Genomic DNA, 72,089 nt, shown 5'->3' with positions numbered 1-72,089 from the left:
TGAGAATTAGTGGTGTAGAAACAGGTTTATGAAGCTTTTGTTTGTCTGGTCAGAAATAATACCTAGGTTGGTTTAGAGACAGGCTATGTGTTTCAAAGGTTTAGAGTTAGACATTTTGTAAATCATAGGGTAGCAAGGGAAGCTGCTTCTTTGTATATTTATGTGCTGACTCACTAAGAGTTAGCAACTATGGATCCAGTATGGTTTAGAGTGGACAGAGTACATTTAAGTGATGTTGGCCTTGACTTATTCAGTGTAGATGGAGTGGGTGATTGCATGCTACTCTGGTCAGCATGGCTGATACAGTGCATGGTTGTGGTAACACTACTGTTCTTTTAATATAGTAGTGAGATGTTCAATGCTGCCTTAATTGTAAAACTGGTCACACTGCTATTTGATAATGGTTATGCAGTTTTATGCTAAATTTAACTATTGTTTGTTTTGAGTGTTCAGTAAACTGATCACATTGGCTATTTGGTTTGTTTATTGTGTCAGGCTACAGGTATATGTACAAACCTAGTTTGCCAAGCAGATGTATTTGTCGATATACACCTGTCTGGTGTTGGTGGCAAGCGGAAATGTAAGATATAAAGGGCAGGGAAGAAAATAATAGGTAGAAAGGTGATTAATGGTCAGGAGAAAATTAGATAAGCATGGCTAAGGAAGTTATTAAATGAAGGGGAGAGGGGCTATATAAGGATGGCTTTGAGTGGTCTGTTCTCTTTGGTGTGGTTATTTGGAACACATACATCTCACCCTTCTTTTTTATTTATATAAAAACGTAAAGGAAAAAATGAAGTAGTGAAAATGTGCAAATAGGGATTGGTGGAATAAGTGCAGTATTAGGGGCAGTATTACAGGGGTCTGGTGTTGTAAAAACTTCTGTATTCTCCTTTTATTTTGTAGAGGTGGTTAGGTTACAAGTTGGAGTGGGTGATGGCGCACTGCACTGCTTGACATACTTAGTACTGCAGGTGGCTGTGTTAACACTGCAGTTCTTTTAATAAAGTGGTGAGAGATTCAATGCTGCTATAATGGCAAAATTGTTCATGCTCTTATTTGATGTTGATTGTGCAGCATTATGATATGTTTGACTGTTGTTTGTTTTGAGGGTTTAATAAATGGCTATTTGGTTTGTGTATTGTGTTGGGCAGGGGTATGTATACAACAATGTTATAGTATTTTTGCACCACACGCAAAGACTTCTCAGATCAAACAATCAAAACCTTATAGAAGTTTACAGACCCCTCCACCCCCCAGGACAATACCTCCTGTCACACTCTCTAGCACGCTTATGGAACTCCCTTCCCCCCTCCATTCGTACCATTTCTAGCCTCCCATCCTTTAAAAAATCACTCCACTCTCATCTAACTTCCACATGGGAATGCTCCCATCCCTCATAACCTACACTTTACTTCAACACTCTTTCCCTTCCTTCTCTCACATCCCAGGTAACAAATTCTTGCTTGCTTCTATTATACAACTCCTTACTAGTCTAGTAGTCTCTACTAGTATCTTGCAATTCCTTACCTACTGCATCTAACTACCTATCCTCAATCCTACTAGAGAAGAAAGAAAAAAAATTATACTTTTGACATTATTAACTTTGATTGAAATACTTTTGATCAGTCTGTTTTACCTCTGTAATCTTCATGCAATCTATGTGCGTATATTAATCTTAGTTTGTTTACCTCTGTAATCTTCATGCAATCTATGTGTGTATATTAACCTTTGTGTAATCTGTATGAGGAGCTTTTCTCCCCAGGACTCCATTGAAAACAGGTTCTTCATGCCCAATGGACTATCCAGGTTAAACAACTGCAAATAAAAATAAATAAATAAATACAAATTCTTTACAATTTGCAGATGTCAGCAGTTCACAGCAATTGCAGCCAGCAGACATCTATACTTTACAGAGTGTTAGATGGTTTATGTTTTTGTTAGTACTGTAGGTGGAAATTAAATATTATATTATTTTGGAAAGGACTTTTTAAATCACATTTTATTTGCTAAACATTATTTTTATAAAGTTTTTTTTACCACTAAACTTATAACTCCATTTGCTCTTCTTGCATTTTCATCTTTTGACAAGGTCAGGCAAGTTTTTTGTTTGTTTTAATATGACCACAAACTAATATATAGTTACTCATATAGCATTACTGGCATAACAGACAGCATATTCATTTCTGGTGCTAGAAGCCCAGAAGGCTGTAGGTTCTATTCCCAGTCCAGGTGATTTTATTGCTGACCATAGCACTCAACCTTCTATCTCCAAAATGAGGAACACTAACCCTTATAATATGGAAAAAATGGGAAAAATGTGGACCACATACTAATGGCTTACTAACGGCTTCAACTAGGAAGGTCACAGGATGGTTTAAATATGCTCCTTTTACTTATACTTATAATAGGTTCATAGGTAGGTACTAGGCTATCGGCCCAAGGGCCTATGCAAGCCTAGCCAACAAGGTTCCCTGGCATATGCCACCCAAGAAAGTTATTTTCCTGTGCCCCTGTCGAGCAGAGCCACAGAGGTGATCCCTGGGGTGTATTTCCTATTTCCCATCCACTCATCAAGATTTTTCTTGAAGAGTGCTAATGAAGAACTTTGCTTGACATAGATGGGTAGCCTGTTCCAGAGTATGGGAAGTCTCTGGGACAGGAATCTATCCCTCCAGCATGCCCTGTTTATTGTGGTGACAAGGTTTAGGTCCCTACAGCATGTAGCTTAGAGGGATTGGGATTTCTTTAGGTGTAGCATGTCCAACAGCTCTGGGTTTGACATAGCTTTATATGTTAGGCAGAGATCACCACGGAGTAGGCAATATGCTACGGAGTAAAGCTGCAGTTTTTTGAGATGGTCAGTGTAGGGCATTTGTTTGAAGCTAGTAATCCTCTTTGTGAGGTACTTCTGTGACCTTTCCAGCTGCTGCAGATGTCTTGTGAGGTACATTCCAAAAGGGGCATTGTACTCTATATAATGGGTCTAATGAGAGTCGAGTAGAGGGGAACAATGACCTCTTTTTTCCTGGATGAGAACCCTTTTTATGATGAGGTGTGCCACATAGAAGGACTTCCTGACTACGGTGGCGATGTGACTATCAAAGGAGAGACTACTGTCCACCTGGGTGCCAAGGTCTCTTATCATGCATTCAGTGTTAAGTAGATTGCTGCCTATGTGGTAGTTCATTGGTACAGAGTTTTTACCAAAGGGGATGAAACTGCACTTTTTGGCATTGAGCTTGAGGCCATTGCTCTGACACCAGGCATCTTTCTCAATGAGGCCCTTCTGTAGGATGTCCACATCATTTGAGGACTTGACTATGGCTCCTAGTTTGCAGTCATCTGCAAACTTTGTTAGCCAGAGGCCTTCTGTGTTAGCCTGTACTTCAGAGAAGTAGATACCAAACAGGAGAGGTCCCAGATCTTTTAATGAATTATGATTCATTTCTATTTACCATGAATATCAGTTAAAAATTTCCTAAAACTGAATGTGTGACAAACCCTTTCAATGTGGAACTTTAGGAACATGAACTTTTTAAGACCACAAATGAGATAGGTTCCTCATAATGAGGTATGCTTGAGAAGTATGTTGCTGACACTGCAGTGCAGCATTAGGGAAAAGTTGCACTCCTGAGTGTACCATGCTTTGAAAGAGACCTGAGTAATTTGCACTATCTCTGTATCTAGTGCTCTTTTACTGTACCTCACATTCTTGATTTTTTGGACTGACAGATACACACACACACACACACACACACACACACACACACACACACACACACACACACACACACACACACACACACACACACACACACAAACGCGCACACACACACACACACACACACACACATTACAGATTATTTACATATTTACATATTTACACTATTCTCAAATGTTTACGTCTCATTACATTTACTTTACATTTTTAAGTATTCCCTGCACTCTTTTTCCCACAACCAAAACCCTATTTTTGCTAATATCTTTGCCAAAGTCCATTTTCCATTATATTTAATTTCATTGAATCTCTCATTCCATATTGTCCATGCAACAAAAACAAATAAGTCTGTCCATCTTCTTTACTTCTTGTTTTCATGCTCCATAATGACCATATGCTATCACACCCATGTTTAATTGTTCATATTTTGGTTTCTTTCCAGCCATATCATGTTTACATATTCCTAACCATAAATTCTTAATTCTATCACATTTTAAAAATACACACTCTGTAGTTTCTAATTCCCACACTTATTGCAAATTCTATCTTGCTTTCTCTTATACTTCATATTAGCTTTTACAGGCAGTTTACTTATGGATAATCTCTACAAAACGTCTTTACATTCCTTTATTTTTTTGTAATTTTTAATCTCCTTAATGTAGCTTTTTTCTTATTCATTTCAAGATCTTTCCATGGATCAAAAACATTTTTTTCATTATCTTAACATACCTTTCCTTTCTGTTGTTTTTTGTTTCTTTCTTATATTCCATAATAGAATTTTATTCTGATATTCTTTTATTTCTTCACTGATAATACTTTTACTTCTCTTCTCTTACTACCATTCCTTCTCATACATATTTATCTTTATAATACATTATCAATTCTATCGGATCTTTATGTTCCTTCATAATACTTTCTAATACTTTGTATAAATCTAAAGATGCTACATGCACAATAGGATTAATTAAAACTAAACCTCCTTGGTCTTCTTTCATATACAATGTTCCACTTTTAACTGAGCTCTGTCTAGAACCCCAAATAAATGAAAATATTGACCGCATTAGTTATTCTTTATATTTTACAGGTATCATATTAATATTTGCTACATATGTTATTTTTTCCTAAATATCATTCTATTTACTAGATGTTTTTTTTCTGTATGAGAACCTATATATTTTCCAGAACATAAATATGTCCTTTATTTATTTTATCACTTTATCCCACTGTTCCTGTTTGTGTTCATTTTTCCCAAATGTTATTCCTAACACATCTATATACCTCTCATTAAATTCAATCCATCCTTTTTTACCTTTAAAACCAAATCATTTTCTTCTTCTTTTATTTACATTTAATCCAGTTCTTCCCAACATTACACTTGACTTTACATTTGTTCTTTCCATCCATACTGCATTCATTGCAATTATTATAATATCATTAGCATAAGTGTAGACTATTTGAATTTGTACCTCTTTTACCATTTTATACCCTCCATTTCTTGACATTTTGTTAATTTCAATAACTATTATGTTCATAACCAATGAAAAAATTATACTACTGGCTGGACACCCCTGTCTTATTCCACATTCTATTTTTTATTTCTTCCCCTCTCCATCTGTTTACATTTAAATTCACATATGTTTTCTCATACACTGATTTAATCACACTTAAAACTTTTCCACTTATATTGTATTTTTGCAAAATCCCCCATGATGATCCATGTTGTATGTTATCATATGCCTTACTTTTGTCCCCTATCATCATTTTTGTCTCTACTTTATTATTGATAATGTCATCAATTGTTTCTCTTACTAGCTATAATAATTCTAGACTTCTGTTTCCTTTTCTCCCAAATATATTTTGGTCATATACTTTCTCCATTTTATTTTGTAGTCTTTTTGCTATTATTCTCATAAATAATTTGTAATCTGTGTTATTTGATGTTGTTTGTTTGTGTCTTTCGGCTTTATCAGTCTCCAATTCTTTATCTCATCTCTGTTCCCTTTTTTAATATAAATTTTATTACTCCAGTACAGATTTCTTTTTATTGAATCCCTGTTTCTAGCAATTCATTCATCACCTCGATAAATGTTACTTTTTGTCAGTTCTCCCTTGCTTTGTAAATGTTATATTCAATCACATCTATTCCTGGTCAGAATTTGTGTTTATATCCTTCATAATTTCATTCAGTTCTTTTATGTTTATTCCTTTTCCTAGATCTTCAGTATCTTCTTTGTTTAATTTTCCCCATCATAATTGTTTTCCATATTCACCTCTTTTTAACAAATACATTTAATACATGTTGTTTAATTATTTCATATATTCTCTCATCAGCTCTCTTTATTGCTTTATTGATCTGTCAAAAGCCTTTGGCATGGTCAACCACCCCCTGCTCACAAATTCTCTTGAATCCCTATCTCTTGACACCAAGGCTGTTCTCTGGTTCAAGTCCTACCTTACCAATAGGCAACAAGCAGTCCTCTGGGAGAATAATTTATCTGCCCACCTGCCAGTTTCCCTTGGAGTCCCACAGGGCTCCATTCAAGGTCCACTTCTATTCTCTTTATTCATCAATGACCTTTACTTAGCAATCCCTCAAGCTACCTGCATACAATATGCAGATGATTCCACGCTCATATGTTCTGCCAACTCCACATCAAAACTACAATCTCTAACTCAGAGAGTATTTAATGCAGTTGTGACTTGGTTCTTGAAACATTGCCTCCTTTTGAACGCCAAAAAAAAAAAAACAAGCTCATACTCTTTGCACCTAACAGTAAGTCCCCCCTATAAATTTCTCTATCAAATCGAATAATGGCACCCTTTTAACTCCCAACTCTAACAACAAACTGTTAGGAATCATAATTGACAATAACCTTACCTTTGATAACCATATAAATAACATTATAAAAAATGTAAATAGAAAACTGGGCTCCCTATATATAAAAAAAACCTTCTTAACACTAACAGCCAGAACTACAATTTCCCACTCCCATTCTATCTCAACTCTTCTTTATGCTTCCCCCATATATACTAACTTAAAGAAAAATAATTTCACTAAACTAGGCAACTCCTATAACAATATTGCCAGATTTACCACTGGGAACCCATTTAGAACACACCATTTTCTAAACCTACAGCAGCTAGACTGGCTTGAACTAAAACACAGTTTGATACTTTCCCAACTTACCATTGTCCATAAGATATTCTACCAACCTAACAACAAACCCATACTTTCTAACCTTATTACCCCCTATACAAACCTCAATTCCTTATGCTCTTCCACTAAACTAGTGGCTACCATTAGCAAGTCTAATAACTTGGCAGGTGACTCCTTGTTTTTTAATACCACTGGAAAATATTGAAACCTGTTGCCATCAGATCTAACTTTACTTCCCTCCTTTCCAATCTTTAAATAAATGCTCAAGAAACATCTTACAACACACTGGTTATATCCTTGCTGTTTCCCTGACTAATCTTCTGCTTTCTCTATTGCCTTATCTCTATTCTGCCTCCCTTTACCAATCAATACTGCTTACTGCTTGGGAAGTAGTAACTGTCTTAAATTACTGTTACAACAAGGAGAGTAACTAAACTTTGAATGCATTGTAAACTACCTCACATATCTTATTGTAAGAGTGTCTTATCCTTTTGGGTATTGTGTTTAACAAATAGTATATTTTTTTAGCTAATGCTCTCTATTTAATTTTAATATACTTTCTTTTATATCTGTGCATGATTATCTTTTTATATGTAGTGTTTCACAAATAGTATATTTTTTTAGCTAATGCTCTGTGATTATTTTAACATAATCTCTTTTATATATTTGTGCATGATAATCTTTTGTATGTTACTGTTGGAGCTTTTCTCCCTGGGCCTCTGCTGAAAATGGAAATATATCCAGTTGGACTAGCCCGGTTAACAAATGTAAAATAAATAAATAAGTAAGTATTCCTTCTTTTTTAAATTAATTTAACTTCCTTATCTTTTAATTCTCAATTATTTTTCCTTCTTTCATTATCTTACACAAATAAGGTGCTACCTCTTCTTTTTTTCTTGTAATAAATATTTTTTTGTTTATATAACAAGTTAAGAACCTTGATCGTATTCATTTTATATATATTTATTTTTCCTTTTCATAAATTATTTCTCTTTCTCTAATACATATTTGAATATTTCTTGACTTATCCTTTTATATTTTTTTCCTTTACTTCCTTTCTTTTCTATACATTCTAAAAATACTTTATTATATTTTTCTTTAAAATGCATCCACCACACCACATAATTTTCATAGAAATCTTTCATACTTATATGATGTTTCCAGAGTGCAATAAGTTCCTTTCCTTCTACTAAATCCAAATCTTTTTCATTAATTCTTTTTATTCCTTTTCTTATCTTAATATGTTCTTCATTTTTTGTATTTTCATCCAAATCACTATGTGATCAGAACATCCATTATACTTAATTCCTTTTTGTTTTTTTTTTTTACTTTTAAACTTTCTGAAATAAAAAGATAATCTATTTCAGTTTTAATATAATTTCTCTTATACGTCCCGTGTTTATTTTCCCATAAGTTTAACTTACCACTGCTCATAATTTCAGTAACTATTTTAATATCAAAATTATTTTTTTTCCTCTTAGGTTACAATTACAACCCCCTGCTATTATAATATTCATATTTACACATACATAATGAACTATACTTTTGAACATTGTCTCTCTTTTTTTTTTGGTAACATATGCATATAAAGCTAAAACTCTATATACATATTTTTCCATATTTTGTCTAACAATGTTATTATACCTAGTTCTACTATTGCAACATCTAATATTTTAATGTCTTCTTGACATAATACACATATGCCCAAGGTTTACCTTCATAACAACACAGCCCAGTTCATTGACTCCTTAAACAGTGAGACAAAAACATAACTGCAGAAGCACAAAGTCCTGGAACATCATATTCCCTTGCTGGGAAAGTAACCACTTGGCCACTATAGTGAACTTTGCATTTTCTCTGCTGTAGTGCAATCTCAGTCTTGGTATATTTAAGTAGGGGGGGTGTGAGGGTGAAGTCCCCAACTTTGATGGTTGTAATTTCTTATGGTTGGATTTTTCATTGGTGGCCAAGTAGTTTCTACCCAATGTTTCTCCCCTTCACCAAAGAGGAGTTTTTTTTATTGATATGTACATTACATACTACTTACATCTTTGCATATTTGCATTATTTACATCTATTTACAAATCTCCATACATTATAAATATCAGTTTAAGCATTCCCCACTCTTTTATCCACAACCAAAACTTTATTTTTCTTTCCAAAATCTTTGTCAAAGTCCATTTTCCATTGTATTCAATTTCATTTAGTCTCTCATTCCATATAGTCCATGAAGCATAACATATTAGTCTGTCCATTTTCTTCACTTCTTCCTGTTTATGTTCAACATAATAACCAAATTCTATTATGTCCATATTTATTTGTTCAAATTTAAACACACTTTTCACCCTATTATATTTACATATTTCTTTCCACAAATTATTTATTTCACATTTCAAAATCACATGCTCAGTAGTCTCATACTCTCCACATTTATTACATATTCTAGCTTGCTCTTTTGTATGGCATATTTGCCTTAACAGGCAAGTCTCTAATAGACAATCACCTTAAAAAAAAATATTTATTTACTTATTTCCAGTTTGATTACTGGGGAATTCCACTAGGCCCAGAGAGTCTGTTTTCAGTGGAGCCCCAGGGAGAAAAGATCCATGAAACAGATTACAGTAAACATAGCAGTCCAAAAAATAGAAGTACAAATACATATCAAATAATACAAAGTGTGAATAATATTGCCCATAGTGGAAAAATATTGTGCAGATACAGTTTAACAAATTCACACAGTTAAAGTCAAAAATCAAACGCTATTTACAGTATTTGCAGAGTGTGAGAGATTGTATGGGAATTAGCTATAGAAGGTTATAGCCAGCTATAAGGTGCTTAGGAACTCAGGAGGATACCCTCCCAGGGGCTTTTGTTAAAAAGTTCTAGGTAGGGAGAATGAAGTTACATTTCCATTTGGAGGAGAAGTAGGTGTAAAGCTGAGTTTTGAAGTTGTTTGTGTTTGATATTGTTCTTCATGTGGAAGGGAGAGAGTTCCATTTCTTACCTAAGGAGAAGGAAACAGGAAGTTGTCAAGCATGATGTTTAGGTTTGTGGACAGTAATTAAGTTTTGGTGTTCAGATCTGAGAGTTCTATTTGTGGTGTATGGGGGAAAGATGTTAGTTAGAGTAGGGCATTTGGTTGGATTAAATATTAGTCTATGTGCTGAAGTGAGCTGGAGGAAGTCCAGTTAATTTGTGAATTCTATCTAGTTGAGGGATTGGACAGTAACACAGTGATGAGTGGAATGTTTGGCTTTGGTGGCAAATTTAGAAATTGCGTTATAACAACATTCAATTTTGGAAGTGATGGAAGGGGATGGGTTAGTTAGTAGTGGTGTGCCGTACAGAAGATAGGGAAGGAGGTAAGAGGAGGCCATAGTATGCCTGGTAGAAGTACAGAGGAAGTGGTTGTTCCTGTATAGCATACCTAGTCTTTGGTGGGTTTTCTTTATATTTTGCTGAATATGGATGTCAGACTTGAGGTGTTCATCTATAGTTACACCGAGTTGTTTGGCAAAGGGAACAACTTCGATCAGAGAGTTGAATTGGCTAAAGACTTGGAAGGAATTTTTATCAAAAGCAAAAGATTTTCAGGGTGTAAATAGCAGTATTTTAGATTTGTTATCATTGAGAGAAAGGCGAGTTTGCTACATCCAGATCTCAGTAGCTGAGAAAGCAGTCTGAGCTTTAGATAGGAGTTCAGGGAGGTTAGTGGCAGAGCAGACAAGTGTAGGGTCATTGGATGACTTTGGCATTAGGTATAGCAGAGTGAATGTTATTGATAAAGGTATTTAACAGTATTGGTCCAAGGCTGGAACCCTGTGGTACACTGGTAGGGGTGGGTAAGAAAGGTGAGGTGCCTTTTTTCCATTTCACAGCCTAAGATCTATCTGACAGATAGCTTGAGAACCAGGAAATAGTATTTTGGGAGAGATTTAGGTTTGTGATGTGACTTAGAAGGTGCTTATGGGAAACAGTATTGAATGCTTTAGAGAGATTTAGGAACATTGTGAATACTAAATTCCCAGAATTTTGGGCTTGATTGACAGTTTCTAAGAATGAGAGTAGAGCTGTTATGGTGCTATGTCCTGACTGGAAGCCATGTTGGGTAGGAGTAAGAAGTTGGTATTTAATCAGAAAAGGCATAAGTTGGAAGTGGATGCATTTTTCTAGGATTTTGGAGATTGGAGAGAGAAGAGCTATAGGGCAGCAGTTTGAAATATTAGTGATTTTGCCTCCCTTGTGGAGAGGAAGAATAAAGGCAGAATGCCAGAGTTTAGGGACATAGGATTCCTTTACAGATCTTTTAATTAGGATACTAATTGGGAAAGCTAAACCATTGCCAGCAGACTTGAGAATGGAAGAGGGGATGTTGTCAGGTGCATTGGAACAGGGTTTAAGTTTGGATATAAGTCTTTTTATGTAGTTAGTGGAGACAGGTTTAAGCTCAAACATAGGGGGAAATTATTTGGGGACTTAGATATGGTGGAATGTAGAAGAGATGGGTGGTTGTTGGGAGACATTTTTGTTAGGTCGGATATTGACTCTATAAAGAAAGAGTTGAATAGTGAGGCTAATTCGATCTCAGGTTTACTTGGATCAGGATAGGGGTTATTTCTGCAGCCTGGGTTGAGGAATGAGTTTATGGAGTTCGAAAACAGCCTAGGATTTTGGGGTGGTTGGACTGGAGCATAGTGTAGTAGGATTTTTTGTCTTTGAAGATTTTTTTTTCCAAAGTTACGGAGGTGTGTATATTGCAGAAGGGTTTTGGGAAGTTTATTCTTTTTGTAATGCTTCCAGGATTTGCCTCTTTGATGCATAATTTGCTTTGTTTCTTTGGTTAGTCAAAGGGCAGTTATAGTTTTTATTCTTTTTTTAGTTCACGGAGCTAGAGAGTTTAGAGCATCTAAGAAAGTAGAATTAAAGTGGTCTATGGCTTTATCAAGTGGAAGGGTTTTTAGAATGTTCCAATTCATTTGTTTGAGATAGTTAGAGAAGGTTTTGGGGACAAATTTGCTAAGGTCATTACATTCTTTAACCTTTTTATAGTTATTATATCTCATCATTTTGGCTTTTTTCTTACCTATTTCTAAATCTTTCCATGGATCAGTACAATACAATGCTTTCATAATACTTAAGTACCACTCTTTTCTATTTTTCTCACATATATTCTTTTTTATTTTCAATAACACAATTTTGTTTTGGTACTCTTTCATTTCTTCATTCACAATGCTTTTACTTCATTTTTTTAACTTCCATTCCTATAGTATTATTTCTATCATATTTTTATTTCCCTTCATAATACATTTTAATACCTTATATAAAATTAAAGATGCAGCATGTACTATTGGGCTTATTATACCCAAACTTCCTTGCTCTTCATTCATATACAGAATCCCTCTTTTGACTGGATTCAGTGTAGATCCCCATATAAAAGAGGATATAATCATGATTAATTCCTTTTCATACTTAATAGGAATCATATAGATGTTAGCAACATAAGCATGTTTTCCTATTACCATGGTATTTAACAAGTGTGCTTTTTGTAGGAAAATCTATATGATTTCCAAAAATTAGTCATATCCGTTACTTCTTTGAGTGCATTATCCCATTATTGTTATCTGTATTCATTCCTTAAAAATGTTATTCCTAATATAGCTATATATTTTCCATTGAACTCAGCACCTCCTATCATACCTTCAAAACTAAATCCTTTATTTTGCTCCTTATCTATACTTAAGTCAATTTATTTTCAACTCTATACTTAATTTTTCATTTACTTTTTCAATCCATAAACAATTAATACAGTATCATTTGCATAATTATACATTATTGGCAATTGTACTTCCTTCATCATTTTTTATCCACCACTACTTGACATTTTATTAATTTCCTTCAGTATTACATTCATAAGTAATGAGAAACTTATACTACTAGCTGGGCAGCCCTGCTTTAATCCACAATCTATTTTTATTTCTTCCCCAAAATCAACATTTTACTCTTAGTTTCACATAATTCCTTTCATAAACATATTTTATTATTTGTAATATGTTTTGCTTACATTATATGCCTGCTAAATTCCCCATATTGATTTCTATTGAATATTATCATACGCTTTACTTATATCCCCTATCATAACCCTCACTTCTACATTTTTATTTATGATATCACCAATTATTTATCTTATTATCCATAATAGCTCTTGACTTCCTTTTCCTTTTCTTCCAAATATATTTTGGTCATATATTCTATCCATTTTTCTGTAACCTTTTTGTTATTATTCTCATAAAAAAATATAATCTGTATTATTCAATGTTATAGGTCTTCAATTTTTATCTCCTCTTTATTTCCTTTTTTAAATATAAATTTTATAACTCCTGCACATATCTCTTTCTCTTTAATTCCAGTTTCTAACCCTTCATTCATAACTTCTATAAAAATATTTTTGCCACTCTTTCATTTCTTTATATATGCCATATTCAATTTGGTCCAATCCTGTTGCACAATTCATGTTAATATTTCTTAGAATTTCATTCAGTTCTTTCATGGTTATGTTTTGTTCTAAACAGTCAGTATCTTCCTTATTTAAATTTTCACCTTTATAAATGTGTTCTATGTTTTCTTCTCTCTTAACAAATAATTCCAATACATATTCTTTAATTATTTTGTATATTCCTTCTTGCTGTCTTATTCGCTTGCCTTCCTTATTTTAATTCTCTTATCATTTTCCTTATTTTATTAGTTTACTCAAATATGGTGCTACCTCTTTTTTATTTCCTTGTAAACAGTATTTTTGCTTATATAACAAGTTGTTAATTTTAATTTGATTCATTTTATGTATTTCTCTTTCTTTTTCATAAAAGGAAATTCTCCAATAAATCTCTAAATGTTTCTTGACTTAATATCTTAAATCTCTCTTATTCTTTTCTTCTTTTCTTCCTTATACATTCTAAAAATACTTTTTTATATTTTTCTTTAAAATTAAGCCACCAAACAGTCCGATTCTCATAAAATTCCCTCAAAGTCATATGATTTTTCCATACTTCCATAAGTTCTTTTTTCTCTTCTAAATTTAATTCATTTTCATTAATTCTCTTTATTCCTTTTCCTATTCTTATATATTCTTCATTTTGCGGTACTTTAACACATATTGTCACATTATCTGATAATCCAGCATACTTAATTCCTTTTTTTATAACTTTTAAACTATAAGATATTTAAAGATAATCAGTTTCTGTCTTAATTTCATTCCTTGTATAGGTCCAGTGGTTATTCTCCCATACACTTAACTTTCCACTTCTCATAATTCCGTTAGCCATTTTAACATCACAATTGCTCTTATTTTTCCTTAAATTAAAATTAAAATCACCCACAACTATAATGTCCATATTTACACAAACATATTCAAGAATATTTTTAAACATCATTTCTCTCTCTTTTTTGTTACATATGCATATAAAGCTATACCTCTATACACATATTTTTTCCATCTCATGTCTATCACCATAGTTCATCCTAGTTCCACTATGGTTACATCTAATATTTTAATGTTTTTGATATAATATACATATGCCCAAGCATGTTTCTTTCCACATGTTCCAAGCTACCACACCATTTCAAAGTTTTTTAGTTTGTGTTCTTTCTTCCTCTGTTAATAATCTGATAGCTTCTAAAATAATAATATGTGGATCTACTGCAGAACACCATTGCAATATACCTATTTTCCTTTTAAGATTTTCATAGAGTTCATGTATAAAGTTAATATTTTCAGCTCTTAATAAGGATTAGTATAATAAAATGTTTATAATAAAATGTTTATCCCTTTTCTTTCTTATTTTCTCTAAGCATTATGTTTTTGAATTTTCTTTTCCTTTCTTTAACTCTTTTCCTGTTCAAATTCTATTTATTTCTTACTGTGCACCACTCAGCGTCTTCCTCACTTGTCTTATTTTTTTCTTTTTCCTTGTTACTTTCTTTAACTTCATGTATAACCTCATTATCAGTTACATCTTTTTGTATAACACATTCTACTATCTCTTTATCCCGTATAACTTCATTTTCATTTTCTTGCACATTTGTTTCACATTCTAGCCATGAATGACCAGTATTCAAACATTTTTGCACATTTAATCACATATATTTGCATTATTTCCTATTTTACCACATAAATAGCATATGATTTATCACATTCATTGATTCAATGATCATTTTTCCACAAAAATAACTAGTTTTTGGTTGACCCCTGTATTTCACAAAACCCCTATTACTATGACCATCAACAATACTAGGTACGTATATAACATTATCATTTTCCATTCTCAGTATTACTCCACATTACCATCCCCCAGTCCATAGTCCTCTTTCGTCATATATTTTTGTAGTGTCCATTACTTCTTTACATAGAGTTAACAGATGTTCTTTCTGTTCTTTTGCTTCAACCCCTGTTGTAAATCAATAAATCAATGGATCATTATTCTTTTCTTTGTTTGCCTGTAAAAAGCTTGCACAGCATATTCTGACCATGGATAAATATATTTTTTTTGTTCATATGCACACAAAAAATTTTCCATGGCCTGCCAGGTCTCAGATATCAAGGCACAAAAAGTCTCTTTATTAATTAAAATAAATGCTCTTACCTATTTTGCTTTGAACCCCAGAGGTGCTATGACAGAGTAACAAACCTTATACTTGTCTAAACTTTCTTTTTTTACAGCTGATATGTACTGTACACTTCTTTTTTGTTTCTTTTATTTCTTCTTTCTTCTTTGCTCCTTCTCACACTGTTTGTGCATACGATTTTCTCTCTTGAACTTTTTCTGGCACAGTCTCTTCTTCTCCTTTTTCTTCTTCTATTTTCCCCATGATGTCACTACTTGAAATCGCTGCTCCACTTTCTGGTTCACTTTGGCTTATCATTTCTCCAAATAATCATCCCTCAACCCTCCTGACTGGAGGGTTGTAAGTATGCATTTTTCAGAGGTAACTTCCCCTCATTCAAATAATTTCCTCTGAATGTTTTCCTCTGAATCCATCTCTGTTACAGCTACAAACTCCTTTTCTTCCACTATCACTGTTGTTTCTACATCCACAGCATCAGAAAAAAAAAAAACTTCTAGTAGCGATTCTACCATTTCAACTACATTTTCAACAGCTTTCACTTCATTTTCATCCAAAGCTGAATCAGCCATATTTTCTTCCTGTTCCTCCTGGCTGCCTCCGTGCCTGGGCAGGAAAAATGAAGTCAGTATATGTAACACACAAATCTTTCCCCTGACAACGAAGAGTAGGGGAAGTTCCTTGATGCCCTGGCCAAATGCATCTCATTGGGCTGCTGTGTTAACCAGTGTAGACAAATTTCTATTGGCTCAGGCTGCATCAAATGACTTGATCAAATGGAAGGAGTCTGAGACTTAAATTTAAAAAAAAATACTGGATCTTGCAGAATTACCAGAGTAGGAATAAGATTCAGTTTGTCAAGCAGATGTATTTGTACATGCACACCTGGTTGGTATTGATGGGAAGGGGGAGGCGAGCTATATAAGGTTGGTTTTTAGTAAGGTCTGGTCTCTATGGCATGAGTGCTTGGGAACACATCATTTTCATTTGTCTATGCCCAAGCTACCAGAGCCTTTCTGGTGATATAGGTAGTAAATGTAGGGGTTTCTGGGTCATGGTCAGGTAAAGTACGATTTATTATAACAAGCTTTAGTTAAGTTAGTTAGGATTTGGCAAGTAGTATTACTGAAGATGGGTAGTTAGATGAGGATTGGTGCTCATGGTTTGCAGGTGAGAAGCATTTATCTTAATTTACTTAACGTGTTGTAAAATAAGTATTTTATATGTAAGTGTGCATGTGTGTCTGAATGTGTGCATGTGTGTGTGTGCATGTGTGTGTGTGTGTGTGTGTGTGTGTGTGTGTGTGTGTGTGTGTGTGTGTGTTTGTGTGGGTGTGTATGTGTGTAAGTTTGTGGTGCAAATATATATGTATATATGGATGGATGCATGTATGTGTCATTCATACATATTCTGAATTGCCCCTGCATTCACAGAATGCCTATGAGTTTACCTAATAAGTTTGGTCTGTTCCTTTGCAAAGTTTGTGCTTTTTCTAGGAGGTGTGTTAGGATTGTGATCACTAACTAATAACATTCATTGGAGATTCAGACTTAGTAGCTGTTATAAATAACACAATAATGCAAAGCCTGTTACTGAGGTAATGTAAGCATATAAAGTCAATATACATTCCTGATTTGTTTAGACAGCTTTATTAAATCATCCAACGAAAAAGAAAAACTCCGTACTGCTGAAATACAAAACAAATCCACTTAGGCAAACAGCAACCAGCAACTCGGCACTTTATTACTTAAAACGCTAAAATATTACACACGTTTTTCGTTTAAACCAATGTTTAAACTTCTTCAGAAATTGGCAAACACCGGCTTGCTTTAATACATTCACTTATATAGGAAACAGTTGGTCCGTGCCCGCCAAAATTCAAACCAATGCAAAAAATCTTTAAAGCCACAGTTATTATTTCCAAGTGTGACTTTTAAATTAAACATGAAAATGATTTAAATAAACTTCTTGTTATCTGTTTTGATTTGATTTAAAATGTATTTCCTGGGTTAAATAATAAATTTGTTTCGCTGTATACATTAGTAACATTAATTTTAAAATGAAAACAAGTTAGACATAAATAAAAATGAGTGTCATTCGTATTACGAACTGAATCTTACTAGCCGATATGACATCCTGACTATTCATTTTGGACTAATTCACTTAAAATAATTCATTTTAACAATAATAATATTATTATTTGTAAAAAATTAAATATGTGCAGCATATTAAGCAAAGCAATCGCTAATAAAAAACTATTGTAAATAATTCATATTAAATATTAAAAATAAGCGTTTCTTTTGCTTTTTTTATTTTTTATATATGTATATAAAGATTTATGCTTTATGCATAAATTCATCAACTAACTCATGCACTGATTAATAGGATTGAATATAACCTGGTATTCAATTAGCAATTGTGTCAATGTATTTATGACCAGAATTCAATCCTACTTACCACATAAATGTATATTAATATAATAAAATATCTTACATGTCAGTAACTATCTATGATTCATTGACATGATATGAAATAAAAATTATAAATTATATCAAAAAGTTGTTCATTTTATGCAACGCTTCAAATGTTAGTATTATGTATAATGTTATGAACAACTATAAATACATAAAAAATATATATATACATATATAAATAAATAAATAAATAAATAAATAAATAAATAAATATGGGGCATTATTATTACCTATTTTTGTTTTATAAAAGTTGTTATTATATATAATTAATTATCTTTCCAAGCTTCTTAATTTTAACAGACTACTTATTGAACATTTTTCATTCAGACCTGGGTAGGTGAATGCATTCAATTTGATTTGCCATAACAATTCACTTTTCTCTAAAAGTAAATTGAATGGACCACCTCTCATGTCTTGCTTGAGTTGAAAGATAACTTTAAAGCAAAATTTATGGTTGGGGTATTCCATGACGTGTCTTGACAGAGCATTGTCTTCTTTTTGTAAATTAATGCTTCTTATATGCTCATACACCCTATCTCTTAGCCTTCGCTCCGTCTTTCCAATGTAGAAACAGGGACAACATTGACAGGAGGCCAAATACACTATTCCTTTAGAGTTACAATTAAATTTCCCCTTTATATAAACTTTGTAGCCATTGATAACTGATGAAATACCTGAAGACATGTGAAAACAATAAGGGCAATTTCCACATTGTCCCATCCCTCTATTCATTATTACTGATCTATTATTCTGATATTTCTGCAAAATATTTTTCAGGTTAGGGCCTTTCCTACATATAATTTTGGGCATCGGGCCTAGCTTAACCATTAATACATGATCTTCTTTAAACATATTCCAATTTTTAAGTATTATCTCTTTAATACTGTTAAAATCCATAGAAAATCTTAGGATACATGCTGCGCTGTAATTTTCATTATTTAAACGTGCTCTTAGCATTGTTCGTGCTTCAAAGGTATTTTGACCTCCTGCATCTGAAGTGATAACATTTTTCCATTTTAATATAGGAATAAAGTAGCCCATTTGTCTTTTTATTTTAACTTCTTCTAATATGGGATCCAAGAAGCTAGAAGGATACTGTCTATTAGTGAACATCTGTTTTAACAACAAACATTCTTTGTCAAATTCTATATCCGTTGTAATCATGCATGCTGCCCTAACGAGTTGTCCTTTTACTACCGATTTTTTCTGGTGTATAGGATGCTGGCTAGAGAAATGTAGGAATTTATCGGAATAAGTTGATTTCCTAAAGATGTTCGCTTCATAACATTCATTTGATGTGTTCTTGCTTAACCTCACATCCAAATAAGCTATAGATTCTTCATTGACTGTATGAGTAAAGTGCAAAAAGTTGGTACTCCTATTGAAGAAATTTATCATATCTGTTGCCTGATTTTCATCTCCTTGGAATATTATTAAAATGTCATCTATGAATCTAGCATAGAATATTATTTTGTCCTTAAACGCCATATTGTTGAAGATGAAATTCTTCTCCCAAAAGGACATGACTAGATTCGCAAAACTTGATCCACATGGGGATCCCATCGCAGCTCCTTTTGTTTGCTTATAGAATTGCTTATCAAATAAGATGAACTTATATGACAGAATTATGTCCAGCAATTCTCCTACAAGAGCTATTTCATCTGATTGTGCATTATCACGTATATTTTCTAATACCCATTCAATGCCTTGTTGGTGAGGAATACTGGTATAAAGTTCCTTCACATCAATTGAGATGAAATTATTCTCTTGCTGATAAATTAGATTATTAATCTTCTCCAAAAAGTTCCATGAATCCTTAATAATCCATTCATCCTTAGTAACATATTTTTTAAGGATTAAATCCACATATTTGGCATAGGCATATGTAGAGGAATTTCTACCTTCCACTATTGGTCTAAATGGTGGATTCTGGATACTTTTGTGGATTTTTGGCACTCCAAATATAGTTGGTACTTTTGGCGCTTCTATCATTAAGTAGTTGAAAAGATGAATATCAATTCTCGCTTCTATAAACAATTCATTCAACAGACTTTTGATGAATTGGTTAGCTTTATTGTATTCATTGATTGATGATTTCAGAGTTAATGACATTCAGAAAAAAAACATGCTAATGCAAAACTTAATATGTTGGCAAACTTTTAAGTATGCACTGGCAATACCTGTCCCTGTTGTCCCCCCATGATTTTTAGCTTCCTGATTGTCTGCCTGGTGTTGAGCTAAGAGGTTGAGAGGTGAATAGGGGAGAACACAGTTACACACTGCATTTTGACAGCAGTGAGATGAGAAGATATGTTCCTGTATGGCAGTTATTTATATATCCATTCATTCAATTGATTTTAATAAAACTTCTGAGGTGTATAATCACAGTCCTTCAGACACCTGCAACTGATTAAGGGCTTTCCTCAGATTTATACTTGCTCTTGCTCGATTTACTGACTTCCTCTTAAAGTCAGACCTGGTTATGGGGACACACCTTATTAAATTAATAAACTAGGCCTATACAAATATTCTATATCATTTATTGTATGGGGTCTAGTACAGGAAGAATTACTACCGGGAAAAATACATAAGTGCTCCTCTTTCACACTCTCTGTTCTGATTTTAAGGGATAGTGCTATGATCTGTAATGCACTAAGATGGATCGGTATGATGGTCACGTGTGTGTGTGTGTGTGTGTGTCTGTGTGTGTGTGTGTGTGTGTGTGTGTGTGTGTGTGTGTGTGTGTGTGTGTGTGTGTGTGTGTGTGTGTGTGTGTGTGTGTGTGTGTGTGTGTGTGTGTGTGTGTGTGTGTGTGTGTGTGTGCACATGTGTGTAATATAGGTGTGGGTACATAGATACTCTGAACGGTCATTGGCTTTGCAGAATATCACTGATCTTGCATCACATTTTGATCTGTTCCTCAAAATATTTCTGTTCTTGAGGTGTATCAATGAGGTTTAAAGTCACTAAATAATAACAGACATTTGAATTACATACTTAGTAGCCTTCAGAAAAAAAAACATAATAATGCAAGCCCTGCTTTTCTGGCAATTTTATAATTATATAAAACAGTATTTGTCCCTGATTATGGTCCTTTGTCCATTATTATTATTTAGATTTCTCCTTGATTCTTGAGCTAAGAGGTTAAAAGGTATATTGGAGTGAAGTGGAGGGGTTATTGTGATAAAGACTTGATCAATGTATTCTGACATCAGTGAACTGAGAAGATACCTTCCTATGTGGTTCTTATTTATGCATTTATTCCTTCATTTGATCACACTCAAACTTCTGATGTATCATAAAAGTGGCTGTAAGTGATGGTGTGTGTGTGTGTGTGTGTGTGTGTGTGTGTGTGTGTGTGTGTGTGTGTGTGTGTGTGTGTGTGTGTGTGTGTGTGTGTGTGTGTGTGTCTGTATGTATGTTTATTAAACTGAAATGTATGTGGCTATTATTTAAATATTTATTCATTCATTTGATCCCAGTCAGGTATCAGAAGTGTTCACAACTATAGAATCTGTCTTTGTAGATGAGTTAATAGGTTCATAGGTGATTAATAGATTATTGGCCCTAGGGTCTTTATAAGCCTAGGCATGTTATACACTTGTTCTCTTATTGACCAAGTTGTATGGTCAATATTTGTAGCACATGTCTATGATCAGCACCAACTACCCTTCTCCAAGAGGGACATCGGTGACACCCCCCGGTGTAAATTTGTGGTCTCCCATCCAGTTGTCTAAGTTATGCTTAAATAGGGTCATTAAGGAGCTCTGTTTTATGTGAATTGAGAGTTTGTTCCAGAGGAGTGGCAATCTCTAGGAGACTTGTTTGTCTTTGTCTATGTCTTGTTAATGTTGCAAGCTAGATCAAGATCCCTAGAGTTAGTGAACCTTGTCCCATATGACTTGCAAATGTGCAGCATTTCCATTACGGCAGAGGCTGAGATGGTTCTGTAGGCCAGGCAGAAGTCACCTCTCACAAGCCTATAAGATACAGAGGGCAGTGATAGGCCCTTCAGTCTGACCATGTAGGTCATGTGTTGAAGGCCCTGAATTTTCTTCATGAGAAACTTCTGAAGTCTCTCCAGCTGCTGCAGGTATCTGTGAGGTACATATTGAAGGGAACATTGTACTCTATTAGTGGTCTGATGAGGAATGAGTACAGGGGAGTTATAATGTCTTTAGATCTGGATGTGATGCTGTTACTTATGAGGTGTGCAATATAGAAGGCCTTTCTTACCACTGTGGATAACACCGTGATTGAAGTTAAGGTTGCTGTCAACCTGTGTTCCCAAATCTCTCACCACAGGGTTTGAGCAAAGGGGGGCGTACTGTTAATATTGTAAGTTGCAGGGACTTCCCCTTTGCTGAAAGGGATGAAAACACATTTTATTTTTGCATTTAGTTTAAGTCCATGACTTTGGCACCAATCATTTGTCTGTGTAAACCCTTTTTGTAGTATGTTAACATCATTGGGATTCAATGATTGCACCCATTTTCAGTCATTGGCAAACCTGGTAAACCACATGCTATCTATTTTCTCCAGGACCTCTGGGAAATTGATTCCTAACAGTAGGGGGCCCAACACAGATTCTTGTATTACACCACTGGTTACTGGTCTGCTGGTAGAGGTGGAATCCCTAACTTTGACTGTATGTGTTCTGTCAATGAGCCAGTTGGCTGCCCATCTAGTGACATATGGGTTAATTCCCAGCTTTGTGAGTTTCTCAATGATGCCTGAGTGGAGGATTGTGTCAAAAGCCTTTGCTAAGTCAAGATAGGTTGTATGTACTGTTTTGCCTTCATTCAGAGCTTTGGTGACATTCTCAGAAAAGTTCACCAGGTTTAATAAGCATGATCTACCCTTAACAAAGCCAAATTGGGTTGGGTCAAGAGTTTGAAAGTCACCTATGTCTTTGTTAATAAGTTCCATGATAATTCATTCCATGTCCTTGCAGATAAGGCTGGTTAGACTTATGGTTCTTTAGTTCCCAGGGTCAGTTGATGGACCCCCTTTGTGCAAGGGAATTGCTGTTTTCCACTCTGCTGTGACAAAGCCAGTACTTAGACTGTGGTTCCACTAGATCCTGTGTTAGACCATCTAATAGACTGCTTGGGATGTTATACAGTCCCATGGAAGCTGTGTTTTTGGCCATGGGGAATGTGGTCATGACCTGCTCTTTGGAGATACTAGGTAAAGGACTGGTGATGGGTATGCTTTGGGGTATGTCTGGTGGGAACATGGGTGATGTTTGTGCTAAATCTGTCTGCTATCACGTTGGTGATGTCCCCAGGGTGAGTATGAGTGGTACCATCCAGTACTAGATCGGCACAAAGCTGGACCTTCCCTTTTAGATTTCTGAAGTAGCTAAAGAATACCTTGTGATTATCCTTAGCTAAGGATGCCAGTTTAGCTTTGTAATTGGCTTTATATGACTTTACAAGATATCTAATTTGCTTGTTCAAGCTGTGGAGGGTGTTCTTCCTCTGCTGAGTCAGTTCCCTCTTGTTCTTAGACATTAGTTTCTTTCTCCTGTTGTATAACCTATTTATGTCTAATGTCTACCAGGGTGGCTTGGTTTTTGCGAGGACCTTGTTTTGATCAGTTAATGTACAGCAGAGTCTATACATTTGTATAAGTGTTCACACAAATGCCCTGTGTAAACACCTATACAAATGCCCTGTGTAAACATCTATACATTTGTATAGGTGTTTACACAGGACATTTGTGTACACCTCTGTATAGGAGTCATTGTTGACAGTACTAGCAGGGGATTTGAAACTGTCTATGCCATCGCTTAGGAGGCTATCGTTTGCTTTTGAGAAATCTTAGGCACTCAGGTATGATTGTTACTTCGAACAAGACTGATTTATGATCAGATCTTACCAGGGCAGGCAGCACACAGAGGATAGTGCAGAGATCCCCTGTGTTAGTGAATACTAGGTCTAGGGCATTCGAGCCCCTTGTGGGGGTGCAGATTATCTGTTCTAGAGCATTAGTATTAACAAAGTCTAGGAACCTTAGGGTGAGCGTGTTTCTGCTCATATATGACTCCCAATCAATAGAAGGATAGTTGAAATCAACCAGGACAAAGGTGTTTTGCTTTATAGTATTTGTTTATTTATTTATTTATTTATTTCCAGTTTATTGACTGGGAAAGTCCACTGGGCCCAGTGTGCCCATTTTCAGTGGAGGCCCGGAGAGAAAAGCTCAAACAAGCAAAATGCAGTAAAGATTTATGATACAAATAAAAAGTAAAATGCTGGATACAAATACACAACATATGCTTAATAGATTATTTACAATAAAGATAGGTATATTTACAATCTTGACATATGAAGAATATTTTTGATTATAAGGAGATGGCATTAGGGAACTAGAAGTCAAGGTGATAGACACTTGGTTAGAAGCAGATGGATTGTTGATGGGTGTATATATTCTGTAGTGGGCAGGGTGGTAGGGTCTAGTAGGGGTACTATAGCTAACTATGATTGCTATACATATGGTGTTAGTTGTGGGACTAGTATGTAGGAGGTAGGAGTCATACAGTTTTTCTTGTCTGTTGTCATGTATTTGTCCTTTATAGGGATGGATCTCTGTCTTTCTTTGTTTTCTTTCTTGTTTGTTTTGAGGTCTGAATATGTGTCTTTGCATCTAGTTCTTGCATGGCTGGGGTGTTCTCTGCAACTGGTGACTTTGAACACTGTGTGACTGTACAGACATCAGCATCATCCTCAGCAAGAGTGCAGTTTCTGAGTTTGCAGTTTCTGATTTAGCATTAGTTAAGCAGATCTCACTGAGTTTGTCTCTTCTCTGGCAAGCAACACACAGGCAAGCAAGCACCTAAACAAGTAACTGAGGTGAGAGGTGAAGACTGACCTGCAATGGCAATGCAATGTGCTCCTCTCTATTCCAGGCCTCCAGGCTGACTGATACTGATCCCTCACTCAGAAGCTGAATCAATTGCAATTGTCAATTATATTTGTTTTATATTGGGACATCATCTGGGGTGAAGGAAGAATGCTGTTTTTTGGCTAGACATACCCAACCTGGACACCTGGAATCGGGAGAGCTCAGTCATTTCTCTCTTTATATATTCCAGGAGGGTACAGTGATCTGTAATCCACCCAACATTCATCTGACAATCAACACAGCACTTGTTATTCTATGACTTGAGTGCATGATGCATATATAATAACCTAGAACATCAAAGAGGTAGCTGACTGTGACCTCAGCGGTGTCTGACCTGGTGGGGGAACATTTATGTGTGAACATTATGGAGTAGCCTATGACCAGAACATTTTTTTTTTTGTTTTTTTAGTGGGCTTTGGCTGATGAGACACTGTTGTATGTGTGTTGTTGTGTAGATTATTATTTTGGGTCTGCAGTGTGTGCAGCAGGTTTTCACTTGGGAGGTCCCTGATTTTTAGGTTGGCTACTAGTATGTACCTCTATGTGTGGGTTACGTGGTGTTGTGTGCTTATGTATAAGGTGGTGTGACGTGTGTATGCTGGCAACCTGTTTGATAATCTGGTTTCTTGTTGTGAGAGAACTGATTTCAAATTCATAGTATAGCTACAGCTCTCACATGTTGTATGCCTTTGTTTTAGGTGCAACTTGTTGTAAGTATATATGAGGCAATTGCTACATTGCCTCAAGATGCCCATGCCAATTAGGCTGGCTGGAGAAATTGTAGGAAACTGTCCATCCATTATGGCAGGTATATACTGTATCAACTAGTGGAGAGTGTGCTAGATGGACCAGGTTTTGCTGTAAGACAAAAAAAGTGGGCATTCTGTGGAGGGCTAGGGGTAGAAAACTGTGACAATGCTTCACAATGCACAACTGAGTTGCTCGCTAGGCAGCAGTGCAATCTCTGAGCAGCTCCATTAAACTGAACACAAACTGGCACAAATACAAAGCTTAAATACAAGTGAAGATAAATGATTTTAAATTAAGTAACCCAAGGGATAGCCCAAGACTGAGCATTATATAAATTTTTGTGGCCAGTTCTTATTATTTTAATTTTATTACGATATCATTTCTCAGGTATACAGATTCAATACATTTTGCTTCAGTTGCAGGATTTGTTGGCTATTGTTGAACACAAATGATTGACCTTGCTGTCATTTGGTCAGGTTTAGTAATCATTAGCTTGGCTTTGCATGTATAATGTGCCAGGTGGAATACTTTACTGCAGATGTTTTTTTTTTTTTTTTTAACACAGCTAGAGGTCTTTCATGCTCGCAGTCACAGTTGAGTGTAAAAAGGAGATCCTGCCCAGTAGGGATGACTGCAATTAGGAATACAAAAGAGGGGGCTGGAATTTATTGGAGGAAGATGGCAAAGGAACCAAGGTATTGGGAACAAATAATTAGAGAAATAAAGATCATGGAATGGGAAGAGGCCAAGGAGACATTTGGATTACATGATAGTGACTATCCCTGTCACAGACTGATATTAAAGTACAGACAAAGAGAAACTGATCCTAAATCAAAGACTTACACTGACTGAATTTTTAATTGAATCTGGAACAGACATTGTTGTTAAAAAGAGATAATTAATAGGGCGTATAAAATATTGCACAATAACTATATGACTCAATTGGAAGAGGTAAAAAAGAAAGGGAAGAGAGACTAGATATACACTTCACAAAGAAACAATGAAAGGTGACCCCCAAATATGCAACACAATCTAGAAGATTTAGTACTTTTGCTTGGAAGTGTTTGCATATATACTTTAGGGTCTGCTTTGTTTGATATAAAACACATTTCACTGAAACTCATTTAATTGAAGCCTCATTTCACTGAAAATAAATTCTCTATGTGTGATCCTGGAGTTAGTATATAGTTAGGAGGGTGTGGGGGATGTAGCCCCTCACATAGTTTGAGTATATATTATTTTCTGGAAAGAGTTATTCATTTGACTTGTAAGAATATATGCCTATGGTTTACAACATTTAAAATAGGTGGGGGGGGGCTACACCCCCCAATGTGGGAAGCTGTGCCCCTCACACCCCCCTTACTATATATACTAACTCCAGGATCGCACTACAGTGGGGAACAGGGCATATACCTGTTTAGATGAAACGAGTTTCAGTCAAATGAGTTTTCAGTGAAGTGAGCTTTCAGTGAAATGTGCTCAGGCAATTCATTTTAAGTGAAATGAGGCTTTGATGATATGAGTTTCAGTGAAATTTGTTTTCTATCAAACAAAGTAGACCCACACTTTTATACCCCAATCAGACTACAAAGATTTTTTTCCTCAGGTAGTTGGAAAATGTTGATGGTGTGATTCGGAAGCACAAGGTAACTGGGAATACAACTTTTTGGAGTGTAATGAGTTGGTAGACTTTAAAAATCCCCTACAGGGTACTCTGTCAGGAATACTGGGTGGGTAAATGAGTGTAACTAAAGCAATTATTTTTTGAGCTGAGATAGGGGATCGAAATTGCCTAGACATAGCAAAGTCTTGTTACATTTAATGCTGGTGTCTGCCAAAAAACAATTATTCAAAAATGGAAATCAAAACCTAAAAACACTGGGCTGTGGTATAAGTTCCTGTGTTGCCCATATCCATACTTGGATAAGAGGAAGCTTCTCTGTTCACCAGTAAGAATGGGGAGCTTTGAGCAGCCTATCTGTCCATGGAGGAGTGGTCTCAGCCCAGCAACTAGTAGCTTATTGGCCGTTTTGGGCTAATTCCTATCTCTTTCAAGCTCCCTGCCTTAAAGCCTGCATTTGTGCGGTTTTGCACGATTTTGCGCACTGCGCAGCATCGCACAATGTTGCACAGTGCCGTTTAAGCTGTTTTAAACTATTCCTGGCTCCACAAAGTGTGCTCTTCAAATTTTTCCTTAGAACTAGTCTAGCTCTCAAAGTAAGCACTCTACCTCCCTTCTACAGCCCAGCACTTGCTCAAATACCTCAGTAAGTACTAACAAACTATAGCACTACACCCTCTTTTACTACCCAGAAGTACAAGGCTCCCTATTCATCCATTCCGGAAAATCAATAAATCAGTTTTTTTAACTATCCAGGCATGTCCAAAGTGCAGTTTCAGATATACTCTTTAGTCCAGCTGGTGAACCTGGGAATTTTGAGGCAATGTTACAATTGCCTTATGTACACAGACACCCCTCTCCTCCTTCCAACAAACTCAAATGTATGTGAGAGATGCAACTATACAGCCAAACTGGAGGCAGAGCTGTCTCAAACCAATACTGGCACAGTCAGTCAGGAGGAGAAGGAAACCACTAGCACCACACAACCAGTCTCACATAGACCAATCGCATCAGCGAACATGACACATAAACTCACAAAAACATACTCTGAGGCTCTAAATAAAAATCTGCCAAAGCAGCAGAGACCTCCAAGCAGACATCCAAGCAACCACTACCCCACAAAAGCTTTCAAGTATCACATACCTCACAAAGTCAGTGTGCCACACAGAAGCAGCCCTTAAGGCTAAATAATGCACCTAATACACTAGTAATAGGAGACTATTGTCAGGCACACTGACATCCCACTCACCAGACTGAACAAGGAGAAGGTCACTGTAAGCTGCCTGTCAGGTGCCAGGATCTGCCACATAACACAAGCACTCAGGTCACTCCACAGCAGGTGCAAATATGACTCTGTCATTGTCCATGTTGGTGTGAATGACCTGAGACGTACCTCCCTGGACTACATGAAAAGAGACATAGAGGAGCTCTCTGATCATGTAACCCAGGCCGGTATGACCCTGAGTAGCATCTTGCCCTCACCAAGAATGATGCCACAGCATAAAGACAAAATGATCAATTTTAACAATTGGCTAAGCTATTGGTGTCATTCAAAGGGGATCCAGTGTCTGTCAGCCTGAGATGACATGCTCGACAAGCCACCTTGCTTCACCAGGGACAGCTTGCACCTGTCACCCTTAGGTTTTCAAATACTGGCTAAGGCTCTTGCCACCCCCATAGTGCCTTTTTTAGGCAAGGCTCAAAAGACAAACCCATCTCCATAGAAAATACCAGAAACAAAAAATTAAGAGTAATGCTACTCAATGCCAGAAGTCTAAACCTCAAGATGCATGCACTCGAGACAAACCTCAGTATTGAGAAAATCGATATCTGTGCAGTAACAGAAACCTGGTTGAAGGCTCCAGAGAGCACCCCAGCACTACCAGGATTCAACTCATACCATACTTTTCAGCCCCAGAACTCAGACTGAAATACTAAAAGCGGGGGAGTATCCATCTTCATCAAGGATACCTACATCTCCAGGTTAGTGGCACTGCACAAGGCATCCGAGACCCTGCATGTGCAACTAACAGTGGGCACAACTGTTTTTCAGTTTGTAGCCTGCTACAGATCACCCACCTTGTCTCAGGACCCCCACTTGGCATTCCTGAGAACATTGGAGAATATGAAGGTCTCACCGAACACCATGATATTGGGGGATTTCAACAACCCAAACATTGACTGGGAAAACTACTCAAGTCCCAACTCTTTTGCCCAACGGTTCCTGGAGTTTATAAACTCAAATGCCATGTAACAACTGTTCACCAATAAGCGGGGACAATGACCTGGTCATCACACCAACATGGGGGGATTGTTTCCACACCAGAGGTAAACCCCCATTTGGTAAGATCAGACCACAAATCAAACACAATGGACATCCACATCCCTACCCCCACCGCCAGACAAGGAAACCACTGTGAAAAAGTCAAATGGAAAATGCTATCCTGCAGGATCCTTTACAAATGCACATATGAGCACCTACAGGAATCGTGGATCGTGCAATCCCAAGTAGCTATACAACAGAAGGAGAAAACTATTACATGATAGGGCAAAATGATCAGTATTAGTAAACTTAAGCTCCATCATAAAAAAGACTCTAAAGATAATCACAAGGCATCCTTTAGCTACATCAACAATCTGCTGGTCTCTCTGATCTGCTCTGCTGGAGCTGGTGCAAAAACACACACACAACTGAACCAACTGACATTGCCAACATCCTGGCGGACAGGTTCAGTGCAAACTTTACCCACCCCCCTTCCCCCACAAAAGGGCCTGTCTCTATCCCAGAAGAATGCAGCCCCCCGGACATCACAGATGCACAGGTGAAAGCAGCCCTTTCCAAAGTAAAAGATGGTATCCCAGGCTGCTCTCTTCTGACTCAAAAAATACTAAAACCCTCACATAAACTCACTGTTCCAACTCAGCCTTGCCACAGGTTATGTACCCAAAGAATGGCATACAGCAACAGTAATCCCGCTCCAAAAGGTGGCACCACAACGTATCCTGGGAACTATTGCCCCATAAGCCTGACTAGCCTAGTCTGCAAGGCTATGGAGCGCATCATCATGGACCTCATAAACAAAGACATTGGGAACCTCCAGACACTGGACCCTACCCAATTCGGCTTTGTTAAAGGCATATGTTGCCTCTTAAATGTAGTTGACTTTTTTGAAATAGCTACCAAAGCCATAGATGAGGGAAAGATAGTCCACACAGCCTACCTGGACCTTGCAAAGGCCTTTGACACAATACCCCATTCTGGCATCATAAATAAGCTTACCAGCTTAAATATCAACCAATATGTCACAAGATGGGTTGCAAACTGTCTCAGGGCTTAGTCCTGGGACCTCTTGCTTGGTATATACTTCTCTTCCGCCTACACAAGCATCCTCCAGAAGGGTCTTACAGAGATGGATACCTGGTGTCAAACCATGGCCTCAAGCTAAATGCCAAAAGTGCATAGTATTATGGGAAAAACAAATTATTACACTTTTATTATTACAATTTCTGGGGACCCAAGTAGATAGTAACCTATCCTTTGACAATCACATTATGCCAAAGTGGTTATAAAACCTTCATGTATATAGATCAATATAATCACAAAGGGTTAATATCTAGATCATGAACTTCATTATGCCCTATCTCATTGCTCATTTGTTGTAGTGTATATTTTGGGATTTATTTACCCGACACCTGCAACAGCTGATAGACCTCAAAATTGTACAAGAGGATCGTTGGACTCAAACAGATGCCCTATGCTGCTCGACTAAAGAAACTCCAGCTCTCCTCAGTTGCTTACCACCTACTCAGAGGCGATCTGTGCCTGACGTACAAGGCCATGTCTAACCTGGAATTGATGGACATGCTCCACCTCAAGAAAGCCAAATCCATTAGAGTTACATGCTCCATGGATTTAAACCTCAGCACAACAATAAATAGGACATGCTGGAGGGATAGATTCATATCCCAGAGGCTTCCCTCGCTCTGGAATAGAATCCCAGCTCATGTTAGGCAGAGCCACTCGCTGACCCTCTTCAAGAGAAATCTTGATGAGTGGATGGGAAATCGTAAATTTACTCCGCTGACAGATGCTCGGGAGTCTAGTCTAAAAGGGTGGCGAAAGCCAACACATTCTAGCTAGGCTTATAAATGCCCTAAAGTAGATAGCCTAGTACCTACCTATGAACCTATGAACCTATAAGCCAGCTGTACTTGAAGCAGTGAACACTGAAACACAGATTAAAGAACAGGAAGTAGGATCTTTAGAGAAGGGTAGGAGTAAGCTAAATATAAATAAATGGAAACTGTGGGAACAATGCATGCAGAAAAATGCTTTGAAGGAAGAATGAGGTTTAACAGAAGGCAGGAATTGAATAATTGATGTAATGTTGCTAAAATTATATGATATATAACAATAGATGTGAATTATAAATTTGGTTTGATTATATAAATGTGAGTTTGCCTATATCACAAGTGATAATTCAATTAAGGTGTTTTAAAAAAGTTGATATGCTTTTTTGCATGGGGGTGAAGGTTGCAGTTTATCTAAAATTAGCAAGTTGGTCATTTTTTTTTAATTTTCCATCACAAACTTCTGCATTATACACAGTGACTTACTAGCTGTACTGATTTGGGAAAGATGTGTATAATAGCAACTGATCATTGGCACAGTGGTGATGCGATTAGCATTACAATCTCACAGGGCCTGGTTATGTGGATGAGTTGTGCAGGTTTTATCCAGATACTCTGGTTTCTGGTTTCTACCATCAGCCGTATAATGTATGCCTATCACCATTTGCACTTTTACTTTCACACACAGGAGGTAACTGTCATTTTGGAGGAGCATGTAGATGCTTTTCTTATATATGATTTATTTACTTTTTCAAGTATTCATTTTCTCAGCTTATTGGAACTACTCTTTTGTTAGATTGTAAAATTAACATTAGATACAACTTATTTTCCTTTAAAGAACATTTTTCGTTATTCATGATGTTTGATCAGTTTGTAAATGAATCAAAAGGTTGTAGAAAAATATATAAAAAAAAAACTGAGATGCCTTTCAGTCAATCTAGAATCCATAACTGTTTAACTTCTGGGGAGCTAGCAGCCTCTAACTTCATTCATTTATTTACTAAAAACTTACTACAATGGAGTCTTGGCCAATTAGGGTCATAAAAATAATGGATGAAGAAGTTAAAAAGGAAGAAAAAGTATGAAAAAAAACAAGAAAGTAATCAATCTGTTGCATGAGGCCATAATGGGAAGGAAAATGGAATAAAGTGCACTGGGGAGATGTAGGCAGGACCATTGTGCAATTGGAGGGAATAACGTTCATTGTCTAGGGCCTCATTTACTATAGGGCTGGCCTTGCTGATTGCCGACATCTACATCTGAGGTATATATACTTCATAAAATTACCTTAATGAGGGGGTTCCAAGACAGACAGTGGATGAACATGACTGACACCATCTGTCGTTTGATCAGCAGTGACGGTTATTAATTTGTCATAACAGAGCCGCACAACATTCTAATTGGCACTATTTACTTGCTTCCTTCAGCCCCTTACTTTGAAGGTGACCAGCTTACACTAGGATTATCAAGAAGTGAATAAATGACCACTTAATGTACTTTCAGCTGTGCATAGTAAAACAGCACATGAGCTAAACATGTAAAATGAGTAAGAATATATGCTGTAATTTAATTAAAGAATGCTTTCCTGTTAATATCCATTAGTACAGAATCCTTAGTATCAGCATCGTTTTGAGATTGGATTGCAGACAACATACGTTTCAAATTTTTAATGTCATTGATTAATAACCAGATGTTGAACTAAAGTCCTTCCTTGTGAAAGGGTTGAGCTGTTTGTGTTGATTGTAATTGAATGGTGAACTAATTGTGAAAAGACTTGTCTTCTGAACTACAAAAAACACTAGCTCTATGCAAATATCTGGGGAAAGTACAAGAGCTTGGTTGAACGAGCAAAGTGTTTGAAAATGATGTTGATGGATCCTGAAAACTATTTTAAAAATTCAGGCATTTGGAAAAAAAGATTAAGAGCAGTGAAGGTATTTTGCAGGCACCTAAATATTTATGGGCATCAGCTGGGTTTAAAGACCCTATGTTTCTCAAGTATAGCCAAACTATTCACTTATGCTGTGCTGATGAGGTCGATAAAAAGGGCAAACATGCATATCCAGAGCTTTATTGGCTTGAATGTAACCATAAAGACATAAAAATTTAAAATTGTCATGGACACTCAGAAGCCATGTAGCTGAAACACGAAGTGTCCTTAAGGGGTAATTTGCATATATCCCATGGGCCTCTATTAAAAGAGGTTTAATGTATCACACAGTGAAATTCTAGCTTGGCTGTGTTTTTCTTACAGTTTGTATACACACACACAAACACACACACACACACACACACACACACACACACACACACACACACACACACATATATATGTTTGTTTGTTTGTCTTTCGGCTTTGCCTGGTTAGGGGTCGCCACAGCGGAACTCTGGTCCGCTAATAATTGGCAGTAGATTTTCTCGAATGCTGAGGTGCCAGCTCGATGTCCAACCTTCAACGAAGGCACACCCATTTACGCATGTCTTTCAAACACCCACCCAACCACGGTAAGGACATGCAGACTCCACACAGAAGGCACTCCCTGCACTCTAGCTGAGAATCAAATGGGAGAACCTCTTGCTATGAGGCAACAATGCTAATGCTGCACCACCGCGGATCACACACACATGTGATATGTATTTATATATATATATATATATATATATATATATATATATATATATATATATATATTTTTTTTTTTTTTTTTTTTCTCATTAAATGTAGTAACAGGAGACTGGAATCTGCCATATTATCTGGATCACTGGTCATAGTGTTTGTTGTGAAGAAAAATTCTGTGTGTCAAAGAAGGAGATTAGTTCTCTTTTCAAAACTCTTAATCTACCATTTAATTTCCCCATTTAAGCTTATGATCACAAGTTCACTCAATCTACCATTTAATTTCCCCATTTAAGCTTATGATCACAAGTTCTATGTGATGGGGGCATGGCCAAGGATGAACACAGGATAGCAGCAGATTTCTTCAGCTCCACCAATTTCATTACACTGACAGGAATTAATTACTTAAAAAATTAATTTTTGAAGTAATTTTCTTTCTAAATACGTTTGTTTTATATAGTTCTTGAACTATATCTAAAAAAGAAAGGAAATCTTAACAATATTCCTGTCAGAAATCACTGTGGAAATTTTCCTGTCAGTTTATCAGTCTGAAATGAGTTCCAGTAAGACAAATTCTCAAGACTCCAGCATCAAGAAAGAACTTCAGTCTCTGATAATTATAATCCAGCAACTTACTGATAAAATGGATAAAATGGATACTAAAATAGACACCTTCATAGAAAAAACTACAAAACAAATAGACCTGTTACATACAGACCTGCAATAACAGAAGATCCAGATGACAGGCATAGAAGAAGCTATGAATGACATGGAAAATAGAATCCAAGAAGAGGAAATCAACATTGAGTTTCTGCTGAAACAAAATACACATTTACAAACAAAGCTGGATGACCTGGAAAATAGATCTAGGCAATAACATTAGGATTTTTGGACTGCCAGAAAATATTGAAGGTAACAATATTACTTCTTTTTTAACAACTTGGCTCCCTAAAACTTTAGACTTAACAGAAGCATTCTCTTTTGGTATCAAAAGAGCACATAGATCTATAGCTAATACTAACTCTAACAAAAAATATCCTAGATCAGTTATAGTTAGATTTCTATCATCTTTTGATAAAGAGATGGTTCTTAAATCTGCTTGGGCTAAAGCTCCTGTTAAGATTAATGAGACAACTGTGCGTTTTGACAATGACTATTCTTCCATGGTAATAGCTAAAAGAAAAGTTTTTCTGCCACTAATAAGGGAGCTTAAAAAAGCACAGTTTAAAACATACCTTCTGTTTCCTGTCAAGCTTAAAATCTTCCTTCCTGATGGTCCTAAGGTTTTCAATGATTTAGACTCTGCTTTACTGTTTGTCAAAGAAAAAAGGATTTTGGATAAAATAGAAGAAATGGAATGGGCTAGTTCTTCATTAAAGAGATTGGCAACTGAAGCTTCGTGGAAGACTTCAGAGAAGAAGAAGAGACTAAAAACAAATGATTTGTTATATGTTTTTCTCTCTCATCATTTTAGTTCATTATTAATCTTTTGAATATAGTTCCTGCATTTCCAGAAAGCCACAAATATTTTGGAAAAGATTTAATCAAAGTTATTCTCTATGTGCAAAGAAATGTTTTGTTTCATAACCAGTCAAAATACCTGAAGATTTAATGGCAAGCTGTGATTCAATTTGTTTCTCTTTCTGAAAAGAAGTAAGGTTAGTAATTTGGTACAATATTTTTATCTTTACCTTTTTTTTCCTTCTTCCTTTATTATTTTCTTTGTTTAAACAATGACATTCTATTTAGATTATGTAGTGGGTAAAGGGTGGGGGAGGGGCGGCAGAGGACAGTAATGAAAATATCATTAATAGAATAATAACATATTTATTCCTTGTAAAAGTTTTTATAAGTTCTTCAAATGCTATTTCTAATTATACTTTCTTGATTATACTGCGTATGCTTGTTTGTAAATAATCTGTTATGCTTTAACTAATAATAATCAGAACTAAATAAGAGTAAATAATATGTTTTATTTTTAACTCTATTAATATAAACAGTAAGTAACATTCCATTGTATATACTTCTTACAGCTTTCTCTTACATTTTTTATTTCTGCCTCACTCCCTTTTATTTTCTACTCTCTTTTTCTTTTCTTTATTAATATATAGAAATGCTTTTGATTGTGTGGGCACAGTGAATAATAGGATTTGTATGAAAATTGAGTTGGGAGAAGAATGTTGAGTTTTATTGCTTGTTGGTAATTTTGGGCTTAATTTCACTTACATAGAGGCTGTAATGATCTGTGGAATACATTGTGAAGGTTTTGTCATGTTTAGATGCATTTACACTGCTAAATGAATGTGTGTCACTAGTTTTTAATAAGTTTCCCGCCAAAATGTTAAGAGAGACAATCTGAGATGTGGGCTGTCTCATGCACAGTGTTCATGAGTTACTTCAAAAGCTTCAGCTCACAGAATTCTCACAGAGAAACTGAAAGCAGTTAGTATAACCTTTGAGATAGTTATCACACTGACACACCACAGATTCAGGAAAATACTCTATTCATAAAATATGTCAGTTATAATGTTTTGTTTCATAACCAGTCAAAATATCTGAAGATTTAATGGCAAGCTGTGATTCAATTTGTTTCTCTTTCTGAAAAGAAGTAAGAGGCTGTAATGGTCTGTGGAATACATTGTGAAGGTTTTGTCATGTTTACATACATTTACACTACTAAATGAATGTTTGTCACTAGTTTTAATAAGTTTCCGCCAAAATGTTAAGAGAGACAATCTGAGATGTGGGCTGTCTCATGCACAGTGTCCATGAACTACTTCAAAAACTTCAACTCACAGAATTCTCACAGAGAAACTGAAAGCAGTTAATATAACCTTTGACATAGTTATCACACTGACACACCAAAGATTCAGGAAAAATACTCTATTCATAAAATATGCCAGTTATAATGAGTCTAAATGATGTAGTTTCTTGTAGTAAGTAAATGTCTTATTTTAGAAGGCATAGAAAATGAAACATTTATTTAAATGTTTTTGAAAATTTACTTAACAGCAGCATAATAATCTGTGTTAAAAATTTGTGTTCCAAACATATACTTTACTATAACTCATTTAATTCATCTGATTGACAAGCATAAATAATCTTATAACTCTATTCTGGAAGAAATGTCATGTGATATATTTTAAAGCAGTAGGTTAGCATGATTGTAAAATCTGGTTACTAAAATGTGTTTGCTGTGCATTATTTTGTATAAAGCAGACAGATTTATTCTAGGGACAGCAAGTAGGATAGTGCTCAACAAAGACACAACTCAGTGAGATCAGATATATATATATATATATATATATATATATATATATGTGTGTGTGTGTGTGTGTGTGTGTGTGTGTGTGTGTGTGTGTGTGTGTGTGTGTGTGTATGTGTATGTGTGTGTGTGAGTGTGATGGCTTTTTTTTATATAATAATGCAAGTGTTTCTGAGAATCTGCATAACTATCCAATATGATTTATAATAATTTCTATGAATACAATATTTTACTCTATTGACAAAATGAATGTTTGTCACAAGTTTTAATAAGTTTCCTGCCAAAATGTTAAGGGAGACAATCTGGGATGTGAGCTGTCTCATGCACAGTGTCCAAGAACTACTTCAAAAGCTTCAACTCACAGAATTCTCACAGAGAAACTGAAAGCAGTTAGTATAACCTCTGACCTAGTTATCATACTGACACACCACAGATTCAGGAAAAATACTCTATTCATAAAATATGTCAGTTATAATGAGTTTAAATGATGTAGTTTCTTGTAGTAAGTAAATGTCTTATTTTAGAAGGCATAGAAAATGAAACATTTATTTAAATGTTTTTGAAAATCTACTTAACAGCAGCATAATAATCTGTGTTAAAAACTTCTGTTCGTTTTTTTCTTAAAACTTGCATATTTTCTGTCTTTGACCTAGCACTCTTGTGTGGGGTCATTTACTGCACTGTTATAACTTGATATTACTTGTGAACCTCTGCTATCTCTGTAAAAAACAAAAACAAAAAAAAAATCTTGCTTTTTTCCCACTTTTCTGAGAGTTAAAAAAAGTGCAGTTACAGGCTTGCTGTTCCTGAACTGTTTGAAAGTTTCTGTGAGGCCATTTTTGCTTGGGCTGAAGGAGGGTCTCTGTGTTCATCAGTGGCAGTGACTAACATTGAGCAGCTTCCCTGCCCCCCCCGTAGAGGTGGTTACTGACTTGAAACTGTAGTTTTGTTGGCCACTAGGGGTCATTTCCATAACTCCTTCATTTGTCCTCAGAGGAGTGGTTTGGGGCAGTGACTTGTAGTTTATTGGCCATTTTGGGTCATTTCCTGTCTTTTCCAGCCCCCTACTATAAAGCACGCTTTAGGCGATTAGCTGATTTAGCTGGAGTTGCCACTGTTGCACACTAGGGCAGCTCCGGTTAAGCAGGTTTAAACTATTCAGGCTACCTAAAGTCCACTCTTCAAATTTTCCCTTAAAACTACCTTCCTCGAACTATACTACTGATCTAATCAGCGTATCCTATAATTAAAAAGATCATCTCTACTTGACTCCAAGTAGACTATTCTCTATCTGTTAAATGTAGCACTTGCTCCTACAGTACTTATTACCTTGATATGGCACTCTTGTCATAGATAGTACCCCAAAAAGACAACCCCCCATTTCTTGGTCACCCGTCCCCGGAATCTTTTTAAAGTTTTTTGTCTATTCCTTCTAGCATGTCGAGGGATCAGTTGCTAGTGTCCTCTCCTGCTCAGCTGGTGAACCTGGGAATATTGAGGCAATGTTACAATTGCCTCATGTACACAGACAACCCTCTCCTCCTCCCACAAAACACAAATACATGTGAGAGATGCAACTATACGGCCAAACTGGAGGCTGAGCTCTCTCAACATAGGACTGGCAAGACCAGTCAGGAGGAGAAGGTTACCACACACACTATAGACCCAGTCTCACATAGTACCATTACAACCTCAAATCATACACATAAACACACAAAGACATACTCGGAGGCTCTGATCAAAAATCTACCAAAACAGCAGAGGCCACCAAAGCAGACACCCAAACAACCACCACCTCAGAACACAACACCTGCAACACATAGACCTCAGAGTCAGAGTGTCAAACAGTCACAGCCCTTAAGGCCAAACATAATGCCAGACACACTAGTCATTGGTGACTCCATAGTCAGACACACTGACGTCCCGCTCACCAGACTGAGTAAGGAGAAGGTCACAGTAAGCTGCCTGTCGGGCTAGAATCCGCCACATAACGCAAGCACTCAGGTCTCTCAACAGCAGGTACAAATATGACTCAGTCATTGTCCACGCTGGTGTAAACGACCTGAGGCGTACCTCCTTGGACTACATGAAAAGAGACATTGAGGAGCTCTCTGATTATGTAGCCCAGGCAGGTATGACCCTGACCTTGAGCAGTATCCTACCTTCACCAAGAATGATGTCACAATACAGAGATAAGATGATCAGCTTTAACAATTGGCTTAAACACTGGTGTCATTCAAAGGGGATCCAGTGTCTGTCTGCCTGGGATGACATGCTGGACAAGCCACGCTGCTATGAGGGACGGCTTGCACCTGTCACCCTGGGATTCCGGATATTGGCAAAGGCTCTTGCCACCCCCATAGTGCCCTTTTAGGCAAGGCCCAAATTCTAAACCTACCACCCTAGAACACAAAAAGGAAAAAACTAAGGGTAATGCTGCTCAATGCCAGAAGTCTAAATCTCAAAATGCACGACTCGAGGCCCTTCTCAGTATGGAGAACATCGATGTCTGTGCTGTGACAGAAACCTGGTTGAAGGCTCCTGAGAGCACCCCAGCTATCAGGTTTTACCTCATATCATGCGTTCCGCCCCAAAATCCGGACAATACCAAGAAAGGAGGGGTATCCATATTCATCAAGGACACCCACACCTCAAGACTGGTGGCAACGCACGATGCATCGGAGACCATCCAGGTGCAATTAACCATAGGCAAGACTGCTCTGCAAATTGTAGCATGTTACAGGCCACCCTCACAAACTCAGGAACCTCACATGGCCTTCCTGAAAACACTAGAGGGATAAATGTATCACCAAACACCATCATACTAGGTGACTTCAATTACCCTAATATAGACTGGGAACACTACTCAAGCCCAAACACCCTAGCCCAAAAGTTCCTGGAATTCATAAACTCAAATGCCATGGAACAACTAGTCACCATCCCCACAAGAGGAGATAACATACTTGATCTCATCATCATGAACATGGGAGCACAATGTTCAACACCGGAGGTGTACCCTCACTGGTGAGATCAGACCACAAACTAATCTCGCTGGAGGTCCTCATCCCACCCCACCTGAAATAAAAAGACCACAGTAAAGAACTTCTCAAAGCCGACTTCACACTTCTAAAGACTAGTGTGGTCTCCTTTAAGGCCCCGAGCAGGAAAACAGTACTCAAGCCGCTGAATCACTTACAAATGCCTTCTACCAGCACCTGCAGGACTGCATGGATAAGGCAATCCCAAGTAAAACAAAGACTCTTTGTACCAAAGGCAAGCGTCCAGTCTGGTGGACCCCAGCCATAAAAAAAACTCTACAACAAAAGGAGGAAGCTACTACAAGATAGAGCAAAATCCTTAAAAGGTAAGACACCCTTGATCACTATAAGTAAAAACTAAGAGCTCTCATAAAATCATCCAAAGCAAATTTCGAGAGAAAAATAGCTAAAGACTCAAAAGACAATCATAAGGCCTTCTTTAGCTATGTTAGAAACCTGGGAGGAAACTCCCAGATATGCTCAGAGCTAGTTCAAAATGATGTGAAGATTACTGATCCTACAGACATTGCCAACATTCTGGCTGACAGGTTCAGTGCAAACTTCTCCCATCCTTCCATCAAAAGGAGAGATATCTAGACCAAACGATTGCAGCCCCCAAACATCTCCAGCCCAAGTGAGAACTGCTCTCCAAAGCAAAAACACAGCATCCATGGGACCTGATGGTGTCCCGGCTGTGTGCTCCATGAACTCAATGAGGAATTAAACCCACAGCTAGGACAGCTGTTTAATCAAAGTCTTACCTCTGGATACGCACCCAGGAGTGGCGCACTGCAACTGTGGTACCACTTCACAAAGCGGTGCCTCCACCGACCCTGGAAATTACCGCCCATTAGCTTGACAAGCCTTATCTGCAAAGCCATGGAGAGGATCATAATGGACCTCATAAATAAAGACATAGGGAATTTGCAGACTTTGGATCCAACCCAGTTTGGCTTTGTCAAAGGCAGATCATGCCTTTTAAACTTGGTTGACTTTTTGAAACAGTCACCAAAGCCATTGATGAGGAAAGGCAGTCCATACAGCCTACCTCGATCTGGCTAAGGCCTTCGATACAATACCCCACTCGGGTATCATTGAAAAACTCATCAGCTTAAATGTCGACCCATACATCACAAGATGGATTGCAAACTGGCTGAGTGACAGAACCCACAGGGTCAGAGTTGCTGGCGCCATGTCAGACTCAAAGCCTGTCACAAGTGGTGTCCCACAGGCCTCAGTCCTGGGCCCACTCTTGTTTGGCATCTACTTTTCCGAAGTACAAGCAAACACAGGAGGGTTATGGCTGACAAAGTTTGCAGATGACTGCAAACTGGGCACCATAGTAGAAAACACATCTGACACAGATATCCTTCAGAAGGGTCTCACAGAAATGGATAACTGGTGCCAGAGCCACGGCTTAAAGTTAAATGCCAAAAAATGCATAGTCATACCCTTCGGGAAAAACAAGGTTACCCCTAGCTACCAGATAGGTGGCAATCCACTGAGCACAGAAGAAGTTATCAGGGACCTGGGGACCCAGGTTGATAGTTGTCTGTCATTCAACACCCATGTAGCTAAAGTAGTTAGGAAGACCTTCTACATTGCCCACCTTATCATGAAGGGATTCTCATCTAGATCAAGGGAGGTCATAGTCTCCCTTTACTCATCACTCATCAGACCAATGATTGAGTACAATGCCCCATTCGAATGTATCTGACCCGACACTTGCAGCAGCTGGAGAGGCCACAAAGTTCCTCACCAAAAGGATAAAGGGTCTCAAAAATCTGTCCTATGCTGCCCGACTGAAAGAACTCCAGCTCTATTCAGTCGCACCGCTTGCTCAGAGGTGACCTTTGCCTAACATACAAGGCCATGTCAAACCCAGATTTGATGAATATGCTTCACCTCAAAAATCTAGATCCATCAGAGCCACAAGGGCGGAGACTTAAACCTTGACACGGCTATTAATAGGACGTGCTGGAGGGATAGATTCATTACCCAAAGACTCCCTATGCTGTGGAACAAAATCCCGGTACATGTGAGGCAGAGCACCTCGCTGGCCTTGTTCAAGAGAAATCTTGACCAATGGATGGGAGATCGCAGATATACCCCAGGGATTACCTCAGTGTCACTGCTCGACAGAGGCACAGCAAAATAATGGGTATAGTTTCCCATACTAAAGGGGTGGCGTAAGCCACAAAACGATGGGCTAGGCTTGTAAATGCCCTCGGGCAGATAGCCTAGTATGAACCTATGAACCTATGAACCTATGAACATATACTTTATTATAATTCATTTAATTCATCTGATTGACAAGCATAAACAATTTTATAATTCTATTCTGGAAGAAATGTCATGTGATATATTTTAAAGCAGTAGGTTAGCATGATTGTAAAATCTGGTTACTAAAATGTGTTTGCTGTGCATTATTTTCTATAAAGCAGACAGATTTATTCTAGGGACAGCAAGTAGGATAGTGCTCAACAAAGACACAACTCAGTGAGATCATATATATATATATATATATATATATATATATATATATATATATATCTATATATATATATATATATATATATATGTATGTATATATATATATATATATGTGTGTGTGTGTGTGTGTGTGTCTGTGTGTATGTGTGTGATGGCTTTTTTTTTTTTTTTTTAATAATGCAAGTGTTTCTGAGAATTTGCATAACTATGCAATATGATTTATAATAATTTTATGAATACAATATTTTACTTTATTGACAATAATGAGTTTAAGTAAATGCTCATATACAAACAATTCAAGATTTTTTTTGGAAGCTGTTAATAGTATTCACATGACAGAAAATAGATGCATCTTAATATATGTAATGTCTGAATCATATTAGCCAAAGTTTTTGATTTAAATGAATGTTAGAACCTAATTTTCTCTCCTCTTGATTTCTAACATCAAGATTATTTGAATGCTATTTGAATACAAGTGTTATATATTACATAGATCTATATAGTAGTATGAACAATTTAAAAAAAAAAAAGGTTTATTTTAGTTTATATGATGCTGTTTTACCAAATGTGTAGTTTTGTCTTGATAGATAATTGAATTGAAAACTGTTAACCTCAGTAAAATATAACTAGTATTAAATTGATAAGGTGGTAGCTGAGGTACTGCTGCTTAGGGTAGGGGTCAACTTGAGTAGTAAATACTACTCTAAGTTGGAGTTTTCAACTCCAGGCTGGATGCAAGGTTTAATCCTTACATTATTTTCACTTGTTCATTGTTATATGTATATAGTTTTGACATCCACAATATATTTTGTACACTCATTGTCACTACAAACAAAATTGAATCCTATACAAAATCCCATAAGAGATTTAATAAATACAGCTATATTTAAAGGTACACCTAAAAGAGGAGATGTAACATTATTTATCTTGTTATTTGTTATTTCGATCATAAGATTCTTGAGTTTTAAAATGCCAAATGACATCTTTAAAAGGAATTTCTTTAAACATTAATGGATTGAATAATCCGTGTAAAAGGGCAAGCCTAATAAGATACATTAATTTACACAAGGCCAATCTAGTCTTCCTGCAAGAAACCCATCTCTTGAAAAAAGATATTGATAAACTAGTCACTAATAAGTATACAGTAGTGGTTAGTTCAGAGCACACTCAGAAAAAAAGAGGAGTGGCTATTTTATGGAATAAAAGTATGCCCATTCCTAAAACCATTAAGTCTTATCAGGATGACAAAGGAATGTTTTGTATGGTTACAATACAAATTAATGGGAAGACTTACACTTTAATTAATGTATATTGGATACCTGGAATTGGTATTAATACAGTGATACATCATATTGATAAGATCATATCATTCTCTATAGGGGATATTATTTTAGCTGGTGATTTTAATTGTATACTACATGAAAGTGATACTACCACTATAAGGAAAAGAAGAATTACATCTAATGCAAAACATTTAAATGATTTTGCTAATTCTTATCATTTGAATGATATTAATAATCAGATAGATTCAAAATCATTACCATACACCTTTTTTTTCTAACAGATACAAAACGTATTCAAAAATAGAAAGGGTCTTTATTTCTAACCAGATGGTAACAGATTTAATTAATTCCAAAATCATTTCATGTCCTATATCTGATCATAACTCAATTGTTTTTGAATTCATGATAAAAATACTCATAATGTTCAGATCAAAAGGATACCAGCATACTTAACTCAGCTAAAAGACTATAAAGAATATATACTTTCAGAAGTACAACATTTTCTAGACATAAATAATACTCCTGAAGTCTCCATTGTCTATGTTTGGGATGCCTTAAAATCATATCTATATGGACAAAGTATCAGATGGTATAATAATAAAAGGAAATCTTGGGATAAGGAATTGTTAGATATTCAAAGTAAATTAGACTCTTATAAACATAATAATAAAGAAAATATTATGGACAAGAAAGTTATTGAAGAAATAAACAAACTAAATGAGAAATACAAAGAAATTTTAACTCATAAAGTTAAAATAACTTTAGAAAATATAAGTTTTGTCTTATTCAATAAGCCCCAAATACTTACATAGACTTAAAAATAAAACAAAAGATTGAATAAACAAAACCATATCAAAGAAATATTTTCTCTAAGGAAAAAGAAGAATGTTTCTAGTATACCAGAAATACTGGATGAATTTAGAAATCACTTTCACAAGATTAACCATAACAACATTAACATGGAACCTAAAGATAAAATAAAGGAGTTTATAACCACAAACATGAATAAAAAGCTTAATAAACAACAGATTAAACTATTGGACAAGAGTATTTCATATACAGAAGTTATTACACAAATAAATAAGCTTAAATCAAACAAAGCACTGGGTAATGATGGTATTATACAAGAGATATATAAAATCCTTTCTAAAGCTACATATTCATTAATACATAAGGTTTTTATTTTGGCCCAAACTGAGTTAATAACCCCCCCCCCATCTCATTACTTAATGTTGATTATAAAATGTTTATGAGTATTTTTGCTGATAGATTGAAGACAATCATCCCCGGCATTATAGATATAGATCAGACGGGCTTCATTGTAAATAGAAATACTTTTGATAATATAAGAAGAACTTTAACATTAATTGATTTTGCAAATAGGAAAAAGAAAGATTTAACACTTATTAGTCTTGATATATGTTCAGCTTTTGATTCAGTAAGTTGGGACTATCTGTTTACCTTACTGAAATGCACAAACTTCTCTGATGCATTTGTAAATTTAATTGAGCATTTATACAAAGGAACGCTGGCTTATATTAAGGTAGGAACATATGTCTCACAAAAAATACCCATTCTTAAAGGTACAAAGCAAGGATGTCCACTTTCTCCACTATTATTCACTTTAGTAATGGAGCCTTGGGCTAATTTGATTAGACAAAGTACTGACATAGAGGGTTTTGAAATAGACAAAAATACAACATCAAAATTCAACTTTTGCAGATGATGTTCTAATTACATCAGCAGGATCTAATTCTTCTATGCAGTCTTTATTTGATAAAATGATGAATTTTAAAAGTATTTCTGGTTTAATATTCAATGAAGAAAAAACTAAAATACTACCTATATATACAAAAAAATATTCTCATCAGTGATTTTACTAAATATGTACCCAATTCAGGTCAGATAACTTATTTAGGTATAATACTATCTAAAGATATTAAATCTATTATATATAATAACTATAATACCTGTTTTCTTAATATACAAAATCTTTTAATACCTGGAATAATATGTTTTTTACTATGGGGGAGAGACTTACAATTATAAAAATGAAAATATCCCCAAAGTTTTAATACTAAAAACAATAAAAAATACTTCCACCTACAAAAATAATTATCAAGAAACTGAATACACTAATGTTAAATTTCTTATGGGCACCTAATAGACCTAGGATTGCATTAAAGAAACATACTAATAGCTGGTCTCAAGGGGGTATTTCTTTTCCAGACTTTAATTTATATATTATCTCTTCTATTATAAAAGTTATTACTTTATTAATAGATCAGTCATATATCGCAAAATGGAAAGATTATTGGGAGCTAATTAGTATGCACTTCATGAAAATCTCCTTAACACATAAAAATATGATTGTAAATAACTCCATGTTGTGGTTGCTAAAGGAATTTTGTACTTCACCTATTACACCTAAACATATGGTTTGTTACCCATTAAATATTATTATTAGTTATCGTAACTTTATATTCATGCACCCTAAGTATAGGGAATGGAATTTTATTGTATTACCTATAATGTATACTCAGGGTATGCTTATGTCATCTACTTCTGAAGGAGCTCATTTAGCTATAGATAATGATCTAAAATACTGGTATCAGCTGATATCTGATAATAAAGTTAAAAATCTAGATTTCTTAAGACAAGAATTTGATCTAAGAGAAACTTGCTGGTTAGAGGTTCAGATCTTTAGACAACATCTCATTGATAGAATAGATCTAATGTCTATAACAGTTAAAGAATCTATTCCAAAACTGATTGATTACTTGATATTAAATTTACAGCATAAAGTTTCTGCTAAAGGTAAACTTTCATATATACATAAAATTATCAGACAAGAAACTTTTTACAGTGTAGATTCATACTGGAATTATTTCACCTCTATTAATGGGGACCCACCAACTCAACAAGATAAACAATATATATTGGAATCTGCTTATAGAACTACATCTTCCATTGTCTGGAGACTTTATACATGGAAATTTTTACATAGATCTTTTTATACACCTTTGATGATGAATAAAATAAATAATAAAGATAATCTATGTAAGAGATGTAATGTAGAAATTAATGCTGACTGGGCCCATATGTTTTATGGCTATATGAAGTTGAAAGAATACTGGAAGTCAATTAATGAATTTTTGCAGGCTCTTTTTACAGATAATTTCATTATTTCTAAGTCTCTTATATTATTCAACACACCTGTACCTCAATGTGTTAAAAAGATTAAGCTTCCCTTGTTATGGTCTATCCTAGCAGTGGCCAGGAAAATAATAACTAGAAATTGGATTTCAGATACACCTCCTTCGTTCAATGAATTTAAAAATGTTATGAATATAATGTGCCATATGGAAATAAGCACAATTAGAATGAGAACAACTAGAAAAACATTATATCGTATGGGATAATTTACAAAATTTGTTAAAAAAATTCTAATTTCAATAGCACGGTATTTTAGTTTAATTAATTGATCTGATTGTAGTGGATGTCTTTGTAAATACTTTAGTTGTTTTGTTGAATATTATAATAATACCTATTTTTAATTACTTGTATAAAATTGTTATGATATTTCTCTTATATGTTAAAACAATAAACCTGTTTTGAAAAAAAAAAAAACAAGTTCTATGTGATGACTAAAATAATGAGATTGCAGGTACAAGCAATGGAAATCAGAGGTTTATTTTCAGGGTCATAGGCTAGTGATTTCTGCCATGGTATGATGTGTGAAGGCACTGGGCTAATGCATTGTGACATAGTGTGGAATTTGGATATTATGGACAGTTTCACTGCAGATCCTGTGCTTCAGTCGAACTAAGGGAGTCAATATTATGTGTGTTTACTCCCCACCAGGCTCCCACTGGAGCTGTGTTATGAGTGGCCCATTGGAAACATTCTCTTGGGGCATAGCCAAGGCATCCTGGAGGGATTATATTTCTTAACTTTTATGGTATTGGGAATTCTTGCGGATTACTGGGAATATCTGTTTGAGGAAATAGAAATGTTTTTGTAGTGCTTAATCTGCTGCTGCTGTAATGCTGTAATGGCCTCATCAGACTACATAATTATTTTCATTGTTTTGCAAGTCAAGAAAGAAAAAGGCAAAAAAGTAATATCACAGCCGTGTCTACTCATGTCTGAGGGGTAAAGGGTTATTTATTTGCAATCTTCAATGACATTAAAATATATTCCTCTATTATTGTGAAGAATATTACAGAATCCTAATATTAACCTCCACGTTACTTAACTACTTGCTTACCATTATTTAATCCAAGAAGTTGTAACAAGAAGAGCAACTTACGGTCATTGTATACAGATATAAATACCATACTGGCCAATGGATATCAGGGGCTTAGCCCACAGCACATTCACCCTTAATATCATTGAGATCAGAAGACTGTGGGTTCTAGTTTCACAAAAGGTGCTTATATTAACTTTGCAGTACTTATAGAAATGCATGTTGCACTGCTAAGGTGCCATCTTTCAGAAGGGAACTCAGGAGACCTAGCTACTCAAACTGAGTCCAGCAGACCAGTGTGAAATATCCCTTGACGTAAAGGAATTGCTTAGGTATGAAAGCCTAAATCTACATACATAATATAAATACCATTCCAGGTATGCCATGGAAGTGCATTACACACAAAGCAGACTCGATTAAGTCAGTATAAATAAATAAGTGCATACATACAGATATACATACATCCATACATATGTAATAAATAACTCACATAAATAAAAACTCACCATTACTAACTCTGCCATACACAATACAACTCATAAGACATAAAGGTACTCATCATATTCTTTACTTTTTGTTCATTCTTTTATTTATTTTTTTCAGAAAACCAAGTAATCATTATTTGTATAGCTTAGAGGGCAGCTTAAAAATAATGAGTCATGCTTATCCTGTAATAATCTAGCTTGCCAGCATGAGGTACAGCTGAAGGACAAATGCTGCAATGAATAAACACTACAGCTCACTGATGGCACATACTGTTTGCTATAATTCATTTATCAGTTTACAGCTAAAGGAATGCTTTAAGCCATGCAGCTTGTATGCGGCGACATATTTATAAGCTTTATTGGTTATACCATTCTTCGTATTTCATTACTGTTGTAGAACGAACCCTGGATTTACTATTTTTCCATGGAGGACTAGCTTAGTCCTGCATAGAAGTGGCTGTTTAGGAGCAGAATGGCAGCGCACCATACATATTAATGAAGGCGTGCTGCCTGAGCTCCTAATCTTACATGGAACATGTAAGAGTGCAGGGGGCATGTCCGAGAGAAGAGCTCTCAGAATATACACACCCCTGCAATGAAGAGCAGCAGAAAGCTCTAAAAGAATGAGTGAGAGTGCTCATAGGCATCCGCATACCCCTAGTAACATCCCTCCACGTGTATAAGCGCAGTAGTAAACAAAAATATAAATACCTTTTTTTTTTTATGAAACAGTTTAAATTTAACTGTAGGTGCGCAGGTTTGCCCATCGCTTAGCTACGGTTAATGCAGCTTAAATGGCAGAAGAGGATAAAAAAGGAAGATATATGCAAATGAAGCAGTACACCAATAGTGTAGTGGGCAGACCATTTGCCTTATGAGCAGTCATTCCCGGTTCGAGTCCCGCTGCAGCACAGTCCATTTTCCATGTCAAGTCACGTTATGACCAATATTTTTAGTTGCATAACCTACTAAATAACATATATTTGTGAACTGGAATACTGCATTAAATGCAGATGTATGGTGTCATAATGTTGAAAAGTGCACAGATAATCACATGTGCCCCATACAGTATATGTACACAGGAATCAGGGATACAAATGGAAGGTAAAATGTGTAATGAATGGTAACTCCGTACAGCTTCCAAATCCCCCACCTTCGCAAGAACCATTAGACATTACTGTGTAAATTAGTGCAGTGGTAAGCATGAGTAAGCACTAGTAAGCAAGTGTAAGCACTATGAAGCAGTAGTAAGTGGGTATAAGCCCGTTTGCACTGGGGTAAGCAATGCACACACAGGTTAAGCAATTTAGAAGCTCACTGAGTATAAGAAACTGTAAACGGAAGTTAGCAGTGCTTACCACCATGCAAACCCGCGCAAACTCACTTACAACTGCTTAAAAGTGCCTTAATCGCTCTGTATCCAACAACCGTTATTCTTCCCAGCAACAAAATAGAAAGCCTCTGCAATGTTGGAACCCAGGACCCAGCACACCATAGCCAAACTGATTTACAACTGAGCCATGTCAGATATACATAATCCTGATGTTTTCACAAACATATCATCCAGCCCAGTCATTCAACAGTACAGGAAATGTATTTCAACATGTAGATGTATGCGTGTGTATATTTATTAATATCTAAATAGATATAACATATCTATATATGTATATATATATATATATATATATATATATATATATATATATATATATATATATATAGACATATTTATTTATATATATATATATATATATATATATATATATATATATAGACATATATATATATATATATATATATATATATATATATATATATATATATATATATATATATATATATATATATATATATATACATACATATGCCAACTTCTATAGATATATATGTCTACATCTAGTCTATACACACACACACACACACACACACACACACACACACACACACATATATATATATATATATATATATATATATATATATATATATATATATATATATATGTATATATATATAAAAGGGAACATAACAAAAACATATATGTCCAAGTGCACCGTTAATGAGGGTGAGGGAGCCTAAACAACATATGTCTTGCACGTATAGATATTCCCGCCCCCACAGCCAAACACGTCTGCCCTGCAATAAAATAACAACTGTTGCAGATCCTATAACCAGGACCTGACACAACATGGGCACAAGATGTTAACAGTACTCCATCCTACCTGTATGATGTCAGGCTGGTATCAGTAACATATCATGCAGTACAGTCTGGCTACCATAGGGAATGTACAATGTGGAAGCAATCAACATTCCTAAGATACATATACAGAGACACATATAGGTATATATATATATATATATATATATATATATATATATATATATATATATATACATATATATATATATAGGGTCTAGGAATATTCAGTGAAAGCACATTTCACTGTAAGTCAAATGACTGTGCACAAAACACTGAAAGCACAATTCTCTAAAAACTCAATTCACTGAAACACATTTCACTGAAAGTTATATATGTCCTTTTCCCCACTGTAGTGTGACCCTGGAGTTAGTATATGTAGTAAGGGGGTGGTTTGGATATATATTAAGTTTAGAAAAGAGTAATTTATTGAAATTGCAAGTATCCAAGTGTATAGTTCAAAAGATTTAAAATAGGTGGTGGGACTAAGCCCCCCACTCCCCAATGTGGGGGGGGTGCCCCCACACACCCCCTTACTATATATTCTAACTCCAGGGTCACACTACAGTGGGAAAAGGCCATATATAACGTTCAGTGAAAGGTGTTTCAGTGAATTGTGTTTTCAGTGAATTGAGCTTTCAGTGAATTGTCCACAGTCAAATGTGTTTCAGTGAAATGTGCTTTCAGTGAATAGTCCTAGATCCATATATATATATATATATATATATATATATATATATATATATATGTATATTTATATGTAATGTAACTACACATACACACAGAGATATGTATAGGAAGATACATATGTAGAAGGTGCACACAATACGGAACAGCCACTATGCCTACAGTTGCCACCTTACGAACTGGACACTGCATGAGCCACCCATACAATTGACAATTGTTGCCTGCAACATATACCCACAGCGAGGTCAAAGGATATAACCCACACACAGGTTTGCATACATGGGAAAGCTTTATTTGTGTACTCTTACAGTTGTATATGCCATGTCATATAGCTGTTTAGACACTGGCATACATATAAACGGAGTAATGCAACTGTGAAACATTTAGTCATACTGGGCCACAGGATATCAATCAATCAACAGTAAGAAATGCAGATATATAGTCCAGCAGCCTCTATCTACACTCTGTACACAATCCCTAGGGGGTAAGAACCTCAGCTGACACAATGGGATGTATCTGTTACATAACAAGGCATAACTGACACCATCACAATCACACTGACAAACAGAACAGTCTTTATGGCAGGAAGCAGTAGGCCTGCATTTACCCAAGGTGAATTGTATGGTAATGTAAATCTAAATACTTTAAGGCAGCTTACCCCTAATACCCCCACATGTTGTAACAGCCTAGGCTAGTTATGGTGCATCCCCCCATAGACTCAATAATACAGGGCCATATACCACTGTTACATACACTGGTCTCTGGAGTGCATAGGGGCACACATGTATTATGTAGGTGAAGCCCACACATATATGGACCCAACCCCACAATATGTGTGGGGGCCAAAACAACAGTGGACTGATGGCAGAAATGGCAGCATGACATACTCACAGCCCACTACATAACATCCCCTGACAGCATATCATATGTACAAAGCCTGGTATGTAGGTGGAGGACAGAGGCTGGAACGCAGGCCCATATGTGAAAAACTGTTGTCATACAATAAGCAAGTTGCTGGTATTACAGGGTAGTCTGCAACATACCCTTAGTCAGGAATATGAAGTTAGAAACATAAATGGATGTAGCCATGTACTGATAGCACTCAACACATACACTGCCAGTGATATATATTACACAAGACCTGTGTGGTGGACAGACAAAACATAATAGGCACACCTCCGGCCATCAAATGGACAGGCCCACAGTTGGGAGCTATGCAGACATAGTTAAACTAGTATGTACACATGAACCCGGTAACACTGGTGCTATACAATGCATACAACAACACTACTCACACTCTGTCTGTAGTTCTGGAACCTCTTACAAATATGTAGCTGGCCTGAGTGTGCAGGTTCTACCTTCTGTCTGTAAAACTGCTGCCCACACACAGGAAGGATGTCCACGATACAGGAAAGGTAAAGGGACCATGCCCACATCATGTAGGGATCTATAGTAGTTGATTGCCATGACAGTGGTAACTGGAAGTACTACATAGCGTGCTACATGCAGGTAGCAAATGGAGGACACTGATTGGTGCAGAGGCCTTCACCTGATCATGAGCATCACCTACAAAATCCATGCTGCAATCTATTCAAAGCAGCTTGATCCAGTTACTGGAGAGAGACTGAAAGAGAGAGAGCATGAAAGGCACAAAAAAAATAAATAAAAAAAAAAACTTCAAGCAAACCATCCAGAAGAGACTTCATTCCCCGAACAGGTATGTAAAGTATATATGCATGTAACTGACCATAGTACTTGGGCCATAATAATGGGATAGATGATGTGGAATGATTTATATGTGCCTTTAGGTGTTGTTGCTATACTGATGTTCAGCTGAACAACTGTTAAGGAAAATAGAGTTCATCCCTGTGGATAGTAGGCCAAACCCATCAACTGTGCAGAGCAGCACTGAATGATAAGATGTAAGCCATCATAGTGTGTGCTGTGTAATGGAAAGTATGTATATTAGTGTGGCCAATAGCTGGTGGTGACAGTAATGCCATAAGGATGGACACGTGGGTTCCACAGCCCACCTCTTGCAGGATACTCAGATTAACCTGTATTGCAGCATGCATAAATGCCATAGGTGTGTAATAGGGTTACCTGCAATCTGGCCCTACATATATCCCCCTAATGTCAGGCTGTATCCACATGTGGGACCTGTCTGTGTTGTAGCAAGGCAGAACAGTGCAGCTGTGCAGGAAGGTGTTGTGAGATTGTGGACCTGATGTCTGAATGTACCCCATATATAGGTGTGCATATGTGTACGTATATATATATATATATATATATATATATATATATATATATATATATATACACACACACATATATATATATATAGATATAGATATATATATATATATATAGATATAGATATATAGATATATAGATATATATATATATATATATATATATATATATATATACATGTATGTCCACAAATATGCAGATACCCATGTGTAGACATATACATGAACACATATATACATCATATATATCTACACATATATAGATATATACCTAGATGCACATCTACAAATATACAACCACACACACAAACATATATGTATATAAAGACATGTCATCTATATTACCACCACAGTGCTGCATGCTATGTGCAAGGAAGCAGCACACATAGCAATACACACAGCTATCTACAGCTGTCAATGTGTGAAACATAGATCGGTATGTCACATGTGAACCCCTTGTTGGGACCACATTGCCCTTGTCTGTGAAGTATGTAATGGGAATATGGGGAAGTATGGCAGGTATAGTTGTGGAGGTGGTCAGGTCTGATAGATATAGAGGGCAGCCTTCAGGGGTGGTATGTGACACATGTGGTGGGTAAACACCCTGGATGGTGTGTGTGGTCTGTGATGTGGGCACTTTATGGGCCCCAATATGAACACAATGGGAACAAGCCTCCCACCCACTGCTACTCACAACAGCAGTCCATGTCCCGAATGTGCTTGGCCTGGAGGCTGAGCAGGAGGAGCATGCGGGCCCTATGAATGTGTACTGGTTGCCTCAAAGTGATGTAGCACATCCCACATGCGTCTGTGGAGCCCATTATGGAACAGACCCTGGACCTGACCTCGGGGGACAAGAACATGTCTGTGTGTACCCCTGGGGGGGACAACATCCCCTGAGTTGGTTCCACCTGAAGGAATTGCTGGACCAGTACATGAGGAGGCCCCAATGTGGGTCACACATGTGATGTGGCCTGGAAACATGGGAAGATGAGTTTGGAGAGGTGGTTCTGCTGGCCAATAGTACATATACATGTTATTGTGTAACTGTTATAGAACATATGTCAATAGTAATAGTCTACACAATCCTGGAACATGTCCAACAGCATGCATAGATGACCCCAATAACACATAATGTCAGATGTGCAGCAACCACATAGCAAGCATACCACAGTAATATATGGAACCATTGTGGCCTTGACAATGGCATGCAGGTGAATGGTCTGTAACAGGCCAGCAATGATAGTGTCCACACAGGGAACATGGCTACAAACACATTGTACAGAGTGTGGTACAATACAATATCTGCCCCACTGGGCAGTATGCTGTAGCCATACCTATTGCGTTGTGTGTACAGTTTGATGTCACTGATATGGTGGGGGGGTGACAGTACTGTGTATTAAGAACTTTGGTAACCTTGCAGCATGACTTGCTCACACCTGTGTCCTTCTTTATGTCATTCAGGCACCATGTCCCATGGAAAGCTTTCGGTATACTCAGCAGCCGAAAATGACATTCTGGTGAACCACCTCATACAGCACTACACTATTTTGTTTTGCCGGGCCACCCATGATCAGCAGGATCAGACCACCCTGTGGAACAACCTAGTCCACAGGGTTATTGATGTCAGACTGCATAACTGCAATTATGAGCAGGTCCGGCATCATTGTTCTGACATGCTTTGCAATGCCCATCAGTGTGCTGCTGCAGTCCAGGGGGATCACCTCTCCACAGGGGGTCTATGTAATCCATCTCCCCCCTTGCCAGGTGTGGAGGAGCTCCTAGCCAGCCTTGTGGCACCTGCTCATCCGCATAGCCACCAACCGCAGGTCAGACACCTTTGTGGAGGTGGGTGCTACCCACACATCTGCCGAGGAGTATGCATGTAAGTCCACAGGGCACATCAGTAGACCACTATTACGTATACATTCACATCTCTACAGGTAAATCATGCATATCTGACATGTCATAGATATAGTTTGTTGATGCATAGCAGTGATAAACAGATGTGCATATGTGGCAGTATTGTGGACATGTACTGTTGATGTATTGTGATGCTGCACCCACCCTGTAGCAATGCCTCAGATGTGGCCACTGATTTTGCATCTCTCACCCTTTTATGTAGGTCCCTCCAGAATACCACCAAGGCAGCAGTTTGTAGCTAGTGAGTACGGTTTATGTAGATGCTTGCCAATACACCAGGCATGTAATGCTATGGTATATTCCATGCGCACATCTAACATACCCACCCAGAATGCATGCTGTACATGTGCACGTATTGTTGCTGTTAAATGCACTGCATCGTAGTGGTGACCATGATGGGGTATTGGAAGGGTACGTCAGATACCTGCAAGATAACTAACATCCTGTCATTGTGAAATGTGTTCACAGGGAGTAACATAATGGTGGAAGACATGGCCTACAGTAGGGACATGTTTGGAACAACACCCATATACAGTGAAACACCAGTGTATATACCTGTAGGACAATGGCAACTGTTGCAGAGTTACACTATAGCATAAGGTATTACTGTGGTCCACATTATCAGCTGGGACAAGCCTGTAACATGTGGTATTCAGTGTATGGGACACTGCAAAGTATAATGCATGTGTAGGCCTTACTTGTCAAGCATCTGCAAAAAAGGCTGAAGGTGGGGGGGTTGTCAGCATGACACACCAGAGTACTGCAGCAGGGATCCTAAGGATGCTAAGAATGAGTGTATCTGCACTTAGTCAGGTTCAGGAACTGTGGCAGACATAACCCTACCCCCACAGCAATAGTGATAGCAGTGTATAAACACCAAGGGATGTGCACATGAGTAGACCTTGCAAGCATGCAGATTAGGGGACATGTGTAAGGCAGACTGAACATACACTGGCAAACGCAGATGGCCCACGCTAGTATAACCCTGCCAGGAGTAGTGACTGCTGTAGTACACTTAACAATAGGTGCAACAAGCCATCATGATAAGGGTGTGCGCGCACATGCCCACACAGAGTGTATGCATCATGGTCAGCATTCACACACCTAACACATTCCGTAGACACTGCATGTAAAAGTGCAGGACATATGTCATATATCTGGCTCATTTACTATTAAGATATCCAGTGATGTGGTCCCATGGCAGATCAAGGATGGGTGCATCATATCAATAAGGGTGTGTACACCCCCATAGCCATGGAATGCTGTGATGGTTGTCAGTGTAATAGTATTGGATTGGTCATACATGGCCGGCTGATGTTGAGAGCTGTAAATTAGACATCAGGCATTCACAAATGATATCTGTCTACATATCATCCCAGGTATGTGTGGCTGACTGACAACATACTACACATTCAGCAATGGGTTGTACAACTGTGAGGTGTGGTGCACAGTACATGGCAGGGTGCAGAACAGGTGCACAGCAATACTGTATACATGGGTGCAGTCGTATCCAGGGGAAGGGGCATCACCTAGTGAAACTGCACATGCATCACTCACATGTATACTGTTACTAGCATGGATTGACTATAGCTGCACTGCATGCTGTTGTGTGCCATATGTTATGCATGTTGACAGATGGGTAATAGGAGGACTGTGTGTACTATCATTGTGCAACTTCAAGTGTGTGTGTGTGTGTGTGTGTGTGTGTGTGTGTGTGTGTGTGTGTGTGTGTGTGTGTGTGTGTGTGTGTGTGTGTGTTCTGGTGGATAGTTAGTTTTTAGGGTCACTCTGGTGAAGTGGAGGGAGGTTGATGCATGTAGGATGCGTGTATACATGTGTGAGTGTTTGTGTGTGTGGCCATGTATGCACATGTGTGATTGTGGGGTTGTTCATACAGCAGTACCTCTCTTTGGGATCATGCAGTACATGGACATGGACTGCCACAGTACACACTAGGACTACTTGTCATGTATGTAATCACAGGACAGCTGATATTATAATCAGATCTGTAGCATGGAACAGGCATTGAGAGTTAAGGTACACACCAGGTATACCCTTAATATCTCATTCAGCAGGGAGGTGACTGACAACCCACATATGCAGAACTACAAATGCATTGAGGAAGTACTAGTCAACACCAGGGAATCAATCCATATATTACACTTGTCACATGACAGGCTGACTGAGCAGCATATCTGGCATGTACATAGCAATACATACACATGACACTCCAGTGTGTGATATTATGGAGTGAACATAGTAGCCCACACATATAGGGGACATGCTCATGATGTCTGGACATACACAGGGTGAACACTGAATGACAGCAGTGAGGACATCTAAAACCACAACACACAGGTCAGGCAGGTAATGTAGTAACAGGTCTTGTGTTGTGATCACTTGTCTAGGCATTTAGAGGACTGATATGTTAATGAGTGGTGTTTATGTGTGTATGTTACCAAGTGTGATTCAGGATGGGGAACACATAGAAATATACGTGGGACTGTCTATCAAATCACGGACAGGTAGTTATTACGGTGGTGTGTGTGTGTGTGTGTGTGTGTGTGTGTGTGTGTGTGTGTGTGTGTGTGTGTGTGTGTGTGTGTGTGTGTGTGTGTGTGCGTGTGTGTGTACTGTTATGCAATGCTGTACAGGTTTTAAAGTGCATTTATTGTTTTCCCCCACAGGTGGCGAGGTGTGTCAGGGTCCATCCTGCATGCAATCTGATGCTGGTGTCCATACAGACACCGGTGATGATGATAGTACTGTTGAGGCACAGGTGGGGTTGTCAGGGGCTGAAACAGCGCCAACATTTGACATCCCCTTTTTAGCCACCCCAACCCCGCACACAGTTTCAGTGCCTATCCATACCCCATCACCAGTGGCCATAGCGGAGGGACAGTTGGCATTTGGTGGCAGTGCACAGGAAAGTGTGGTAACCATGCCTACTGTGTCTGGTCATAGCAGGCATAGCTAGATATCTGGCAGGGCACCACATAGGCAGATGTCCCAGGGTGCTCATGAAAGAGCCATTGGTCATCATGCCCCTGGCAGATGTGACACAGTGTGTACCAGCAGGCGCATGTTTCAGGCTGTCATGGGAGTGCAGGTATGTATAGATCTTTACACCAGACAGGGCCTGAGGCTGCAGAGGGCTGATCTCACATCTGCAATGACAAAGTCCGCAAACTGGCTGGTGCCATCCGTGCATTAACTGAGTTCATGGATAGATGGCCTGGTGAGTTGATGGCCCTCATCAACCATGGTCTGTCTGTGCTTGAACATGTGGTGGGAGTGCAGCAATGGCCACATAGACATAGGCCAGCAATGCCAATAGCTGGCAGTAAACATGGACATGCTAGGACACAAAGGGGCTCCCATAGTGGCAGTACCAGCCCTGGCACTGTGATTGGGTGCTATCCACACCACACCACAGCTGGCCATGAGCACTTGGTCCTGGCCAGTCCCAGGAGGGACCTGGTTCCAGTGGACATTTGTCATCATCAGGTGAGAGTAGCACATCAAGGCCTGTACCTGGACATGCCCATGGAACTCCTGACAGGCACAATCCATGTGTCTGTGGCTGGAATCAGTGAACTGCACACACCTTGCCAGGTATAGTCTGGAGCTGTCCATAAGCACCTGTGTAGGACAGCCACATGGCGGAACTGTGTGCATGCATACCCATACACTATACAAATACACCTAGGGCAAACCCATACCTACACACCACATCACCACGCGCTGTTCACCTCAGTACACCCCTCACCCACACACATGGTGTCAAATGTATGGCCCACCCTCAGCATCTGGCAAACCAACAAAACACCCTGTGCATATGATGATACCTGTGCCACATCCCTGTCATCCATACCATCAATGCAGGGACAGGCTAATATGGTGTACCACAGTACTGCAGTGTAACATGTAAGGAGTAAAGTGTAATGCATATATGTCAGGTAGTGTAGCCATCCAGCAATGATGCATTATATCTGTTAGTAACACTGGTTGATTGTGGTCTCTATAATGTTATCCATTTGTGTTGAAGGTGTACATGTGTCAGCATGAGGATGGTCTGCAGTCATATTCCACAACAGGGCATGGCAATGTGGTGACACCATGGCTGTGACATATCTGGGGTACAGTTGAACATGTCACAGGTTTGTATAACAGTTATTGCTGTGCCACATGGACAGGTGACCTGCTGGGACATGCATTATCTGCAACCTGATGTAGCCCCATCCACATACACACACACTTTTACTTGGCAACACTGGGACTAGACCCCTACTTAGGTCTGTAGTGATACTGAAGGGTGTGGCTTCCACTGCACACACCACACAGCGTTTAGGGTGGGGTGTGTTCCAGATTACATGTTACCTGCAGAAAATCCCCAGACATGTACAGTATGCTAATGGGGGATATAATGGGTGTATATGGACAATACATAGTATGACGTACCTTCATATACACATTAACAGACACATAACAGGCAGACACACATCCGAAAGACCTGGGCCTACCTCTGCTAACTAACTTGTCCGTGTGTCCAATGTGTTGTAGGCTGCACACAGTACATGCATAACTGGCCTGGATTGTGGTATCAGTTGCCTGTATGGTTGATGGTGACAGTGGTAATTATAACGTGGTACATGGGACATATACCGGGTGTACCTTGGTGTAATGATAGTGTACACAGCACCCACATCCCCCAGTGGATATTGTACTCCATGAAACCCATGATGACACTCTGACATACCCACCATCACACATTGGCCACGACTGCAATACAACCCATTGTAGGTTCCAACTGTGGTACTACAGGGATATGTATCTAATGCACATGCACACACGCATAGTAGGGTGTTGCTTTGTCATGCCTCGCATATGGGCAGCAACAACACTATCTGCACTACTGTGTGGCAATGGGTATTGTAATAGGAGTATGTGGCCTCGGAATGCTGTACCCTACAGATAAATGGACATTCACACATAAACACACTTGCCAGAAAACAATGGGTATCCCATGCCTATCAACCCATTTGTACAAAACTGTTGTACTGGTACTGCAAAGCTCATGTAGCCAGTATGGAGAGGAGCTTAACAGGGTACATGTAATGTCCCAAACATCAGCAGCCACAACTGGCTATGGCAATGGGTGTTGCGGTGGTTGTGAAGACCCTCATGGAATTCCCACGTACAGGTGTGCTAACACACAGACACTGCTATACTCATTCATGCACACATACACATGTGTCAGTACTGGGGTGCATTGCTGCAGGTGGTCATAGCCATGTACCTAGCTATTGTCCAAGGAGAGATGGGTTGTGTAGGGTTTGTGTGTGCAGTGGTATCCTGCCACCTGGCATGTGGCAGCAGGTAATCTATCAAAAGACACTACTGTGGTGACCCTCAGGGTGAGAGTGACATGCATCAGCCATTCCTCCATGTGCCTCCTGCACATAGCCACTGAAGTGATCAAGTTGACATGCATGCATGCAACATGGATTACATCACATGGTTATTGTCTGTGATGGAGACCAGTACCCATGCATGTTCTGTTGAATGTGGTAGTGTAGTGGAGGTACCTGTGGCATGTGGTGCGTACAGGGTGTTATCTTCAATATGTGCCAGTTCTTAAACAGCTGGGCAGACATGTCAGTGTCAATCAAGCTTAGGATGAATGTACATATCCCAGCTGGATACCTGCCATCTGCACATCTGTACAGGTACTGACAGTCATCAGCTTGGCAAGTAGCTATGCAGTAGGATGAATGTGTTGACAGATAGATGTCTGACAACAATATATATGCCATAACTACATGTCAGGAGCCCTTGCTAGCATGTGCTGTACAGGCAGTAGTCTACAGTTACATTCCACATGTCGGATCATTACCCAGTAGTGGTTATATACTGTGACACAGCTCACATACCAGGGATACAACAGGGGTGCCTCAGAGTCCAGCTATGCCTCCAGGTGTGCTTGTTGTCAGAACTACATTTAGCACTCTATTCTTGCCTGGGTAAGCACTGTCAACAGTAGTACCGCCAGGATACACTACATGCCAATGTGACAGCACGTACCCTGGGCTACTACCCCTGTGTGTAACACTGTCACATGGATAACAGTGCTATACAGGCCTCATATACGTCTGTGTCCCACACATGACACTCACACCCCTTGCTACTGTAATGACAGAAAATTGGTGCATGAATTGAACATGGCATTTCATACACTTATTACAGATGTCATTACCATGCTATGTTATAAGACTGGGTGGTGTGAACTGGTTACCAGGGCTAAGCCATGCTTAGCAAGTATCAACATTGCTGCAATATAACAGCTAAACTGATTTGCGCACTGGTAAGCGAAATCTACACTGTGTAAGTGCCCATACATTTAGCCTTAGCTTAGCACCACTTAGCTTTGTGCAAACCCGAGCAAACATGCTTAAAGCTGCTCAAAACTGCCTTAACCACTCTGTATCCGACAGCCCTTGTTCTGCCCAGCAACAAAATGAATAAGCCTTGCAGGTCTTGAACCCAGGACGCTGTACACTAAAGTCATAACACTTAACCACTATGCCATGACCACTGTGAAGACAGCTGCTGTTTTTCCAACATATCTGTCAATACACATATTGATTAGTATTGAAGATTTGCCTTTACTTCCACAGTATGACTGTTGCATCACATATGTTGTTCTATCATAATGTACACATAGCAGATACATATGGTGAGATAAATCTGGGAGAGTATACACAACTGTGAGGTTAACACATAACAGGAATATGGTTATATACACATAACAGGTTGATATAAGTTTACGTGTACATACACATGTATATTCATGCATATGCCTGTATACACATCTGTATAGTGCAACATATATATGGTCATGTATACATCTCTTCGTATGTACATATATATATATATATATATATATATATATATATATATATATATATATATATATATATATATATATATATACACACACACACACACACACATATATATATATATATATATATATATATATATATATATATATATATATATATAGATATATATATGTATGCACATCCTATGTGTGCAGATATGCCTATTTATGTAGATATATATGTTGATATCTATATCTATATGTGCATATATATCTATTCTGATATATCTATTACTGTCAATATATATGTAGATATCCATAAGTATATGTGCATATGAATCTCTATCGGTATATGTGTGATATATATTGCTGTGTATATGCATCTATCTAAGTGTTTATATATATATATATATATATATATATATATATATATATATGTACATATACATATCCATCTATGTATATCAATATGTATTTATGTATATATCTATCTATATATATATATATATATATATATATATATATATATATATATATATCTATATAGATATATGGATAAGTATATATACATATATGTTCACCATATGTCCTGAACATGGAGTGGAGCCCTACCTCAGCCCCAATAGTCCCAACCTCTTAGTGCAAGGGGATATCAGGTATGTATTGCAGGTATACATGTAGGCTATTGCTACTGTGATAGGGGTTGTCTTCACAGACAGGTTGTGTGTGGGAGGTCACATCTGCTTTTATCATGTGCACCACTGGCCACTGACAAACATCCTAAGGACATCATAGTACAGTACCACTGCTAGCACAGTAATGATCCTGTGGACAACAGCAGAGATATGGCCAATAAATGTGGACAGTCTGATGCACTCTGGTCAGTCCAGAGGTACACACAGAACCCCTTAGTGCAAGACATGTGGACCAAGCTTGACAATGTGGATGTTAACAGCCATGTAGATGGGTATATCATGTAAACACTGGTGTATATTTGCCCCCATAGGTTATGCATTCACACACCCCTGTCTGTTGTCACACATACAAACCACTGGTACAGAGGTGCCATGGCCACATACTATTCTCTAGTTAGTGACAAACATCTGTACAGCATCCCACTGCTTTGTCTGACATACATGACTGTTATGGTGGCCTGGCAGCAGTACATCTGGCAAGTAGCTGGACATAACATCACACTGGGTAAGTACACTGAGCTGCTAGGTATGTAACAAAGCACTGTGCAGGCTACAGGCAGACTGCCACAACACCGGCCTACATTTCTTATGGGGGAATACACATGTACCTGCATATATAGCAGGCTATACAGGCATGTCACAGCACAGAGTTATAGACACCTGTGTGAAGGTGCATAAGCACAACCAATGTGAACACAGCCACAGCCACATATGGTAGTAATATTACAGTATATAAACTATCTGATCAACACCATAATCATATGTGTCACTCACACACTAACCCTGCATATACTGGGCCACTACATAGTGTGGTCTGATGCCTGTCCATGGTATGGGACATGTGTATTTGGCCCTACAGGCATGTAAGCTGATAGGGTAACATACAGTGGTGCAGCATGTAACATCAGATAGAACACAACCAAGAACAATGACATCTGCCACAATACACACACTGTCGACAATCATCATATGTACACAGACCTCATTACTGTACATCAACCACAGAATGTCTAGGTTATGTCCTCAAATATAACCCCTACTATACATAACATGTGTAGCAGTCTGATATCTAACTGGTTTGTTATCAGATATGATGTCAATACATTATGGTGTACAGAACATATCCACCTTTTACTGCATGACATATGTACAAATGTTGATGGAGTTGTGGCTGGAGGTACAAACACAGGGCCAATATCGACATGTTGCTGTGATAACCTCATACAGTTACTGTTGAAACAGGGTTTGTTGTGACATATGTCCTATGAGGGATATGAAGTCAGTAACTCTCATGTCTGTCACCATGTACTGACTGCAATCCTCACACTATGCTTCTGCAGTTCACAGATAGGTGCTTTGTCAGTAACACAAGAAACAAAAGGAACCACACATTGCCCAGTCTGCAAATGACCCTACAGATGGGGGTTTCCTCAGAAACATAGCACTGTCATGACAGGTATTAAAGCATGTAGACCAGCTATATCCACACACACACTGTTAAACCAACATTATTCCAAATACAGAATAGCAACACTTACATTCTGTAGTCATGTCAGGCACATCCCCATCCTGTGTGTTGGCTTGTTTCCACAGTTTATGTTGTTAGAGCTAAATCCCCAATCCATCCATGATGCTGTTTACCAAACAACAGATCTAGGTCCTGCTCACAGTGAATGAAAAGGCCCAACACCAACATGATGTTCTTAGATATTGGAGTGTGTTTCCAGGCAGTTGGCTATGGGAATGTTACCACAGCTGTTCCACATGCAATCAGCTAGAGAAGGGCTGCAATTCATGCAGAGGCCATCCACTGATCATGAGCATCACTTACAAAACACATGCTGCTGCCTAAGCAAAGCAGGTGTAAGTGTCCACATCCACCAGAGAGGGAGTGAGAGAGGCAGACAGAGGCAAAGATAATTCAGGGAGGGGGTGGGAGAGTAAAACCTAAGCATGTCTGTGTCATACACCTACCAGTACAGGGTACCAAACCCCTGACTGACTATGTATTGCTATCACATTTCTATGCAGTTATTGGATGCAACACATAGCTTACATGTTGAGGAGCTCTCCAAACATATATGTGATGGTGAGTGACATCTGCAACAGTGATATGGTAGCGATACAGTAGGTGTAGTAAATGTGCCTGTCTGCATGAACAGGTGTCAGTGTCAACACAGCCATACTCTCTCAGGGACCTACACACATTGACACACTTGGAAGGGTCAGGAATACACCTCATCACTAGTTAGTTTCCCACAACACAGTACTGTGCAGGTATCACATGCACCACAGGCATTATCCAGAGGTTATATGGGCAAATTGATGTGGAGGTGTCTGACATCAAACAGCATGATTCAGTATGCCAATGGGGGTTATAGTGAGAATGAACATGATCAAAAGCATCATACCCCACACACACAGACACAGGGTGCCAGTACTAGCATGCATGGGTGCATTGCTTCACGGATGTGTAGTGGCTGACTGTGCCAGAAGACTAAACAAGGCTAGGTGATGGGTATACTTTGGCATCAGGCCACATGACAATGGTCAGCAGTGTGGCTCAGGGATGTAGTGTCCGGATTGGCCCACACAGGTGGGTATTGTATTCACCATCCAGTCACCTGGGTAACTATTGTGTGTGGCCATTGCTGTGCATTGCTTGCCATGTATGTTTTCTTTAGTCCATGACATGGACGGTGTCTGGGATGTGCACACATCCCACATGCATGTACAGTGACATGTGGAACTGTATCTGGGGTGTCTGGCCCATGTTGTGTATACAGATTATCATCAGATGTGCCAGTCCTAGCCTCATGTGGCAGGAACTGGTAATGGACAGCAGGTTGACCCTGCACCTACAATGATAGCATGATACAGGTATTCCCTGATGTCAGTGGCATATGTCCATACAGGGCATGTGTTTAAGGCATGGTATGTCCTTTGTGGGTCACATTTGATGGCACCACAGGTGTTGCAGGTGTCCAGTGGGGAACATAGTCAAGGTGCACTGTCTGCATGTACGCGCCTATTGTACTGATGGATAGGGTGCCATGCCCTCTGTAGTCCACTGCAATCACATCATGGTTACTATCTGTGGCAATATGCAGGGTAGTACCAACATAGCGGTTGTTGCCTAGCCAAGTGTGTTTTTGTATGAGACATGGGTTGAGAGTGTTCTCTGGGTAATACAAGGGTTGATAACTTTGTTCGACAGGCCTTGATATCACATGTAGGGTTATGGATTAGCACCCCAGCCTCTTGGTGATTTCACATCTGCTATCCTTGTGAGGTGGACATTGTGAAATATAATAGTGCCACCATATAAGAAATTTGCAAAACCCGCTCCACAGTAAGTCCAGTTGTTACACACTCGCAGCCACCTTCAAACAGGATATGCATGACAAGCCCAGACACTCCGAGACACACACACACACACAGACACACACACACACACACACACACACACACACACACACACACACACACACACACACACACACACACCTACCATGTCTGGGATTAGAACTCCTATCTAACTAGTTTATTACACTACAGCATTATGCAGTTAAAAGATGCACCATGGAGAGTACTGGACTAACACCTTTCCCAAAAAATGTATTTCACAGTGAATGACATCAGGAACCTTGCCAAAGTAGGGCATTTGAATTGTAGTGAGTGTGACTGGCCTAGAAAGTATTGCTCCCTACACAGACACACACACACACACACACACACACACACACACACACACACACACACACACACACACACACATTTGCCATGTCTGGGATTAAAACTCCTGCCTAACTAGTTTATCCCACTACAACATTGCACAGTTGTAAGATGTGCCACAGAGATTACTGGACTACACCTTTCCCAAAGGTGTATTTCACAGTGAATGACATCAGCAGCCTTGCCAAAGTAGGACATTTGAATTGTAGTGAGTCTAATTAGCCTAAAAAGCATTGCTCCCTACACAGACAAACATACACAGTTGCCATGGGTGGGATTAGAACTCCTACCTAACTAGTTTATCACACTACAGCATTATGCAGTTATAGGACACTCCACAAGGAGTACTGGGCTATACATTTTCCAAAGGTGTATTTCACAGTGAATGACATCAGCAGCCTTGCCAAAGTAGGACATTTGAATTGTAGTGAGTGTGACTAGCCTAAAAAGCATTGTTACCTACACAGACAGAGACACACAACCACACACACACACACACACACACACACACACACACACACACACACACACACACACACACACACACACACACACACACACACATATACACAGAGTTGCCATGTCCGGGATTAGAACTCCTACCTAACTAGTTTACCACACTACAGCATTATGCAGTTTTAAGATGTGCCACAGAGATTTCTGGGTTACTCCATTCCCAAAGGTGTATTTCAAAGTGGATGACATCAGCAGGCTTGTCATAGTAGAGCTATGGGGAGAGTAGTGTGTGTGCATGGGCCATAACCCATTAATCTAGAGGTTGGCACACCACATGCAGGTGCATGCATTGTTATATTCCACAGGTACATAAATTCATTTGCTAGAATCTGACTTCCTTGTACAGTCATGTTGCACAGATAGCCCTTGCACCACATAGTCTGTAATGCTGATGGATACCAGTGGCTAATTTCTACAGTGAGTGACATTTACACATCCTGTGGTTGTAGCTGTTTGGCTGTGTGCTGGGTGGGACAAGCCTCATGATGGATGGCTCTTTGTCACAGTCACTCTCTTCCACAGATCTATGTCTACTTTTGGCTTATTATAGTGTGTTGTCCTTGGATATATGTCTGTATTCCTATCCAATGTGTCTGCAAAGCATGACTGGTGCATACTGAGGAGTGTATGCATTAACATCTGCAACTGTCAGATATATATGGTTCACTGTTGTTTGCAGACATGGGTGTCATTTGTTTACGTTTGTGAGCATGCACAGTATGACTTTTCAGTATGTTGTTGTCTGACATTGCCTTCATTCTCTAAATGTGTGAGCATGCCCAGTATGCCCTTCTGTATTGAATGCATGGATCCATTCCAGGTAGTTTGTACTCAAGTGCAGACCTTTGTGTTGTACAGCTACAGGTAGAAAACTGTTTCTACAGGGTATCCGTAGATCATTTGGCAATATGGGGACAAACTGTGCAAGGGATAGTGTGCACTGCAGGTGATTGTGTCTGTGCTGCTTCTGCTACATGGTACTGGTGTTAGCAGAGATATTCAGACATGTGTACTGTTATACACTGTGATTGTTTTATGTCCTCAGTACTGTTAGGTGGACATTCTTGCTGACAGTGATGTCCTGTGGAACAAGGGTGAATGCAGCTGTGTCTGGTATTGTGTGCAGACACCTACATATTCATGGTAAGTTATGCCATTCTAGAGGGGGAGCTGCAGACACTTGCTGCTGGGTCTGTGTATCCGGTTCAGCACCTTGGTACAGTGCTGGCAGAGGATCACATACTTGTATATCCATTGACATGACAGTATGGCCTTATCTTGCTGTGGAAATACCTCACAGCTGTACAGATTCACACAGGTTACCCAGAGGCAGGGGCCATGAGTCAGGACATCACCCCTATTGTGGTGTATGGGCAGGTTTGTAGCAACCCATTTATGTGTTTGCAGTCAGGGATAGTGTGTGCACACAGCTGTGTGTCGGACTTTGTAATTTCCATGCTGCCCATGCTCCCACCCCCCTATTATTCTATCCTTTTCCATACATTATGCGTACATTCTGTGATACTATCACCTCATCACAGCTGTATTTTGGTGTTGGTCCACAGTTCATGCAGTGGGATATGGTGGACATGTTACTGTGGTTTGTCCACATGGCGTTGCATATGTGGAGTGTATGTTGTTATTTGGGTGTCCATGACATAACATGCTTTGGCAGTACATGTGAGACACAGGCCTTTGGCAGATGCCTGTAGGCCATTTGGTGGTGATGCAGGCCAGCTGTGGCAGGCCGTTGCATTCTGTCAGTCCTACAGTCCCAGACTACCATACAGTATATTCCCCTGGGGTGACAGGGTAGGTGTGCTAGGTGTTCATGCCAATACTTTCTATCAGTATTGATCAGATGGTGTGGATCCTGGCAGGATGCTACCTACAGCTAGGGACACACCTGCATGGGACACCTGCACTGCATGCTGCATTCTTTCGCTATTGCCATATACAGGTGGGGATCATATTGTACCCATTCCCAACAGCAGGGATACGACCGGAGAGGTACCTGTGGGTGGTGTTTGGGTGAGCTGGGTGCTTGTGTGCTATGGACACTACTTGCATCTGACTCACAAATATGCATAGGGCATTCCAGTTATGCTAGCATGTGCAGATACATTGGCTGTTTTCCAATACATTAGTCCTATGACCTTTGTTATCTGCAATTGTTTGTTCAGAAAACTACAGACAAGTATTCCCTACTTGATGTTGTTCATCTTTTGGCTTTTCCCGGTAAGGGGTTGCCAGAGTGGAACTCCGGTCCGCTAATGATTGGCAGTAGATTTTTATGAAACGCCAATGTGCCAGCTCGACGCCCAACCTTCAACGAAGGCACACCCATTTACGCACGCATGTATTTCTAATGCTACCCAACCGCAGGGAGGACATGCAGACTCCACACAGAAGGCATTCCCAGGCCCAGTCGAGAATCAAACGGGAGAACCTCTTACTGTGAGGTAACAATGCTACCACCGTACCATCGCACGTATTCCCTACTTCAGGCCCATATAATGGGATGCATGCCTGTATGCACAATTCCAAGGGTGTGTCCATTTCACAGTTACAAATTATATACTGTATGTCTGGGGTACTTTCCCCTGTGTACTCCTTGTATATCTAGCCCAACAGCCATGCCATGTCACTCTTTCAGATAGCGACACATATTACCACCATACATTTACAATGGCTTACTGGTAACATGTGTTATACTGGGGGAAATTGTCTTTGGCACTGCTGTTGTGAGGACTTGGCCCTGTCATCAGCAGTAGTGGGCAATGACCACCAGGTCAAACCTCAACATGCATACATACTGACCACTCTCTCACAATATGTAACACACACCAACCTAACACAGACATACCTGCATTTTGTACAAATGCTACAATCTATCCTGCTACCTTGGCAACCATTGGGCATCTGTGCTCCACTGGTATTATACCTACACATACATTTTTATTTTATTTTTATTTTATTTTACATTTGTTAACCGGGGGGTGTCTGACTGAGCCGAAAAGGCCCTTTTTCAGCAGAGGCCCGGGGAGAAAAGCTCCACAAAGAATAATTACAGACACATTTAGTTATTTAGACATGATCAGTATACACACAAATTAGAGGAGACTTGTTTTTACAGTGGTATGCGTCACATAAAGTTACAGTGGAGAGAACAAACAAAAAAATATTAATTTTAAAAATAAAGGTAATTAATATATACAGGTACAGTACATACATTGTAGATTAGCCAGTGTTTGTGAGTAAGATTGAAAACTATTATCAAGTGCTCTAGATTTTGTATGTATGTGTTATCCGCTTTCACTAGCCTGGGGAGCAATCATGGCACTGCCAACTTTCCTTGAGATGTTGCCTGATGAGGTCTTTAAAGGAGGCTTTGCATGATGTGTTTTGAATGCTTGTAGGGACAGAGTTCCATTTATTAGCCACTGAACTACTATATAGTGCATCTCCAAAGCTATTGTAGCTGTTGGTGACTTCTAGTAGTAGTTTGCTTGATGATCTAAGAGGCATTTTGGCTGAGTAATGTTGTACTAGGTTTTTGATGGGAGGACACTTATTGGGTTGGTAATAGATAGAATGACAGAGGCAGAGCTGATTGTAGGTTAGGATGTTGGGCAGTTCAAGCCAGTGGAGCTGTCTCAAAGCAGTACAGTGATGAGTTCTAAATGAGCAATTTGCAGCAAAGTGAGCAATTCTGTTATAGCAGGCTTCCATTTTGCTTAGTTCAGTTTTGTTGAGATTAGTCAGAATGGGAGATGCATAGAGTAGGGTGGATAGAAGTTGGGAGCGAGCAATGGCTGATCTTGTGTTGTTGGTAAGAAATGGTTTGATATGGTAGAGCGACCCCAGTTTGGCATGTACTTTTTTAATAGTTAAGTTGAGATGACTATGAAATTTTAGGTGGGAGTCTATGGTTATTCCCAATAGCTTAGCCTGTGCCACTGGAGCAATTGGAGTAGCATTAGTGGAGTAGATAGTGAATTGACTGTTAGTGTTTTTGTTAGAACTGGTTATAATCATCAGCTGAGTTTTCTTTGGATTGAGGATAAGTTGGGCTTTGGTAAGGTAGTTTTCAATGTCAGAGAATGCTAGTTGAGTTTCTTGCAGGAGGGTGGGAATGTTTTGTGCAGCACAGATTAAGGTAGTGTCATCTGCATACTGAATTATAGATGCATGCTGTGTGGAGGTATGGAGGTCATTTGTGAAGACTTTAAATAGTATTGATCCTAAGATAGAACCCTGTGGGACTCCTATAGTTATGGGCAGCTGAGGAGAAAGAGAATTTTCCCATTTCACAGGTACCTGCCAGTTAAGTAGCTTTGGAACCAGGTAAGAGTGGAATTTGATAGATGATATTGGTGTAGTTTGTTTAGC

This window comes from Protopterus annectens, chromosome 1.part1 (genome assembly GCF_019279795.1).
Source record: "Protopterus annectens isolate FY-2018-M chromosome 1.part1, PAN1.0, whole genome shotgun sequence".
Lineage (NCBI taxonomy): Eukaryota > Metazoa > Chordata > Ceratodontiformes > Protopteridae > Protopterus > Protopterus annectens.
The sequence above is the reverse complement of the archived record's forward strand: the minus strand, read 5'-3'. Positions refer to the sequence as shown.